The sequence below is a fragment of the Typha latifolia genome, chromosome 14 (assembly GCF_019914945.1).
Source record: "Typha latifolia isolate L0001 chromosome 14, TyphaL0001v2, whole genome shotgun sequence".
Lineage (NCBI taxonomy): Eukaryota > Viridiplantae > Streptophyta > Magnoliopsida > Poales > Typhaceae > Typha > Typha latifolia.
This window is the reverse complement of record NC_133099.1, coordinates 9,297,106-9,366,527: the sequence shown is the minus strand read 5'-3', so window position 1 is coordinate 9,366,527 and position 69,422 is coordinate 9,297,106. Positions and strand designations below refer to the sequence as shown.

Sequence of the window (69,422 nt, the reverse complement as noted above, 5' to 3'; positions counted from 1 at the left end):
TGCACCTTTGGAGCTTTTAATTATATAATATACATCTATGACTCCTATGAAGAATAAGTTTCTTAAAACAATCAATTTAAGTCATTAATTGATCTTAATTTTATCAAGCTCCACTTTAGAACTTTTCTTCTTCTTTTTTTGCTTATATCAATGTGAAAAGAAAAGTAGAAACGAATTAGCCTTCAACAAAAAAAAAAAATGATTGTTCTAACTATCCTTTCGCTTTGGTTAAAATTAATTATATGTCTAAGTCAACATTAGAATAATGGACTTACTATTTGTTCCATGTAATGGATGAACAAATCATCATATAGTTCATAGACTAAAGAAAATGAACTATTATATACCACCTTGAAGAGTTGCTCCATAAGCTATTGTAATTGTTGCCTTGATGAGTACTTAGCGATCTGCGAATATCATGACAATCGATCAAATTGTCATCCGAAATTTCTCCTGATGAGCCATTCTCAAATCCATCAGATTGACCTGGAAATACAGCAGCAGATTTTATCAGAAAAATAAGGAAAACCACTGCAAAAATAAAAATAAAAAAAATTTTAAAAGACTCAGCGACGACACCTGAAGAAACTATGGGTCGGCCATCAGTATTCTTCACAGTTCGATACATCTGCAGTGATACTAAAAAAGATCAATACATAGCATATTGCGAACAAGAATTTCAAGTGATGAGAAATATTTCTTGAACTAGAGACTACATGATTAAGAAGGCCAATAAATATATAATGAGACATATCATTTATATGCATCACAAAAGTTATTGCACAATTAATATCCTTTTTTCTTGAATGAGGAAAAAATATTCGACTCCAGAAAGAGTTCCAACAGGAAAAGAATCTGCAATAATCACACATTGTACTTACAAACTTTTTCTTTCCTGAAAAATTTGGTTGGAAGTCATTCATTTATCTCCTCTACTGTCACTCACAATAGTGTTCATCTTTACTCTTTTTTTCCTTTCACTAGCATGGGTTCTGCTTCATTTGTAAAAGCTGCTACAGTACTTACACAACATTGAGAGAGAGAGAGGGACTGTAACTGAAATAGTGCAGGCAAGGGATCACAAGGACACTATAATTTTTGCCTCTTTTACTTCTTCAGGCTGAGAAAGTTACAAGAACACTGATGAGGAGAAAGGTATAAAAGAAAGAAAGTGTTCTCCATCTAAATGCAACACCAAACACTTTTATAGATCACTGCTGAGCAATAGTTTCCAGTGACTTGAGGTGAGATTCCAAAACACCCAAGTTGGGTAGTGCAGTTGAGAGGAAGCCAACATAAGCAAATCAAGCAAAGGTGAACAGAAGAAAAAGGAAAGAAAAAATGGCAGAAAAAAGAAACAAGAAAAAAAAAAAAAGTAAAAAGAAGAGAGTTTCTTTCAAATTTGTAAAAAGGAATTATCTCACCTGCAAGTGAGATTTCACATGAGCTAAGGTGAGATCTTTTACATCCATGAGCTCAAGAACTGACTTGGGTGTGGCCCCTAAAGATCAGCAATAACACAAGGCATGGATTATATTTAGAAAAAAGAAGAAGAAGATGACATAAAATTAATTGAGATTGAAATAAACTTATAATTAATCTCATCATCATACTTTCATGGCCTCCTAAGAGCTCCACGGCATGAACGAAGCGGGCGTGGAGCGTCGAAGTCCACCGCATCCTTGGCGCCCTAACGCTCCGCTTCGCGGGGAAACTCGACAAGCATCGAGACCTCGACGCGCCTTGCGGCGTCCTCGTCGCGAAAGGAGTGAAAGTGGTAGCGGAGGAGGAGTCGCACAGGAGCTGCTGTTGGTGAGCTGGGAGTAAATTAGGCAAAGAAGGTGAGTGCTGGTAGAGAGGGATCCCTCTTAAGGGTCTTAACAAGCCAAGCTCTTGGTGGTGGTGATGGAAGTGGTGGTGGTGGTGGTGGTGGTGGTGATTCCGTTGGCGGCGGAGTAGGAGGAGATTGCTGTTTGGGTTTGCCAAAGAGAGCTCAAAGGAGGCGTCGTCGGCATTCGCCGCCGCCGCCGCCGCCGCCGTAGAAGGGATGCTTGATTTGGTGGATGTGGAAGAGGAGTTATCTATGGCTCTCCTCCAAAATCCCATTTCCATCTCCTCGTCTTGCTTCCTCCAACTAGATGTGGGTGTGGTGGTTGGAGGACTAATCTGCAGTGATAAGTCTGGCTGAGCTGGGAAAAGTTCCATTCTTCTTCTTCTTCTTCTTCTTCTTCTTCTTCTTCAAAAACGACACAGCTTAGAATTAGATATCTTCTAGATCGTCTTGGTTAGCTTTTCACCTATGCGAGAGAGAGAGAGAGAGAGAGAGAGAGAGAGAGAGAGAGGATTGAAGGTGTTTGTGGAGTGAGGGGGGTTATCTAGAGGGGAGGGTGGGGGTGGGTAAGAGGTACAGGAGTTGTGTGGAATAATGGGGGTGGAGGGTTAGTTTGTATTTAGAACTAACATGGAGGGCAAAAGAGTTTGGGGTGGTAAACTACTATGATGTGGAGTGAAAAAGGTGGCTCCTTTGGTTGCTTATGGGTACTATGTGTAAGAAAATGACGCTTTGATGTTTGTCTCCATGAGAGAGAGAGAGAGAGAGAGAGAGAGAGAGAGAGAGTATAAATGTATTTCAGACTTAGATTCCTTTTTTACTTCTTTTATATGGTCTTCATTATGGACAAAGAATATTAATGCTAAGTTTTTATGCAACACTATCTTTTATATATATATATATATATATATATATATATATATGTATGTATAAGATAATTGTAACTAGATCTTTTCAACTATTAAAAATATATCACCTCCTAATATTATAGACAAAAACTGAAAAGACTAAAATACCCTCATAAAAAACTCAGAATATTTTGATAAATTAAATTGTTTCTCCCTTCCATCTTCTCTCTAAAACATAAAGTTAGATATACTATATAGCCTTCTCTATGACTTATATGACTTGTATGTGACGCTTTATAGATAAATTTTCACTAGTTCACGAGGTCTATATGTCAAAAAAAAAAACAAAAATTTGAGAGAATATATATGGAAAAGAGTGATAAGAGGGTATATGAATAATTAGTCCATGTATGTATATATATATATATATTTGCGTAGCAATTTTTTAGAAGGACAAAAATATTCTTATATGATTTAATAGAGTGAAAGTCTAAAAGATAGGGTTGTGTATTAATAGTCAGTTTACTTATGCCTGCTCTGGCAATAGTAATCCTTTAATCCTTATCCACTAAATATCAATTCCTATATATATGATTTGTCTAATTCAAAGTATGATCTTAAATTCAGGAGTTGGGTGGCATGGAAAGTTAGAGAGCCTCATTCTCATATATATATATATATATATATATATACATATCATTTTCCATGTGATTTCTAGTCCATGAATGTCATACTTACGTTTGTTTGATGGTAAAAAATGACTCTCTCTCTCTCTCTCTATATATATATATATATATCTTCTTCTCCTTTTCAGTTACTTCATGAGATATTGCCTTCTAGGGTGGGCACAAACATGTGTGAAGAATACCTTTAATTATTGTACATCTCTCACTAGAATCATGCCTTTGGAACAAAATGAGTCTTTCGCATGTACACCCTCCAAATATCCCTTATTTGAAACCTTTTTTTTTACTTTTCTATAAGTTTATAATGGATTATTTGAATGATAATTAAGTCATAAACATATTGCCGAGTTATAAATGGGTTGAATGAGTTTAGTATAATAAATATGAACACGATTTGTTTAATAATTATATTAAATCTAATTCCGTTTAAAAGTGTTTGGATTCATTATTAGATCGGATGAAAGAATGACTTTTTCAAGCTAAAGTTCTGCTAATATTCATGAGTAAAATGTACAGCAAGTTCATGTTGAGGACTGTAATCCAGCATTGCTATCATAAGAAGAATTCCTTTTAATATATGGACAACTTGCATTAAATGATTACACTACAATAAAACAACATTAGGTATTTAAAAGTAACTGTATCAAAGATTCAGAATTCAATAATTTAATCCAAAAGTACAAGGAGAACTCTTCACACAACTTGTTAAGTCATTAGGAAAACACCTCCTAAACTATGATGCAGTATCAAATACCTTTTAGTTTGTAGTTCTTATCTTTTTGACGAAAAATATTCATATGAGGTGCTTGTGACTCCTTTGTAAGTATGCTGTGTATCAAAATACTCCTTTTCAATTGGAGAGAGAGAGAAAAAAAAGTCTTTCTTCCTTCTGAAATAAGACTTGTTGATACCTTTGTTAACCTCCCTCTAAAATGAGGGCAGTATTAATGGTGATTTCTCCATTTGATAGAAGGGAAAAAAATCTTTCATCCTAAGTATATAGGATCTTTATAACAAGAGGGAAGGATAATTAGCTAGGTTTCATTAACAATGTCTTAAGTAATTGTTTGGATTAGTCTTAAGAGGAGGTATTTAATTATACAATCTAAGTTCTATGATTCAAATGTTCTTGTTATAGATTAATATTAGAGTTGATATCAAGGATCAAGAAATAATGATATCTACAACTTTTATTATTGAATGTAGTAAAAATATATATACTTTCTTTTCATGAGTACTTGTCTTTGAATAGATAAAATCCGCGCGGCAATTAACTTTCAGTTTGTGAGATTAATTCGGTAGTTCTCTCAAAATGCAAAGCGCAAAGAAAGACATTCTAAAGGCTCAAAAGGTAAAGGAGATGAGCCGAAGAGGGCAATCGAGAGCATAATGATCACCATCGAATTAGTGACGCTTTAATTTTGCGAAGCCTACTCCTTTAATATGTCTTGGTAGCCTATTAAAGTCTTACAATAGGTCAATAGCATGGCACCCATGATACCTCTACCGAATTATGCTCTCATTGAGTACTCTATTTTTTGGGTTAAGAGTTTTTCAACCATAGAACATATTCAATAAGTCAAAAAAAGTTAATATAAAATTTGTAGTCCAACTCTCTCTATATAAAATATCATAAACATATAGCTTTTAATATCATGAGAAAAGCATTTTGCCTATAGAAAGAAAAGCCTATAGCTTTTAATGCCATACAAGTTGTTGGCTTGATCATTGAAATTAATGTCCTTCTAAATCATATATTTTATCCTCATGGGCCTTACGCGATGAGGTCATGAGTTAAACGCGAATAGAGCAAAAGATACAGAAAAATTAAGTGCTTAAATTTAAAATACAGAAAGAAAAGGATAAACTATAACTTATTCTAATTCAAAATATTTACGGGCAAAAAAGATAAAACTAGACAAAAGTAACATTAAAAATTTCATATTTAGACTTATGCTCATAAAAAAGGTAACCTCCTAATAAAGGATTTCTATACAAAAACTACATATCTTAAAAAGTGTATATAAACATGGAATTATTGAGGGGTATGTATGTAAAGAAACCAAGTAAATAATCTGCCATTTCTACACCTCTCCCCTATTCTTAGGTCTTCTATTTGGAAGTCTTCTCTTTCTAACATTTAACACACATCCCTAGGGGCATCACAAAACTACTACTACTACTACATAGAATTATAATTATAATGTTATTATTATTATTATTTGTGGGACTCATGTGAATATTTTTCTTAGTTAACAAGAAATAAAAAATTTTAAAAGATGTATATGAAAAATTATAATAGTCAGAGGCTAACTGTAATTATCCCTTAAATTATTTAAATAGTGATGTCTCATGTACAACAACAGTATGCCAACAGGTAGTGTTTTGTCTCATGTACAACAACTATATTTTTATTAAAAGAAGATTCATACCTGGACTTTCTTCAATTTTTACATTTTGGAGCTTCATTTTTTGGACTTTGTTCTTAGAAAACATCCTAAGATGTATATGAAAGATTTTTTTTTTGGGTGGGAGAAATCAAATTCTATGTTTAGGTTTCCTATGATTTTAATTTACTCTTGTGGTGTGGTCCAATCTAGATTGCAATCATTAATTAGCTATTAACAGAGATGTAAAAGCTTAGAAAGTCTTTAATTATTCACAGAGAAATATTGTTTGATTTGAGATGGTAACAATGGAAGAAAAGATGGCTCTATGAGATTCTTTCTCAAGGGAAGTAAGATAGACTGAGTGAATGAATAGCTTAAGTTTAAAGTGCAGGTGGATATATATATATTTTTTGTTTTGGTGGAAAAGTCTATAGGCATTGATTTTATTCATTTGTTTTGTTCATTAAAGATGATATGATATACAAATTGAAAGGATAAATATGATGACGATTTTTTAACACAAACCTCGCACTCGGATATAATAGCAAGATAACACAACTTGAATACCAAACCCAAATGCACAAACAAAATACAACAAAAAAAAACGGTCTAACTACATAGAGTAAACTATAATTTGACGATAAATATTAAAAATCCAAAACATAGGGTTACAAATAAATATTAAAATTATAGGGCGTGAAATGTTTTTTTTTTCTTTCACATAAACGGATCTAGATTTATAGCAACTCTAATAAGGGATAGATTAGATAATGTCAAACCATTCATTGGAAATGTGAGAATATCAATAAGGCATTCTTAAGGTGTTTAACAAACAAGAGATTGGAGTGGAGATGTCTAACCATCTTATCAAAGACGGCTAGTCCCTAAGGGTGTAATTGGATCTAAATTATTCGATATCAAATTGGCTTAGAATCTGACTAGCGGATATATAGAATTTAATTTTCTAATATATATAATAAATGAGTCAAACTCAATATAAGTAGTTTAGGATCTAAATAGATATAGGTTTGGATCAAGAGTGAATGTCCGCCTTGGATTACTCGAATTCTCATATAACATGAATAATCTCAAGTTTCTTAAAAAAATACTATTATCGTTAAGCAGATATAATAGTAGTACAAAGAGAATTTCACCCTAACAAAGAACACTAGTTTATTAAACGGTTTACATAGATAACACAAGTAACCTATTTAGTAAATCTGTAATAACTAATTACTTAAGAGAGTTCAATTAATTAGGGTTACATGTGTTACACATATTAATAGGTTAAAATTTAAAAAAGAAATACGAACCCGATCAATGATGAGGATGGATTGACCAATCCATTTAAGATGTAATTCAAATTGAATTTAAAATATTTTAGATTAATCGTGCTTTATTGCCCTATTGTGTTAGGGATTATCACCTTTTTTGAGGAATGCTCGGTCGTCGATTGAGTCAGCGGTCTATAAGCACACACACATAATCTATCAGCGGGACATAGAATTAGACATTTTGGAAAACCAAAATTAGGGGGGCCCACTTAAAAGGGGGGAGAAAAAGAAGAAGACTAATGGAGAGAAGTGGTGCATCCCCTCGGCAAATGCATGTACAGTCCCATGATGCTTACGAGTCATGAGTAGTTGCGCCGATATTCGTGCAGATCTGATCATACGTTTCATGGCTTGGTTCCTGTACTTTATTCCAAGGAATCCCAAAAGGGTGGGACCACTCTCCACAAGGGCAATTTGGTCATTTCAACTTGGGGTTTGGGTCATGTCTCGTTGCTTTGTACTTTTGGACAAATCGGATCTCTACTTGGGCTCGACTAGGAATATATATTATATATAATAGATCCAAATTTGAATTCAAACTTGAAAATTATATTTTATGGATCCAAATTTGTAAAAATAGTTATGAGGTGGGATAACAAAAATAAAAAAAAAGTAAGATGAGATACCGGCTAATAATTAATCATACTTATGGCAAGTCTGAGCCCCGTATTAAAAAGGCCGACTAATTAGCTGTCCTATTATATTCTCTATAAATATAGGTGCGCTAATGAGAAACCAAGAGAAGATTTCAGAATATAACGTTCATAGATGATGTTATGAGTGCCCCCAAGAGATTTGGGGAATTGCTTGCACTACTGATTGCGACTATAATTTCACCGGAGTCACGTTCGAGGATGACTTTCCTACACTGATGAGAGACCACTGAGAAGAGATTTTCTTTTTTTAAGAGCTAGGGTTTTGATCGGTCTCCTGAGGAGAAGAGGTAGAGATAGGCCTGATATTAATGAAGAGAGGTTTGCCATTGGACCTACTAACCAAATCAATACCAATTGAGCCATAAGTCATCAAAATTGATCTTCATCTAATCTAAAAACTTTTATTTACACGTATACCCCTCTAAAATTAGTAATTACCTGTATATCCCTCAAAGCATTTAGTTTTTGCATATATATATAATCTTTTTCTTTTTTTTTTTGCATATATACTCCTCAAATGTGATTAACATTAATACATCATTAAGTTGACTATAAAAAAATAAAAAATATGTTTATTCATACATTCTTTTTAAAGAAATTTGTATATAACAAACACCTTGCTTTATAACGTAATTACGGTTTACACCATATATTTTCATTATTTGCAAAAATCGAGCCCTTTGATCTTGCGAATATGTGCAGAAAATATCTTAGGTTAGATTCTAACACCGTCAGAATATTCTATTAAGTAGATATATTTTATTTTAAAATTGATTAAAATACTCTTATTTTTAAAATAACTAAAATGCCCTTAATATGACTTGGTTGAAGGTATTTTCATAAATTCTTTAGTTTAGTTAACTTAACTCAGAGATTTTATTAAGTTTAACTAACTAATCTAGCGGCAGGGCATTTTTTATATATATTCGCTAAATAATAGAGCTTGATTTTACAAATAGTAAAGATGTAGTGTATAAATCATAATTTTATTAAAAAAACAGGGTGTTATATGCAAATTTTTTCTTCTTTTTCTTTTTTAAGTAAAGGTATTTGTGCCTTTTTTATCCGTTGAATTACTAAGCTTTTAAGTTAGTTAGTTAGAGGCTAAAAAATAACATCAAAGTCTCCACACAATAACTATTGATTGATTTTGAATGCAAATATTGAATGATTTTGAATGCAAATATAGAATATATAAAAGTATATATATGAAAAAAAAATTGTTTGTTTTTGATTGATAGATTCTTTTCTATTTGGCTCAAATTGGATGCCATTGACCATTAAATTGGTGAGTGAAAGAGCATAACATAATTTATCTCACACCAAATTAAATAAGAAAATGCAAATAAATGCCAAAGCAAAGGGAAACAATGAACATCCCAAGATTTTAATTATACTTTGCAAACAAAATCTAAATGTATCTTCCCAAATTTCAGTCTCATCACCAGATTCTTGGGCATGAACTGAAAATGCCCACATCAAATCCAACAAGAATAGGGTTCTTGTCAAAGTAAAAGATAGAAACTGGAAAATTTTGACCATCCTATCAATGCACCAATGGATGAAAGGAGTTAGATGCATGGAGACTAGACTGGTTAAATTAGTCAGCTAAGAAAAGTTTGAGAGATATTTGAGGTGATTTGGATCTCCTTTAATTACCCTTTAATTATATGCTCCTCTTGGGAGACATGATCAGCTATATCTGATTAATATTCTTCATATCTGAAAAAGGAAACTCTTAGAGGGAGGCAAAGCTAAGTAGTGGGAGATCAAGAGATATTATGTTCACCCTTTTCATGAGGACCCCTTATTTTGGTGTTGTAGTTGGTGGAAGAGAATAATAACCACTTTAGGGTTAGGTTCTCATGCTTCTTTGTTCTCATTCATTCCCAGGTCTAGCTTCACTATTTCATGTAATTGTATGAATAGGAAGTGTTTTAAAAAGTAGAGGTGATACTAAACTCATGATGCACTTAGAGTCTTGGAATGGGATTCGATCGGTAGGGGCGGAGTCCTATTCGAATTGATTTGGGCACACCGTCAAATATGTGCTAGTGCATCAATAGTGTTAATCACATAGCCGTGATCATATTTACTTCAATCCCGTGAACCCTTTGTATCTAATTCTAGGCATGATCACTATTGCTAAATTTGCCGATCATTAAGCAAGTTAGGATATCACCTTATTCTCCAATGTCTATGCTTATAAACACTTTGCTCTCATTCACTACGGACCCGTTTGGTTTAAGTTTAGAGAGGGTCCCTGGACTGGTTCAGGGATCCCTAACCTGGTTCAGTAACTAAATATCTTTTTATCTTTTTTATATCTAGCCAGGTTCACTTTTAAAAAAATTAAGACTAAGAAATGAGACAACTAATCAAATTCAAGACTTAGCCTTAAACTAAACAAATCTGAATTCAAGAATAACTTATTTCTTATTTTGGAATACAATTCCTTATTTTAGAATGACAGTTAAACATCATAATAACCCTATTATAGAATACAAACATTATTCGTCAAAATTACATCTTATACCATACACTTACCAAATTACTAGTTTATTCTTAATATCTATTATATCAACCTACTTTATATTAAATCAAAAAGTATTTATGTTAATTTTATGAAAATCAAAACACATTTTTTTTCATCTTTTTACTTTACATCACATAAAAAATAATTATTAAATAATTATTTCAGAATATAAGTGAACATAAAATAGTTATTTGTAGAATACATACCTCATTTTGAAAATAACAAAGATGAATACTTATTCGGAAATTAACCTCAAACGAGATTTTTAAAAATATTCTATAAATAAAACGACGTTGCAACTTATCGACCCTTGATAATTTCTCGATATACATAAAAATTCCACATATGCACAATTTGCAAAATATTTGTGGGTAAGATTTTATTCACCCTACAATAGGAAACTACTATTCCTTTAATTTGTTGAACAATTGAGAATACAATTTGAACTATTCCTTTCTATTCCTTCTAAATGATTTTTAGATCTAGACGATTAATTATATTTGCTATTTGTATTGACCCGACCTGCTATTCGATTCGATCCGGAGCGAATTTGAATTAAAACCTCCTATTCGACTCGAATATAGATTTGAATTCAATTAAGATTTTTTTTTGAAAAAAAAATCGAATACTGATTTCGATACGGTAGGTTTCTTTTAAACAATCTGGATATGAATATGGATATGGGTTGAGTATAATTTTCTGGATAATGATATGAATACGAATACGGATACGGATACGGGTATGGGTACGAATGTTGAATATCCATTTAACTATATAAATTTTCAAATAATGTACTTATATTACATATCCTATCCGCTAAAAGCCTAAATCCGACCCGTTATTAACTAAACCCAATCCACTACCCAGCTACCCTATCTCAAGTCATCGTCGAAACCAGTGAAATCCCAAAATCACCGCCCTACCTTTACCATCTCCAACTCCTCCGCCGCCATCGCCACTCCGCCGTGTCAGCAAGATCCAATTCCTCCCTCGTCGAGCTTCGCCGCCGCCAAGCTTCGCAGCCATCGCATTCACCAACCTTGTAAGTAGATCTTTCTATCGAGATATAAAATTAATTATTCAGTTTGTCTATAGTTAATATGTGATTTATGACATATCAGCTAAGGTTCTTCTTCTTGTCGGTGATCAGAGAACTCTTTAATTTCTACCTTGCTTTTTAAGATTGTTCAGTTTGTCTAAAGATTCAGATGCTAATTTTAGGGCATGGCTGCCTTGTCTATGTTTTAAGGAACAATCCTCTTTCCGAGATTATAGATATTGCTTAATATGCATTCGTTCTGCACCATTCTGAAGTGAAAATTGATGCCTAAACTGATGGAAGTTGGTTAGTTATATTATTGCTACCTGTTACTGCTCATTTCTGATGTCCATAAGTTCGCTTTACCTAGTGTATCCTGTGCTAGTCTTTTTTGCTTTTCTAGTGCTACTTCAATAATGTCGGTACTAATGCTGTTCCATTTCTCATCACTTCTTTTTATCACTAGTTTACTACAATGTACTTGAACGAAGAGGATTGTTTGGACAGTTGGATGTTTTTGTTCCTTTCTAACTTTGGGATGATGACATTTTTTTGAACTTGTGTTAATTTAATTTGTTGAAGTTCATGCGAACTTGTGCCTTGTTGAAGGTAATGCGAACTTTTTTTTTTCTAGACTTTGTGTTTATTTATTTTTCTTGAAGTTATTGTGAATGAAGTAATTGTATGTTGAAGTCAATTAAAGTTCGTGAAGTTAGAACGGAGAAGTAGAATATGTTTGTAACAAAATATAATTCCAAATTTCTAATCTCTCCTCTAATCACTCTCTAATTCTATATTTATTTCTCTACTCTCTATTTTAAGGCTGTAGATCTGAGACGAAGAGAGAGTGCTCTCTCTTTCTCTCTTCGTCACTGTAGAGAAAGAGGGGTAGTTAGAGAGTGGGAGAGAGAAAGAGAAAAAAATGAAAAAAGCCAGCTGCTGTAGAGAGACCAAGAGGGAGTTAGAGAGCGGGAGCAAGAGAGAAAAAACTATCGTAGTAGCTGCTGAGAAAGATGATGTAGCTAGAGAGTGAGAGAAAAGAGAGAAAATTTAGAGAAAAACTGAAGAAGAACAACAAAATACCCATTGTTGCTGTTGTAGAGAGACTAAGAGGGAATTAGCTAGTGGGAGAGAGAGAGAGAGGAGACATAAAAAAAAGAAAAAAAAAACTACTATAGCATCCTATGATGCCCTATCAAAATTTTGGTTGAAATGAAGTGCCATGGCAGTTCAAGGGCCTAAGTAGTTGAATAACAAAGCTAGACTCGAGGGACATTACGGTAATTAGGTAAGACTTGGACTTATCCACTGTTGGACAAGTTTTGAGCTTATCCATTGATAAGGATGACAACAATTTAATGTTATTCTTAGCCTCCCAAATATCTTAGAGAATATATTTAGGTAACTTAGTAGTTAAGTTTTCTTTGCCTATATAAGGGCATGATTTTTTTACTTCTAGGATATCTAAAGTTCTAGTAAATAAAAAGAAGTGATACTTCATCAAGGAAGCTTGTCTTCTCTAAGTGTTATTGAAGACTCTTTCTCTTTCTTATCTTTACACTAATTTTACTTCGAAGTTTACTTCGTCTTGCGAAGAAGTTAGAGTGCCACGTGGACTTGCCAAAATGCTAGAAAAGCTTAAGTCCATGACAAGTGATATCAAAGCTGATCGACAAAGTGTTGCTACAACCGACGACGTGCTGTTGCAATCAACTATGTCATCTTACGAAGCCGCAATTGTTGACATCATGCCCGAGAAGAAGAAGCATCCCAAGCGCGACAAAAGCAAGGAGCCTCTAAGGGAGTATGTGCCCGTAGAGGATTGCATGCCTGCACTTGCGAGCTCCTTTGGGCGCATCAATGATCGACTAGAGATGTTGGAGAATCTCAACATCGGCTTCAAAGACAACATGCGCGCGGTGGAAGAAAACGATCCAAGCTATGATGGATTCTTTCAAATCTCAATTTCGCGAGTTCAAGGCGAAGCTTGATCGTTGAAACTCGAAAGAATAAGAAAGTTGCCGAAGCAACTATCTATGAAGATCTTTAGTCCAAAGTCGACGAGGTGGACAGTCTCAAGTTGAGAGTAAGTCTTCTTAAGAGGGTTGTTGCACATGGAGGTGGTGCTGCGAAGGGCACACCTAGGCTGAGCATCTTAGAGCCGTGAGGGTTCAATGGCATGCGCGACGCGAAGGAAGTTGAGAACTTTCTTTGGGGCATGGAACGGTATCAAGGCATTGCGACTTGAGGACGAGCGCATCCATGTACTTCATTGGCGATGCCATGCTATAGTGGCGTCGATGATCAATGGAGATCGAGAAGGGTCTTTGTCATATCGAATCTTGGGGGGACTTGAAGCACGAGCTAAAGTCGCAGTTTTGCCCTGAAAATATTGATTTATTAGCCCAGAAGGATTTGCGAAGGCTGAAGTATAGCGGAACTCTTGCCGACTACGTCAGGGAGTTCACCTATTTAATGCTGTCCATCTCAAACGTGTTGGAAGACTCTCGTGTGTTCTTTCTTGATGGATTGCAGCCATGAGCGTCAAAAGAGTTGGTGGCTAGAGCTGTTAATGACCTCAATGCCGCCATCTGCATTGCTGAGAAATTGCCCAAGTAAGAGCAGAGAAACAACTAAGTTGCTAAGCCAAAACTGTTGACGTGTGGCAACGGTAATGACAATAGCAATGGCAGCCAAGAAAGGTGCCAAAAAGATCTTTGAAGGATGGAACCAAGAGTCGACATATCAGCCCCAAAATGCAAAGATTTCATGTTATGTTTGCAGGGATAACCATTGGGCACGCGATTGTCTAAATCAAAAAAATTCCATGCTATCTAACTCCCATAGGAAGAGGATAATGACGATGACAAGACGATTGGAGCCATTCAACTCATCAATGTTATTCAAGGACAGACATAGGATGACAAGCTCCTTGAGGAGAAGGGACTAGTGTACATCGAAAACAAAGGTAATGGTAAAGCCACTCGAGCAATGATTGACACCAACACAACGCACAACTTTATGCCACTTTCGGAGGTCAAACGATTTTGCCTCAAGCTAGAAAAAGAGGACAGCCAAATGAAGGCTATAAACTCCAAGTCTTGTTCAGTGTTAGGCATGGCCGAAGGCTTTGAAATTCAACTTGGCGCATGGAGAGGGCAGATTGACATAACGGTGACAAATTTTGATGATTTTCAACTCATCATTTGTTTGGAGTTCTTTATTACTGCCAAAGTCATGCCAATGCCACATCTTGATGCGGTGAGGATCTTGGATAAAGTTATGCTCTGTGTTGTGCGAAACAGTGAATTCTAAGATGCGGAAGACACCAATGGCAAGAAGCAACGAGGGTGTAACTGAAGAATTGCGAGCATGCGAGCGGGGCGGTCGCGCATTAGGTGGGAGAGAATGTGACTCCCAATTGAAATTTGGTTGAAACCGAAGTGTCATGGCAGTCCAAAGGCTTAAGTAGTATAATAACAAAATTGGACTCGAGAGATATTACCGTAATTAGGCAAGACTTAGGCTTAGCCGCTGGATAAGCCTTGAGCTTATCCACTGTTGGATCGATAAAGATAAGGATAGCAACTCTTTGATCTTATCTTTAGCCTCCTAAATATCCTCGAGAAGATATTTGAGTAACTTGGTAGTTAAGTTTCCTATGCTTATATAATGGCATAATCTCTTTACTTGTAAGATATCTAAAGTTCTAGTAAATGAAAAGAAATGATACTTCATTAAAAAAAGCTTGTCTTCTCTAAGTATTATTGAAGACTTTTTTTCTTTCTTAACTTTATATTGACTTAATTTTGAGGCTTACTTCATCTTGCGAAAAAGTTGAAGTGTCGCGTGAACTTGCCAAAACGCTCAAAAAGCTTAAGTCCGTGACAAACTGCTAAGAAAGACAATGAGTATGGAGAGTTAGAGGGCGGGAGAGAGAGAGAGAAAAGGAGAGAAGAAATGAGAAAAAAACCAAAAAGATAACTTAGCTATTGGAGTTAGAGAGTGGGGTGGGGGAGTATACTAACTCGGGGTTCGGAGTTGTCAAAGGAGCTCGCTGGATAGGCCCTTTGAAGAGCTCGATGGTTGAAGTGGGAAGGGGGTGTATGGGAGAATTGTGTATAAGAAGAGAGAGAGAGAGAGTAAAAAACGAAAATAAAAATAAAAAACAAAAGTTGTTGCCGTTGCAAAAGCAGTTGTCCTTACTCCCTAGCAAGTCGGATCCAAAATGGATCTAGCCCAACCCGTTTCATGCCTGTATCAAGTTGTTTCAGCCAAAATGGCCTTGATACGTGACAAGATTGGTTGATCTAGCTCCGAAGCTCGTTTGTAGGTTGTGATCGGGGTGGGATGGTTGATCCCACTCAGGATTGGCTGAAATTGACATCCTTGATTGTGAAGTTTGTTTTGCAAGGTTTTTGTGGAAATTTGGAATGACATACACCTTAAACAATTAATAAGTAATTGAGTGAACAATCGGTAGTCATTTCACTAGTTATTACTTATTAGATTGTACCATCTATAAAGCAAAAGATGGAGAGAGAGAGGGGGATAGGGATAGGGATAGGGATAGGGATAGGGATAGGGATAGGGATAGGGATAGGGAGAGAGAGAGATTTTTAGGCTCTACATATGAGTAATCATTATTTTCTTATTTTCTTATTTTCTTATAAGATCCGATACAGACGGTTGATACGGCTGATACAGATTTTCGGAACCTTGATAGAAAGTTTCTTATTTGCTTGTATGCCCATCTAAAGTTAGTATGTATGTGCATATCCCTCTAAACATGATTTTTTGCATGTATACCCTTTAAAACCTTATTTTTTGTATCAATACCTCTTCAAGTTATCTAACAGTTAAAATTTGAACAATTTAAATATAAAAAGATAAAAATATCTTTATTCTAGTATTCACATATTTCTCTTAGTTAAAGGTTTTTTTCATTAAAATTGTTTAGACTTAATTTGAAAAGTAAAGTGTATCTATGCAAACAATATATGTTTTGAAGGTTGAAGGGTATACATGCAAATATCAATTTTTAGAGAGGCATACAAACAAATAAGGGATTTTTAAGGGTATTTGTTTATTAAATTATTTAGTTTTGTAATAAACATGTCCGTGTCATTTTTTTTTCAAGATTTGCATTGTCGCCTAGTCAATATTATATGTGACCCATATTCGTGTCCATGCTTTAGAGAAATATCATTTTTAGCCAAGAATATTACTTATTTTGTTACGAAGAAAGCATGTAGGCCCATGGGCACCACTGGCACTACTTCGTCGTTTCATAATATTCAGCACTGATTGGCATTTGATTATGTTTTTGGAGAAGATTTTTATTTAAAATTTTTTAAGTATCATAAGTTCTCCTGACAAATTTATATTTTTCTCTTTTCTAGCCATCAGTTTCAAGTGTATGGTCACTAATCAAAAGTTTTGAGCAATCAGATGTCAACTAAAGGAAGAAAAATTGCTGGGGGCGGTCAAGAGATGGCAGCACATTATGCTTTTAGTCCTCTTGAAGATGATGCAATAATTAAGCACAGACTTCTGACCCGAACTACCACCACTAGAGGTGAACCACCATTAAAGAAGCTTCACAAGAAGTTTATGGCATTCTCACTTGAGATTGAAAAGGATGCAGATAATGTCAGTGATTGTGAGAGATTCTACAAGTCCTTTCTACAAGAGATAACCACTTTTGAGCTTCCTCTTCTTAAAAGCAAAGCGGTTGTTGATGCAAACCTTAGAGAGAAGGAAAGTTTCAATGAGCTGCAAGAAGAAACCCAACGTCAAATCTTGCAAGCTCAGGTTGATATTGAGGGCTTGAAAAAGCAACTTGAGGAGAGCAAGATTGACAGGCAGCACAAGGAGGAGTGTGAGGCAATCAGGAAATTGATTGCTTTGCAGCCCCCACGGTCAGCAACTCAGAAACTTATTTCAGATCTTGAGAAGGAAATTGCCTCCTTGGAGGCTGAGCATGCTGCATGTGTGAGGACCTTAGATCTCAGGAAAAAACAGTTTTCTCTTCTTCTGCATGTGGTGAGTCGATGTTACTGTTATTAATTTCAAATGCTTCTCTTCTCTGGCTCTGATAGTTGAAAAAGTCATCATGTAATAACTCTCACTTGTGTTGATCTTTCTTGTTATGTGACTTGTCCAACTCAGACAAGATTTGTTGTTGTGACTAATACAAAAAAGGAAAAGAAAAATTAGGGACTTATTTTCTAATTTTGATTTGTACAGGTTGAAGAGTTGCAAAACACTATTGAGGACGAGCAGAAGAGCTCCGCAGAAGAGCTGAGAGCCGCCATGGAGGAGCAGAAGATTAGCATCGAAGAAGGCAGCGGTGGTGGTTCAGAAGCCATGGCTGTAGACTGATTTATTTTCTGCAACCTTTCTGCATCTTCATTACCATGTGATTGGTTTTAGAGAATCTCCAATTCTGTGACTCCAGCTTTTGCAGTTTGTGGAGTGCCAAGGGAAAGTAATACTGATCTCATACACTACTGTAATTGATCGAGGATGTAATGTAATATAAACGCTACTGCACCGGGCCTATCGGAAATTTTCGCGTCAAATGCTGCCCTTTTCTTGCTCTTCAAGCTCTGTTGTACTATGAAACTTTATATCTCTCCATTATTTGGACTGTCAATATGTGTATCACAATCTCAAAATTTCTGTCACTAGTTGTAATATCAGAGAATGCTAGCATATGATCCATTGGATGGTTGCTATGAAAACCAACAGGAAGCAGTGGTCATGGCCTCAGTTATATGAGTAGCTGCACAGGAAGTGATACTAAGTAGAGATGATAAATGGATTAAATGCATTGAGCTAAGTTAAAGAATATCTGCTCCTCTTTAAACATGCAGCTAATTAGAATAGATAGCAATGGTGCAAAAGAATTCATATGCAAAGGTCAACTCAAAGTTAATTTCAAGCTAAAATTAAATGGAGCTTGGCATGATCAAGCACTCATTTACCCATATCTTTTTTACTTTTGGAGAGTTAAATTTGTTTAGCACTATTATATATATATATATATATATTTTACTAACTTCATCTGATGTTTAAGATGTCCTAATTTAATTAATAATCACTACCTACTCCTTTCTATTTATTATGTTTTTATTCCTAACATGTAGATTATACTACTAAGTAACCTTATAATGGACCCTTAGCACTACTCTTATACTAGAGCCAAGAATTAGAGAAATTAATTTTCTCTCATTCTGCTTTTAGATACTTAAAAGAAGAAAAAAGAAGAAGAAAGGAGTGAAAAAGATAGCTTTTCTTCTCCTTCTCGTTTCTCGCGCCCCTTCTCTCCATTTCGAACGGGAGGATTCTAACAATTTGGTTCTCCAAAATCCCGAATCGAAGCAGCATTGGGTTAGAAGACGATCCGGGCGCTGTGCTTCCTCTTCGGTCGCGATCGCAATCGCAATGGTGAGCTCCTCTTTTTCTCTGAAAATTAACGCACTAATTTTTCCCGTCTGGTGAGCTTTATGGTATGCTTACCCGGAAATTTTGGAAGAAAGGTGAGATGTTGTAGGAAAGAAAGGACAAAGGAAGTACGAATGTTGCATATGAGTCGTTCGATCGTTTGTCTCAGATGGATTATCTTTAGACTCGAGGTTTTTTGTGGGGTTTTAGCACATCAGCACTTAAATTTTCGATTTTTAGCGTAGGGAACAAAATCCCTCATCTTTCTGACGTATTTTTTTAGTTTTCGACCTCATTTTTCAAGTATATTTGTAAAAAAAGACCGTCACGTATTAGTTCCCAAGAATACTCTCGATATGTTCTCTTTTGACTAAATGCCCTTATTTAAAGAAAAAAATGAAGGGTATTTAGTAGATAGAGGAAAATATTAAGAATTGACAATATTCCTGGTGAACGAACTGGAAGTTGCCTTTTGCAAATATGTGAAAAAGATGATCTTTTTCTGGAATAAGATTGAAATAAGTTAGAACAAATTTGTTATCTTGCATTTGTAACTGTCATAAAACTGATATCATGATTGTCGCTGCCTATAATCTTTGATCAACAAGACCAATAAAGTATTACCGCATCTTATTTGATTACGAAATGAAGAGAAGTATCTAAGTAATTGGAATTTGTGCTGTGGATACCTCAGGGTAAATATTTTGGGGCCGATATGATTATGGTAAGTGACATTTGTTGTATGGTTATGCTGGTCATGACTTGATCTACAATCCAATGCTTCTGTGAGATCTTGACTAAGATTTTTGTTCAGGATTATAGATTTTCATAGAAGTAGTTCTTAACCGATGAAGTATGTACAAGTTGATGGTTCAATTTATGCGCCTTCACTGCCTTAGTATGCCTAGATATTCCCTTTGTGCTTGTCAATTTGAGAGGTTTCTTGTCAGCTTGTGCAATAGAACTGTCTCTCATCTTACTCCTTTCTATGGTGCTTGATCAACAGATGGATTCACTTCTGGTTGTCTAAGTAATTCCTCAAAAATGTTGTTATTATCTTAATTTTGCTCTTAGATTTGGGTATCATATCCATTCTCTTATGAGTTTTCTAAATTTTGCCGAATCTGTATTTAAGAGAAGGGAATGATTCCTTTTTCTTAGGTTCATGGATATTGAAAGTTCAGTGTCCTATATTGCGATTGGCAGAGAAGCTACCAGTCCATGACTCTGTTGAGAACACCTGTCCAGAATAGTACGGGTGCAACATACACACACACAGAAAAGGATGAAGCAAATCATATCTATAGGCAATTGAATACAGTTGATTGGCACATAGACATGTATACTGCACGTTCAAACACCGGCAGTGTCTCGTATTATACATGTTGGATTTATCTTCCTAGATCCTAAATGGTGACTTTCTAAAGTGTACATTGATAGTTGTTAACTTATTGGAGTTAGAATGCTAACCAACCGATTCTGAAACAATGATTGTTGAAATTAGCAAGGACTTGTTGCAGTCAAAGGGTGTCAATTCTGGGCAAGATATTTGCAATTTCTTTTCTAGTTCAAATTATTCTTTTCCTGTGATGTATCTTTCCTCATGCTTGATCTATTCTTTTCAGACAGAGCCTTCTGTCTGTGATTCCAACAATCACCGCGGGGATTTCAGAGTTCCTTCAGCAGAACACAGCTATTCCTCCCAAGAATCAACCAATCGTGCTAGTATGTGCATCCGTATTTTCCCTTAGGATCTTAGTATCAGCATCATAACCAGAATAAAGAATAATAAATGTTAACTCAGGCATCCCCATATACTATTAGATCTAACATATACAGATCTGCTTGGTAGTTGAATTTTATAATGTAATGGATTAACTTGAGCGGGAGGGCATAGTCTTTTTAACTTGTATTGATCTGTCAAGAGTGATGTTGCAGATCAGTGCACATTACCTGACTGCAGCAAGGGTGGAGAGAATAATAAAGCCAGATATCAGGCCCGCTCAATGGCGCCTGACGCTGACCAAGAAGAAGAAGAAAGTGTTCCACTTTCAGGGAAACCCTACTTCACATCCATTTTGGCAAAATCCCAAGTCCAGGGCCCATACCAAATGGTAGCATCTGAATTCCATGGTCTATAAAGCGTGCAGAGTTTATTTTGGGACTTGTTTTCAAATTATTGTCGCTTTTCTATGTTGTTGTCACAACCTCATTAGATACTACTTTGTCTCGTAGAAGTATATTAATGTCCACTAAAAAGCACCAAAGTGAACTTAAACATAGATTTTTATTTGTCCTAACTAATAAAATATATGTACCAAAGAGCATAAATACTAATGCTCCTGATTAAGACAACTAGCAAATGAGAAAACTGGAAAAAGGTAAGGTTGCTTTGGATAATCTGCCTAACCTTGCAGCTAGTTAGCATAGACTAATAGACGAACATGTTGATGTATACTACCCAGTGGAATGATGTGCTGTCTAATGCCTAGTTTGTCTTCCTTAGGTGATTCCAAGTAGGTTCTACTCATTTCTTCCAACTGAATGTGTTCCCGTCATCCTTAGTTACCGAAAGAAGAACTGGGAGATGAGATACTACGGAGATCGCTCACTGAGGAGATTTGACAGTGGATGGAGACATTTTGCGGTCGACAACAATCTGCGAATCGGAGACGCCTGCGTTCTTCAACTCATGGACGAAAAGAATTTGAAGTTTGAAGTTCGAATTCTTCGAGGAGACATCCCAGAAGAGTTTGCTGTTAATGGTCAGAGTTCTGATAGTCCCATAGTGATTGAATAAGATAGATGCCTCAACTGATATTATGGTAGTATTACAGATATAGGAACCAGTTCCTTGTTTAATACTCAGTTGGCATCACAGTACATCATTATGTTCCAATTGTAATTGATTACACTTGACAGTACTGTAGGATCATTAATGCTTGTTTAACTCTATAACAGTCATGAATCATTGTAATTTATACTATCAGTCATATATTCTGGTCTAATTGTTTTGCCTGTACAGCAAATGCAGCTGCCATATGCATTCTTTGTAATATTTGGATGTCTCCTTAAACAAGAATATTCGCATTTTTTATATTTTATTTTTGAGTTTATTTTTTTCCTACTGCTGAACAACAAGTCATGAATTCTAACCTTTTGGATTCGGCAATATGGATAAATTTTCTTGATTTTTAAAATGTTATATTTCTAATAAAATTTAATTGTATTTTGTTTGCAAATCACACCCAATAAAACAGGAAAACAAATCAACAAAATGAAACATACTTTTAAGTCCAAACACTAGAATTTTTTTTTTTTTAAAATTTTTTTTACGAGTTTGAGATAATCCAAATTGGTCAGAAATAATTACAAGATTTATTAGCTTAGTTTTACTGTGTGTGATAATGTCTTTTTATATGAGCAGTTTCTTTTTGTATATTAGTTCTCTTTACATAATCTAGTCCAAAAGCAAAGACATTGATTAATTTTAATGTAATAATAGAAATTATGGGCAAAAAAATGGGTCGGATTAGAATTTACAAATAGTATAGGGTGTTATTTGAAAATTTCTCTAGTTAATAGGTTTATTTGCAGAAAACCCCGGTTCAAAACCAAAAATTACAAGATGACTCATGACTCGTAGCAATTAAACCCCTTTCGCAAGCATTCCGAACTTTGACACGTTGTGTTGGGTTGAATCTTCTTCTGATTTAATCTCTCTTCTCCTCTATAAAATTCGCTGCAAATCGCACGTAGAGAGTGCTTCAAACCTGGATTTTGAGTGAGATGGTGCTGTGGGAGATTACGGCGATCACCGCCTACTTCTTGGGGTTGAAGCGGACGTATCGGCTCGCTTTGCGGATCCAGCGCCGCTTGATCGGCGCCAATCATCCCAGGATTCGCGAGTTTGTTCACAGGTAATTGGAGCTCTTCTTGTCTCTCTAGCTATTCGTCGTAATGGTTGTGATGATATGATGGATGGATTGGTAGTTTTATAGGGTTGATGGCGGTTTTAAGAGAAACCCATTTGAGTATTTTTGGTTGGCAATGAGGAAAGGAGTGATCTTTGGTCGATTTGTCGATGGGCGTCTTATATATTTCTCGTTGAATCTTTTCATGGAATGTCTCTGCATGTAGAAAAGGATTTGAGTGGGTTGGTGAAGCTAGAGAGCGAGTAGGAATCCATAGCATGAGGTTGGAGAGAAGCTTTTGTCGATTGCGTTTAATTATGTGGCAATTCGTTGTAACCTGGGCATTTGGGAGTTAGGGTCAATTGGTGGAGAGTGGTCTCTTGTGCTGAAAGAAGAGAACTTTAATGATTTACAAAGTAGGAGAACGATGTACTAAGTAAGTCCAGATGTTGTCTACCACCTATTAGTGCAATATATAATTTCATCTCGTGCCATCAGTTGAAGATCTTAATCGCAAAAAACCATGTTGCATGATAAAGATGAACAATAGAAAAAGAGCAAGAAAACAAAAAAAAAAACTTCAAGATAACTTCTGAAGAGAGGATGGATATCAGAAGTGTGAGTGCATGGAAGCATAATAAATGCACAAATATTTCAAGAACAAGCAAAATAACAACCATTTTCCTCCTAACAATAAGTTTAAGGGAGACGGCAATATGTTCAGTTTGGTTGGAAGCTTGTTCTTTCAGCTGTATTCTTGATTGTTTGATGGTCTCAGTTACAATGTGGTGCAGTATTTTTATTGGCAATAGGCCAATAATGTTAGCTTTTAGCCGAGTGCTGACAGCCTTTCTCTACCTATTGTTAGTTCTTTGCTCACCTAGAATGTGGATTTATCTGATTGGTCTTGTTGCAAGTATGAGAGGTGGGTGAGTCCACTTCTCTAATGGAGCATGTTGTCTGCATGTAGTTACTGTCAGTCTTCTTTTTTTGTTAACTGTTAATTGTTCCACATCCTTTGAGCTACCAACCATTATTCTTGTTCTTCCTCTTCTTTCTCCATTCATCCAATTGGCTGATCCTCAATATAGTTCACCATCAATCTTCATCCTCATTCTTTCTCTATCTGATTAGCTGATGAATGGCCTTCAACCAGTCACTTTAGATATGAGCTCCTTACTGAGGTCCTCCACATCTACCATAGCTCCTTCTACATAGGATTAGGGCTTAAAGTTAAGGGTTTTTCATGTTGTCAGAATTTATTCCAGGAGTAGATGTTAAGTAAAATGAAAGGCTTTTGTTGCCAAATGAGGAATGTTCATAATGAACCAAGGTCATCAAGTTCATCTCTTTTGAGGCGATTCTACTAGAAATTTCCTAGCTACATGTTTAAAGTTCTAATATGCTTAGTTGGTTTTATCTTTATTTCATTGATAGATGAACTCTCTTGATTGTCTTTTTTATAATGTAAAAAGAATCTTTCTAACTTGACCTGTTATTCACGTTGTCTTACTCTTCTTCTTTTCTAATTGAAGATTACCTTAGAAGGTTCATACTTCATAATGCTAGTTTTTGTTTCTTTTTAAAAAAAATGAACATCTAAAGCCCTTACCTATAGAGACTGCTAAGCTATGTGATAGCTTGTACTTGACCTCAAATAATTATTCATTGGAACATTCTTATGCATAGTTTTGGATGATATTACTAACTATTCACTTCTTTATTGTACAGTATGAGTATGGTTGTCTGTAACCTTGTATGGTAGGTCAAGAGTTGAATTTTTCACCTTTGTTGCTAATAATTTAGAAAGCAAATACGTTCTTCCCATAAAATGTTCACATCATATTGTAGAGTTCTTCTATTGGACATTGTTTCCTTGTCTCGTTTGAATCCTTAATTATGTGTATGTGGCTTTTATTTTACACACATATGATTTGGCTATTTGTAAAACTTAGCTCATGGCTCAATTAATTTTTCTAGGATTTATGTTACCATGCATTATGATAATGATTTTTCGTGACTTGTTCAGCTTACTATTTGACAATATTATAGGTAATTTTCGTTGTTGAGTGTCGACGATGAGTTGCTATACTATTTGGGATATTAAACTCTAACTTTACAACTTAAAAGTTCTTATGAAATGATTTTTTGTTTAATACTCATCCAGTTCATTGGCCCTTGATAATTCTGATTGTACTGGTAAAGTTATCTAACATGCTGTGGAAAGTTATGAGCTATCCGAGGAAGAACAAGTCCAATGTAACAAGGTGGAGAAAGTGTTACTCAAAGTAGGGAAAAGATATCTAATATGGTGAAGTGAGAAGTAATCAGGCTCGAGAAATTGTTATCAAGGGAAGGGGAGAATACACGTGTGGAAATCTTTTGAGGAAATGTAATATAACAGACAAAGGAACATGGAAAAGGAAAATATTGATAGAGAAGGGGAGAATACATGTGTGGAAATCTTTTGAGGAAGTGAAATATAACAGACAAAGGAACATGGAAAAGGAAAATATTGATAGACACTGTGTGGCAGGCTGTCACTATTATATGTTCCTAACTAGGTACTAATGTGACCCAGTTTGGAAGATACTTAAAAGATTACTCTGTTTTTATTGACAAACAGATTCACATCTACATATCTGTGGAGGATGGGATATCCGTCAGTTCCTTTTGCCATAGCAGCATTTTCTTCTGTTGTACTATAGGTGGATAATTTCCATAAAGCTTTCTTAGTTGTATAGATTGAATGACTTCCAAAACTGAAATTAGAGATAAGCAAGTAATATCTCCATGTGCTTTATCCAGATATTTCAGAGAGTGATTTTCATCTTTCTCATATTTCTTATAGGCCCACCCGAAGTGCATTTGATGTGGCTATCAAAGTTCACAAGCACATTCAACAGAGAGATATAGAAGTTGGTAGGAATCTGGGGAATTGGATTCTTCGCTGGCTTGATCGCATGAAACCATCAGCACAGATTCGCCCCCATCCTGTGAAGGTATCAACAAGCAGCTCAGACAAATTGAAGCATGTTTCAAATTCTAGTCAGCCTCTTGGAACAAAGAAATCCAATGCCAAAGTTCTGGATCAGCAATCCAATGGGCGATTAAATTTCACTCCCTTGAATATTCAGCCAAAGTCCTTCCCAACTGTAGCCTTGATGATGCAGCCAGCAAAGCCAGCAGGCACTAATATACACTATCGACACATGGCCTCCTTTCCATCTTATGCCTCTGTTCAAGCAAAAAGAATGGACTTGTTAGAAGGCATTTTCCGTAAGGACATTGCACAATTGCTGCTGCAATGATGAGCGAAAGCTCTTCAACTATGCCTCAAACTGTAGCACTCCCTGTTGTAAATCTGATTCGGTTCACACTTCATGACAATACTAGGGCAGTGCTGAGGAAATCTATTGAGGTCTGAGTTGGTGCCCAATCATCCAGCCCTTGTGATTCCCAGATAGCTTTTCTTGCCACCAAATAATGACCCATAAATTTCTACGACCATTAGGCTACTACTACCTGGTTTACATCTGAACCAATCGTCACAGAACTGCAATCAACTATATACTTGTAATGGTAGAAGGATGGTTTAATTTACTTCCATCTGGAAGTTCCTGATATTCCCCATGGTAATAATCTGTTAATCTGTATTCATTGCTTTATTGAAATGTTGGCCATCAGCTAATTATAGCAGGAAGAACCCTTAATAAAGCAGTCACTCAATTATAGTGAAAAGTATTTTTGGAATTTTCTCGTGTGATTTGTGGTTATCTTCTTGGATGCTGTCTTGAAACTATCCATTCGTAGATATCGTCTTAAATTAGGTCCTCTTTTTGGCACTCTTTATGGGTATGATTATAACAAAAGGTTTGCTTTGAGAGGTTGGCTAATGGTATTTGGACTTGCCTTCTTTTTCTTTTTCTTTTTTGGTTTTAAAAAGGCATTCATTACCTCAAAAGTGGGTGCAAGAGTTCCTCAAGTATCTCGAGAGATACATGTGGAGTCCCTATACAAACACTGAGCAAGCTCAGCAGGTGAAAAGAGAAACTAGACAGGACCAAACCTCTGATCCCATCCTTGGGGCTGCCAACCCGTGCATAGCCTGGTTGGCATTCCTAAGGCAGTGAGTGATAAAAACACAACCATTAAAAGCTTTAAAAGGTGGACAACATTAAGATACTTCGCCTCTATTGCCAAGGAGTTGGTGCTCGTTGACACAAAATATTGGTGAGGCCCCCAGAGTCAACCTCCTCCATAAAATTTGATAGGTGAAACTCCTGATCTTTTAAGAGCCGCAGCCTTGGCGCTAGCAGCACTCGCCAAAATAGAATCCCCTTTTCAATCGCGAATAATAAATCCCAGTCCAGTAGTCGTTGATGCAGATCTAAAAGAAGCATCAGAGTTCAGCTTTTAGAACCCTTGAGAGGGCTTTAATCGTTATTATGATCTTAACTTTTAACAAATATTATATATATATATATATATATATATTAGAATATGGTTATTATGATGTTTAGATGTTGTATTTTAAGATAATAAAAAAGTTGTTCCTAAAGTGAAATTATTTTTAGATTTCATAAGTTTATTTTCTTTTGCTCAAAACATTGTATTCATTATTTACAGCAGAAAATTCCACACGTACAGACATGCATGAGTGGTATCTAAGAAGGTAGGATTCTGGAAAACCATAGGTTGGAATATTCTGTGGGTGTATCCTCCTTGAGAACATGCACAACTTGGGACATTTTAATCATGGTGTGTTCAAATGGATATGTACATGGATTAATGAATACTTTTTTCGTATCATCTGTACTTTCTGATTCATTCACTCATTCTTGCACGAGCTTATCTGAAAGGAAAAATAAAATAAATAACAGGGTAAATAGCACTTGTGTACTGCATGAATGTAGACCAAAACATATTATAAAATAATATGGGAAGTGTTGATAGTCTTCCCATTCTTAAATGTCATCAAACATTGCAGCACTTTAATATTACTATTTGCTCCTTTTATATATATTTATGTGACCTTTTTTTCCCCACCTTTTCCAATCATTGATGTTTGAGTCATACAATTTGTTAAAAGGATAATATATATATATATATATATATATATGTAATATAAAATGGTTTGTTATGCAAACAAGGGACATGAATCAAGCAAAACTAGTTGCAAGAATTGATAGTGTAAGAGATGAGAAAGAAAGATATATAAATGCATGCAATGAAATGATTCAAAGCTACCAAAGAATATGGTCTTGTCCTTGCAAAGAATGGTTGACCTTCCTTTGTTGAGTTACCTAATAATTGATTATTTTATCCAAACAGAGAGGAAGAAGAACAAAGTCTCTCTAATTTGATTGAGCTTGAATTTTTCCAGTTTGAAGAAAGAAATGAAATGAATATAGATTTTCTCATCCTTTTTTTTTTTCCCTCTCGAAAGGTTAAGGTAAAATTTGTTTTATAAATATCTTTCTATCTTTCTTTCTTTTTTTCGTTAACAAAATGAGTGTTTAGGTAGGATTTATTTTTCAATTAAAATGTGAAAAATTTGGGAAAAAATATTCATAAGATTTGAGATTCTCGTTACTCTTTCGGTTATCTAAAGTTCGCGATTCGAGTGCTATGTATTATAATTTTCTTATAAAGAAAAAAAATATAATTTGATTCTGGCAACTTGAGGCACTTAACAAAACAATCTTAGTCATCTTGAAATCATAAATCATCATAACGTCATAGTTCTTGCTAAACAAATCACAATTTCACACCTAAACCATATAAAATAGATAAAATATATATATGAAACCTAAACTTGATTACCTCTAAGGTTAGCTGCATGACTCCAAACTCATATCTAACTAGATCTTTTTCAGTTTATCCAAGCTGTCCATAATCACTCTTTTGATTCTCTGAATCAAATTACGTTCATACTCAATAAGTTTAGGTAATACTAGATCTGATTTGATTATTTCAATATTTATAATAAGTTTACTAACCCTGAAACGTAGAAAGAGAGTATGAGTAGGTATTATTTATAAACAATAGAAGATTGTGAATGTAGGACTTTCTAACCTATAAACAATTAATAAGCTAATCATTTGACTTCGAGTCATAAACTAAAACAATAAGCTAATCATTTGTCTAAATAACTAACTCCATCTCCAATCATAATAATCATATTACTTAAAACCTAGTACTCTTATTTCTTTGAGACCCAATAAGTAGTAGTATCCCACAATGGCGCCCAAGGTTTTATTAAGTGGTCCCATAAATCCACCAAGGAAAGCTAAGTTCTACTATTGACACGAAGGATTAAAAATATATAGAAACAAATCAAACAATACAAGTGATCTTATTAAAGGAAAATAATAATAATAATAATAATAATAATAATACACGTACAATTGGGATATTAGAATAATCTGATGGAAATAGAATTGTTTTTCCATCCATATAGAATTTCATATGCATGGTTGAATCCAAATTAATCATAAGAGAAACTCTTCTCTCTTCTTCTTTTTTTTTCTTTTTTTTTTTCTTGAAGAGGTATATTTAGCGCATGTAGTTTATTACATTCCCATTTAGAGATTTACATTTCTATTTTTTCTACCGAAAGAGTCTTATATTTTTGTACAGAATAAGAGCATTTTGATAACTATGATTTTAATTTTTTTTAAATTTACATGAGCAAATCAATGTATATTTGCTCAAAAGGAATTAAACAAGTATATTGAGAGGTTAAAACTCCTGAACAATGTTATTTTACTACCTTTAAATAATCAGTTGAAAGTTTTACGTAACTACTGAGGTAAGAGGAAGAGTAGGAGAAAGATTAATTGACAAGTTTCTGTAGGTAATGTTACTATAATGCATGTAACTAGCAGTGCCACATGCATGCATATTTAACAACTCAATGTCAAGATTATTTACACCGTTAATAAGGATTATATAATGACCAAATGTGTGAGTTGTATCTATAGAAAATTATTGCAGTCAATATGAACTACAACTGATTGAGCCAAGCAATTAATTATATATAGTAGTAGAAGCGTTCTTCACTTGTGCAAACGTATGAATACATGAATGAAAACTATTTTAATTCTTTGAATTACGATAACGACTGTTCGCTATAATACTAGTAATTCTCAACCAACAAATGCTAACAATCATATTTGATCTCGTGGAGATTTGATAACAACCATTTTATTCAATTATCTGTGAATTGACTACTCAGTGAATCAGATATCTGCAAAATGCTCATTTCATCAGTTTGTTGCAAATAATTATGAGAAGTTTTCAGCTTCCATTAATACTTTGTCAACATAATGCTTGTTAAAGATCGATATAATGAAGTCAAACTTCTCTCTCTATGATCAGAATAACAATAGAAGATTACTCAATCATATATATCCAATCTGATGAGTTTTCCTCCCTCTAAAATGAAGGTATATATCTTATATCAAGTTTTATATATTACTTAAAGAGTTAGTTAGTGTACACATAGATATCTATTCATCATCTCAAGACCTAAAAATTGATCATTGGCATATATCTAATGACGAGTTAAGTTACTTAATTATATTAATTGTTTACTAATTCAAATGGCTGCACCTGCACCAGTCTTATATTTTGTTAGTTGAGGGGAGCTTAACCAACCACTGATATAACAGTGAAGAACAGAAGCTAGGGATTCTTCCTTCTTCTTAAATAAACAAACAAAAAAGAAGAAGATAAAATTAGAAAACAAAGTTGTCCAAGTTATCGATGACGGCAGCAGTGATGAGGATGTTCAGCTAAACCCTAAGCTAGCAATGGTAGTGGCCTGAGAAAGATTCATTCAGTTTAATGGAAATGATATTTTCGAATCTAAAATATTGATTCAGAATCAATAGAGAGTTTAATTTAGATATATCATCTCTCTAAATTCGTATTTAAAATAATATCCAAAATAACAACTAACTGGAGGTAATTAATACAAGATCTCTTTAATTTATACTCCTGGGTCCATAAACAGCTAGATTTATACTTCATATTGAACGAACACACGAAAAGAAGTTTAGTAGAAAGAGATGGAATTCTTTGTTTGTTCATGTTGATGAACTACAGTTTCCTGTTTGGTTATTATTGAAGGAGACCTGCAGGAAGTCTCTTCTAGAGGAAGATTTTGTACTTTGTTTTATAATCGTGCAAATACTCAACCCCTATAACCTAGGACTACATGAACTAAAATTAAAATACAAGTTCTAAAAGAAAAATAAGACCACATGACCTAGGTTTTGATTAGAGAGAGAGAAAAGTTAAATTTTTGGGTCAACCGATTATCTAATATAGTCGGTCTTCGTAAAGATCAGGTATAGTGTGAAGATTGAAAAATCCTTACATATACTTTTTGATTTGCAAATAAATATATTTTAGTTTTCAAAACTAAATCATGTTAGTTTATAAACTAATAATTTAAGTTTGTAGATCAATTAATTATCTAATATAGTATCAAAGTCAATGGTCAAATATATCAAGAATAGTGTAAAAGGGAGTGCACATCTTATTCATAAGAGGAGCCATGTCATCCTCTTCTCTTTCCAAATAAATATATTTTAAATAAATTTATCGAAAACACCGTATCTTTTGCTTTTATTATTATTATTATTATTATTATTATTATTCACACTCTATCGTATGAATATTTATCATTTGACCTTTGCGGTTTACCTAAATTCACAAATGAGAGAACATTATGTTACTTTACTTTTAAAAATAAAAAATCAAAATATTTAAAATACTTCATATTTTGACTTTAAAATATAGTTACTTATTTACTTTTACCTTAACCTACAAGAATGTATTCAATTGTATTACGAACAATTTTCCACCTATAGTTATCTTACTTGATAACTGACCGTTAACAAAACTACCGACGTAGTATTTTTATAGCCATTTTAAGTGAAATGCAAGAATACGAATGATGGATATCCATATGATAGTTGTAAACAATAACAAAGATAAAATATAATATTTTTGATAAATTTGCTGATATTTTAGTAATTAAAACTATACAATGCAATAGGAAATCCAAATAATTGAGGACCCTAAGTATATGTTTTCTCCTATTTGATGCATTAGGTTATTAAGGAAAGCCAACATTTCCATTAGTAAAATTAGGTTTAATAATGAGCTAATTGAAAAATTAAACTCAAAGTAGTTAGATCACATTTCACAGACCAACAATGTCTATCATATCTTTTTAAGAAGTATCGATCAATATCGATCATGATCAAAGTATTATTGATTTGTTCGCGTGTGGTATACAATATACAAGCATGAGACATCTAGCTAACAAACCAACATCAATTTAGTCAATTTACTTATGATGATCTTATCACTATCACCATTACCATTACCCTTGTGACCACTTGGATGCCCTACTCCCAAACAAGCAAGTGTGAAACACAAGGGAAACAGGTACGTAGTTCCTTCCATGATACATCTTTGTGACATTTTATAATTCCCTTTGCACCACTCATCTCCCGCCATGTTGCATTTGCACACCTAATCCTCCTCCTCCTCCTCCTCCTCGGTTGCGTGTTCATCACCTCCACATTAGAAGAGCATAATCCAACTGTTCATATCAATCATATATGGATTCCATTCTTCATTAAATCTTTTTCTTTAATTCTTCTTGGTTAAGTTTAAATGCATGCAGATCAAAAGGGTACGTGGTATAAACTAAGATGGAAGCTCATTGATTAAGAATTCAAAAGACTAAACAGTATTAAGACGTACAGTGGGTAGAAAAATAATGGTTAATAAGAATGGAGTAGTAGTAAAACAAAACAAAACAAAACAAAGGATTAGAAGAAAAAAAGAAGAGGTATGACTATTTATGGTCATATGAAGCTTTGCATGCGTCTCCTTCTACACAAAGATCGATTTCTTTATTCGTTTACCTCAAACCCACTTCCAACCCCAACCCCAACCCCAACCCCAACCCCACCCCCTCTTGAAAACTCCTATAAATCCACAAACTTGGACACATCCAAATGCCAAAAACAAATCCAAACCCCCACCGTCCTCTTCTTTCCACTGCTTACTCCTCATCTCTGATAGTGCTACAGAAACCCCACTCAAAAACTCTACAAAGAAAGAAGAAGAAAGAAGAAGAAGAAGGAAGAAGAAGATGGGGAGATCTCCATGCTGTGACGTCGAGATGGGCTTAAAGAAAGGGCCGTGGACGCCGGAGGAGGACAACTTGCTCAAAGACTACATCGAGAAGCACGGGGTTGGGAGCTGGCGGCGGCTGCCGAAGCTCGCCGGACTTAACCGGTGCGGCAAGAGCTGCCGCCTCCGGTGGACGAACTACCTCCGGCCCGACATCAAGAGAGGGGGCTTCTCCGATGAGGAGGAGCAGCTCATCGTCCACCTCCACTCCGTTCTCGGAAACAAGTAATTCCAACTACACCCACTACCCTCCCTCAATTATATATATATATATATATATATATATATATATATATATCTTCTCCAAGTGTTATAAATAAAGTTTTGTTTAATTTAATGTGTGTTTATTAATTGAAGGTGGTCGTCGATCGCCATGCGACTACCGGGGCGAACAGATAACGAGATCAAGAACTACTGGAACACCCACATGAAGAAGAAGCTCCTCCGCGTCGGGATCGATCCGGTGACGCATCGCCCGAGGACCGACGCCGATGTGATAGCGGCAGGGCTTCCCGGATTACTCGCCGTCGCCAACCTCGGAAGCTTTAACGCTCTCAAACTGCAAGCAGATGCTGCTCACCTGGCTAGATTGCAGTTGGTGCAAACTCTGATTCAACTCATGTTAAATACTAACAACGCTACTTGTAGCACAAACCCGAGTATCGACTTGGCGACTACTACTAGTAGTAGTCTCATGGGCCTCTCCAATGACCCTCTTGGAGTACTACTTCAAACTGCAACCTCTTCGGCGCCGGCGATCCTGTCGAGCTTCGCCGCCGATCAACAGCTTAGTAACTACCAACCTTGCCCTCCTCTCGATGTGGGAGGAGAGATGATGGCAAATGGAGTTAGTAGCAATACTTCTTACAATATTCCATCTTCAAACTCTATACCTCCTTTGATTTATAACTCGTGTGAGACGGCGATGAGCTCGCCGTCGTCGTCCTCGACCGCCGTGGAGGATTGGCAGGGACTCAATCTTGAGGATCTGAACAGTGATCAGGGATGGAAAGACATGCTTGATCAGTAAGTAGGATAGATATTTTCTCTTTCTTCTTCTTTTTTTCTTGTTAATTTTTTTTTCTTTTTGTTGGATATTAATTAGTAACATGATAATTTTATTTTCCTATACAGATTAATGCAGTGGGCAAAAGGAGCATGAAGAATATAGAAAGTAAGGAAGAATTAAATGGATTGATTTATTACACACTTGGTGATGTACAAAGTTAGATACTTTGGTGGTGTTAGAGAATGTGTGAGATTTTTTTTTTTTTCATCTTATATTTTTCACAGAAAAAAAATAGGGTTGTAAAAGAGAAGTATTATAGTTGTGATTAATGTCAAGGTTACTTGTTTGAATAGAATTGACTTGGTGTTCACATCATCCCAAGACAATTAGGGTAGGATTAGGTAAGGTTAAGGAGTTGATAAACGGTATAATGATAGAAAATTTTAGTTAGTTGGAGTTGGGGTGGTTTGATGTGTTGACATTTGATAAAAGTGAACTATTATGGAAATTTCAAAAGATTACCAAGAATCCAAGGTGTTTGCTTTTCTATTTTTTTATTTCTTGATTTATTTATTTTGAATATAGAAAAGAAAATTTGATTCCGCGGTGTTAGGGTTTGTGGAGCGGCCCTTTCTGTATGGCGTCAAATGATTGAAGAATCCAAGGTGGACATATGGATACCTAGGTTTATACGTGATAAAAATGCCTTTATTAAAATAAAAAAAGAGAAAGAATTCAAGGTGTTTTTTTAAAAAAAAAATTTGTGGGGTATATTGAAAGAAGAAAAATATGAAAAAGATTCCAAAGTGTTAGGGTTTGTGAAGTGGTCCTTTTAATACAGCATGAGATGATGGAGAAAGATGAAATTGTCCTTTCTTATTTGAATTATGTGTCATTTTTCCCCCTCATTTGAAACAATATGTCACATTATTGGTTACTAATTAGGTAGAATTATTCCTTAGACTACAAGCCATTGACTATTATTAGCAAACCCCCAGTTTTCATCTCTCCATCACTTGCTGTTGTTTAATTAATTCTATAGGATAATGACATATTATCATTTTTGTTAAAAAGTATGCTTGTAAAGTGTTTGTATTTAAGTCTCTCTCACATTATACATACATACATATATATATATATATAACATGCGTGTGTACATAAATATATAAGAATGCAAGTAAAATAAAGAGTTTTTGACTATTTTAAGTGTCTGGCTCTAATATTTTTTTTATGTCTAATGCATTGCGAAACTTAAATTCAAAACTAGGTGTATTTGAAAACAGCAGACGTAGTCACTGACTGAGTTGTATAAAAAACTTCAATCCTATAAAAAATATGTCAAGTCCTGAGAAATTTTTATATAAATCATTTTTCAGTTCAATAATTTTTAAATATAAGTCGTTAGCTTATATAGAAATTTCTCCATCATATATGACAAATTTTTTAAAGGATTTGAAATTTTTATATAAATTGCCGATTAGATTAGTGATTTCTAAACACACCTAATTTCATGTTTAAGTTAAGAGAGCTAGTTTGATAATAAAAAAACTCAGTAAATAGGCCAATGGAAATAGTTAAAAGTTTCTAGCAAGTCAAACACTAGCAAGGTATGTAAACTGTTGTAACTGACTGCAAGTTCCATAAGAACATTAAAGACAACAACATACTTGATCTCATGCATATCCTTCAAACACGAGTTAGTTCACAAGAAATCTAGGTTCTATTTTGGATAAAAAGTGAAGACAAAAGGTCGGATTACGAAGGCAAGATGTTCGCGGTCTTACTCCTTTTGCTATCACAATAGTAAGACTTACCGTCACACATACTAACACCCTCAGATAAAAGTAACTCGATGATCATCGTCATTGGAATTTACCATTGATGTTCTTCTACCCTTAAGAATTTCAAACCTGGCTGCTCAGTAATCTCAAATAGATTGTCCCACAAGGGATAACATAGTGTTTATTAGGTAAGCCATGGACCTACAAGAAACAACCATCTACCTAACCTTAGTAATATATGCTTGTGTTCCAACCTAAAGATTCATAGGATGTCATCAGAGGAGTGTAACAAAGGAAATGTCACTTCCAATATAACTGATAGTCAGCATCCTATATATATTATTTTCTTCTTATATTGTTACAGTTCAGATAAAACAATCATGAAAGGACCAGATGGAAAAGCACACTCAACTTTGATTGATGCTAGGAATAAAATCTGTCAATTGATCGGCTTCCAGAATATAGCAATAATACACATGTTTTGGTGATTTTAGGACAAAAATGACACATATTTTGATGCTAGAACTGTCAACGAAAATAACATTTGCTTTTACAGATTAAACTCCCAAAAAGGTGTTTGAGTTGTGCACGCGGTAAAATGGATTAGGTACAAATGTAACAGTTTTAGGGTCAATTGTGTTGACATGAAAACAAAGTTGATTAGGATAACTAAAAGAAGAACTAAGATGAATGAACAAGGTTATGCAGATTCATGGCAGTTACCCGTGCAGCAATGTATCCTAAATCCTACTAAAGGACAAATATTATGCGATAAAAAAACTTTGTTACGCATGGATTAGGCGCATGTATAACAGTTTTAGGATCAATCATGTTGACGTGAAAACGCAGAGTCGATTAGAATAACTAAAAGAAGAGCAAAGATGAATGAACAAGGTTAAGAAGATTCATGGCAGTTACTCATGCAGCAATGCAACCTAAAATCCTATTAAGGACAAATATAATGTGATAAACAAATCTGCTCCATAATTCAGAATAGAGATAGACTTCTCTGCAAAGGTTGCACTTTGATGTCACATTACAGTTATATGATTGCTCAAGTCCTTTGGTCTTATCCATGAAACAAAATATCAAGTCATATTTGCTTTGTCATGGAAGCTCACCTGAAGATTGATCTATACGACAAAATGCCTTTTCTCCTTTGTACATAAATCTCCACTGAGCAGCAATAAAAAAAATGATAGGAATTGGTAATTAATCAAAGTCCACCAACACCCCTGACATGAAAAGCATCTAGAGTAAAACTAACATGATAATGAATAGCCACATAATTAAAAAACAATACTTACAGCAGTAGCCACATCAACAGTAATTTTAGAACAGTAGTAGAGTTAAAAAGCAAAACTAGCAGCAGCCGTTACACTGAGAAGAGATAAATAGCAACAATAGTAACAGAAGTAGAAAAGGTAGTTGCAACAGCATAACAACTAAGACAGAAGTCCACACATCATACACAACTCTAAGGCACATCCTTTGCTAAAATGTTGTTGTTCCATGCAAACTTTCCCTAGTACAATTCTGTTTCATTTGGGGCAATATTATCAGTTCTCATCCTCTTGAAGAATACTATATAAGCATCTGAACATCACAAAGAAGCAGAACAGGGGCTAAAAAGACCAGCATGGATGATATCCTACAGTGTATATTTGCAATTAAAACATTGTACGTAGTGCAACTAGCCTCAATGATCCCTCTTACTAAACAATCAACTTTGTTTTCGAGGCTGAGGTTGATCTTTACTCCATAGGAATGAATGATGTTCCATGATCATCATATTTCAATTGTCACTAGTGATGTGTATATTCTGAAAGAATGTCTTGTAGTGGCAACTGTTCTGAAGCTGGAAAGAAAGCTGATGACAATAATATATAACCACACTAATCTATAACTATCAAAAAGCAGACGGTTTTGAATTTGACCATAGAATTTAGCCTTTTGAGAACCAGCAACTTGAATACAAAGTTTAGATTCTAACAAGGTTTCCTTACATGCAGATTCTAATATGAAGATCAATTGAACTGACAGTTTATCTTGGGGGGAACTTGCATAAGTTAACACATAACTTGAAGTTCCTTTCTGCTATGTGATCTTTTTTTTCTCAATTCAAATAGATTAGGTCAAATACTTCCTTTGAGTTTCGACAAGATAAACACAGCAGCAACCCACGATTCATCAAGCATCACTTGAACCTATTTAAATCTAAATAGAAGATCTTCTGTGCTGCAACGATTCACTAGTTTACTCAAGGGAAAGGTGCACATGGACCAATTAGAATGTGATCATCTGATCTAATAGAAGCTGTCTGAAGGTGGCTAATGACACAGGTAAATGCATAAAGACTACAAAAGCAGCACCTCACCTTGAGATTCAAGAATCTTCATACATCCTCAATGTAACTATATCTCTAAATTCTCAATTACAGAAAGCAAAACTTGCTGCAGCCTTATTGTATTACAGTTGTAATACTACTGTAATTTGTATTACGCCTTCACACAGTGCACTCTTGTTTATTGCACCGCTCTCACCTCCTCTCATAACCATTTTACTACAAAGAAATGCTAGATGTGATCCTGAAGATTAAAGCATTAAATAGGAGGAAAACTGAGAGGAGAACCTAGCCATTTTTATTGATAGAAAAGTCTGTCAATCTTTACCTCCAAAGCCTACAAGTTGGAGTCTAGAGCCAGTAGCAGGACTGCTCAGAACATTTTGAGGAGTCAGCACAGCTTTATGGAGTTCAACTATACATAAGAAACTAATGATATAAGCCTCGAACAGTATCTTGTTTAGTAGCATGCCATTCAATAGTCACGTACCATGGCGAAAATAAATATGCACCGACACTGGTTGCATCTCAATATCATCCTGTGCCAACGCACGCCAACCACCCTGCATAGTGCCAACTTTGTAATTCCATGCCAAACAAGAAAAATTATTTGGCACAAGGGCGCATCACCTTGTTCAACATCTGCACTGGCAGATGGCAAATCAGCATGCCCAGTATCACTGAAAGTTTGATACTGTTACATGACACAACAACCAATGATATTTTTTTCATTTAAACTTAGTGGTGATTAAATTTGAGACATTGCAAAAATTTATCCTAGAAGTTCAAGCCAATAAATATATCTCAATCAACTATTAGAAGTAAATCATTTTAGTTCTTAACATGAAGATAAAAAGATATTATTTTGCTTCACGATAGAATGTTTCCTTTGAAGTACACCTTAATACTGATAAAATCCCCAATAATAGGGTGGATGTGCTTGTTCTTGTTTTGGTTCGATTCACTCATGAGCATGTTTTCCATTGCAAATAAGAAGACTTAGCAATCTACAAGGAAATATGATTGGTCACAAAACGAGTAAAACTTAAAATGTTATCCACTTAAAATAAGGCATCTACAAGGAAATAATGTTCCCCATGCATAACAACTAGTACGAGGGATATTAAACCTAAATGTTATCCATTCTTCTAATTATTACTTTAATTAGACTCCTAGATAAACTACTCATGTGAAGTTACAAAAAGGACGGAGCAAGTTGGGCAGGATGTATCACTTATGAGGAACTAGTACAGTACTTGGTTCTTGTAAGCTAACTAGATGTGGAAAGCACTCCCTAAATTGGCTTGTACCATGAATAGAATTCCCCAAAAATAAGTAATAATCATATATACAAATATAATCTCAAACATCAATCTACAAGAACTAAACGGAAGATATCAAAATTTTCATACCATGAATAGATTTCTCTAATCATTTCCCCATATAGAAAAGTAAGTGCAAATTATGCCTCTCTGGCACCAAAATCCGGAAGAAAACTTGATCGCAGAAATCCAATGCGAGGGTCTTTAAACCCTAAACATCCACCAACAACCGCCTCCTTGCCCCATGCTGCATTAATCGCTACTCAAAGCTCCTCCCTTTGTCCATCTTCTCGCGAAACAGCGAACGACCCATCAACCCACTTGCTCCCATTAACAACTTCTCGCAAGTAATTGATGTCGACCACGACGCCCTCCACCCCCATTGCGATCTCCATGACGACCGGAATGCGAGGGGACGAGACGGGTTCTTCGCCGACCGAGTAAAAGATGACAACTTTGGCGAAGAAGATCCAAAGCGCAAATGGATATAGTTTGAATGGAAATAGGGAGTTTTTTTTTTCTTTTTTCTTTTTTACCAAATTAGCCCTTTTCTAAAATTAATATATCAAACTAGACTCCGCCTCAAACTTAATATCAAAATTGGTCTAATTTTTCCGAACAAATAATTATGTCCATAAAATGCTAAATTAATTAGTTTTTTGCTAAGAATATAAAACGCTAACTAGTTCAGTGTTTTACTTATAAGTTAAGTCACTAATTATATCAATATTTTAATTCTGATCAGCAACACATCTAGAAAAGAATTACCGAGGCATGGACTCATTCAATCACTTAACGAAAGAGAAATATGATTCTATTTTTCTAAATAAAACACTAGACAATTAAGTGTCTTATTATTAAAAATGCTAAATTTATTTAACGTCTTATTAAAATGTTCGAACTATTTAGTTTAGAAGGTCATAGTTTTATAATCAATAGTTCATAATGTTGAACTATTTTGATCGGAGCTTAATCAAATATCAAGTGAGAAGAATATAGATAAAACTTTTGCGAAGAATATAAAAATAATTAAGGAATGGCTACAGGGTGGGCTCCAAATCACTGATAAAGAATGATAAGTCCTCTAAATTTTAATTTCAAAATTTTATTATCAAAACTTTTTTGTTGGGAAAATGATAAATAAATTTTCTCAAGAAAAGGAAGACGCTGAACCATTTAATATGTTTGTCTAAAAATAAAATGCTAATAAATTCAAGTGTTTTTGAAAGAGTTCATTAATTTTGGTGGCATTTATGATATTTTAAAAAAAATTTCCATAGCAATTATATAATCTCTCTATATTAAGATAAATTGATATGATTAGGCAAAGGTATGGATTTATGTTTAAGAAAGTGAATGAGAGAAACAAAAATAATAATTATCTCTCTATATTTCTCTTCACTTTTTCAAGAGAAAAAGCAAGATTTTTTTTTTACGATCGTTATATATTTTGTTATAATAAAGTGTATATAATTTATATATAAAATGCACACTAAAATTTATTATTATAAATTATAAAGTTAAATGCAACTCAATTATAAAAGCTCTGAAAATAAAGGCATTGTTGAAGAATATTTTTTTAATTATTTTAAAAATAGTCTCTTTAAAAATAGAAGTAAAGTTGCATGCCTCTTCCCTCTCATCAACCAAGATGCTCTTTTTCATCATTTCTTGGAAAGCTTATCCCTAACATGCAAAAATTAATTTTTTTTTCACCTCCTATCTCCATCTTCTCTTTTCCTAGTGCCTTCATGCAGCCAGGGTGTAAAAGAAGTTTGTTGAGAGAGAGAGAGACAGAAGCTGCAATCATTATAAAAGGGTGTTTGAAAGTTTCCATCATTCATTCTCTATTATTTAGTTTCTTGTTTTCTTCCCAGATTTTAACAGATAGGGATACTTGACATTTTCAAGATTAAAATGGGGTGAAGTCTATCAAAAAAGGCACACTTCTTACACACACACTCACACTCACACTCACACAGCCATCTTCTATAAAAAGTTTCTCTTTGCTGTGTGTTTCTTTACAAGGGCCCAAAAGTGGATTCAAATCCTCTCAAGAAATTGTGAGGACATCAATACAAGTATAAATATGTAGGGCTTCCAAGGGAAATAGAAGAAGACCAAGGATAGCATGTAAATAAACATAGGGGTAGTCTAAGGAAACAAAAGGCAAACAAAACACTCATGAAGCCAATAGTGTACCATTCATCTTTATCTCCTCTCTGCAAACAATTCAGGGAAACATAATAAAGAAAAATAATGCATATTACACCAAAATTATCTGACAGGGAAAATTAGATTATCTCAAACAAAACACATGAGGTATCTAAGATGAAATTACTCCCACTAGTTATGGTCTGTTTTTTTCTTCAGTAGTCTCCCAAACTTGCCAAGGAAAGCCTTCTTCTTTTGCTGCTGCTTGGGCAAAGTACCCACATTGTCAATGTTTTCAATCATCAAATCGTCGAGCTGCTCGAAACTGTCGGTCTTCGGCTCAAGCTCATCGTCCACTGAATCTGCCTCTTGATCCCCATCCGATCTGATGTCCTTCTCCGTTGTTGCACGAGTTCCCCATGTCTCAGTTTCCACATGTTCCTTCTCCTTTTCCACCTCTGAGTCATCTGCACGGCAATCTTTAAGCTTACTAAGGAGTGTCTCAGATTTTAGTTGTCCGTCTTTAATCTTGTTTTCATGGTTTGGCAGGCCGTTGGTTTTCTGCAAGCTGAGGCCGCCATTTTCTTGAGCTTTACTTTGTTCAAGTAATCTTAACTGAATTGACATCTTGACTCCATCTTCTTTAGCTGTCTGTTCCTCATGCTCGACTTCTTTGGGACATTCAATTACATTTGTCGTTTCAACCTTAAGATCTCCCACATCACACTCATCAGTCGGGTTTTTCGCTTCAGATTCAAGTCTTTCGACAGCTTTCCTAAGGCAAGCGATTTCATATCTTGCTTCGTCAAGCATCACCTCATACATCTCCTCGGTGTTCCTACGTGCTGATTCTAACTGCTCAATTTTGGCATGAGCATCCTCAATGTCGCTGCTCTTTGTCAATAACCTTTCTTGCAATTCTCTTGCTTCCATAGACACCTCATGCAAAGCAGAAGTTAAACCTGCCATTGCTTTTTTAACTTCCTCTGTTTCATCTTTAGCAGCCTTAAGATCATCAAGCAGTTTATCCCTCTCCTTTGACAGTCTTTGAATGTTTGAAGTTGCGTCCTTCTCATCATTAGCCATTCTTTGAAGCTCATGTTTTAATAATTCAACCGTCTGCCCTAAATCTTGCATCTCCAGCTGTGCTAAATCAAAATGCCTATTCGACTCCTCGAAATCACCTTTGTACCTGGCCACCTCGATTTCCAGCGATCCCACTTTTCCTTTAAGAGTTGCAATCTCGGATTCAGCATCTTGCAGCAAAGCATTGCTCTCCTCTAACTGCTGCATTACATGTGCCAATGACTTCAACGAAGATTCTTTGGACTGATTTGATTCCTTCAGTTGTAATTGCAGCAATTCTGCCTTCCTTCTGCTGGGCTCAGACTCCACCTTTCTTGTATCTCTTTCGACAATACTGGTTGCAGAATTCTTCGCATCAGTTGACATTGCTAGTTCGTGCTTCACCCTCTCCAGCTCCTGAGTTACAGAAAGTAACACAGATGCATCAACGGATTGTTGGTTTTGGATAGTTTCAAGCTTCCGACAAGATTCAATGCCTGCCTGCTCCGATTCATCTGCTCGAAGCCTTTCAAGCTGTAAGCTTTCCTCAGCCTTCTTCTGGGAAGCAATTGCATCACGGAGCTTCTCGTTTGCCTCATCAGCTGACCTCTTAGCATCATTCAACTCATCGAGCGCCCTAATTTTCTCTTGCTCGACACCCGCCAATTGCTCCCTTGCCTTCTTGACGTCTTCCTGCAACGCATCCAACTGTGCCTGCAGCTCAGCCGCGGCCTTCCTTGCTTGCGGTTGTTTCTACGACAAAAACCAAAACCCTAAACAATCAGAACATAACATAAGGATCATACATAATGGATATCAGACAAAATTAGCAGCATCCAACTAGCTTACATCTGGAGTACCACTCTTGGGCGATTGGCGCTCCCCGGTGGTTCTAGAATTAGCCGATTTCGGCGACCGGTCGTTCAAAAGCCGTGGTTTTGGAACGGGAGAAGATGGCCCCGAGTTCGATTTGGTGCATTCACCCTTACCTAATTTGCTAACCTTAGGGGTTGCTGTCATCTTTTTGTTAGTTGAAGTGTCAGACAAGCCAGATCTGTTTATAAAAAATACAAATCTCAGATGCTCCCTAGATCATCAACAGCAGTGCACAGAAAATTGAGACAGATCACACCACAACGAAACAGTTATTGCATACACATAGATGAAAAGATCTCTCATCTGTACCAACTGCTAAGTAACTAAGATGCTAGAAGGTAGGACTAAAAGAAGCATCTTGGTACATGGAAGCAATGCAAAATATTCACTAGAGTGATCGAAGATAAATCCCACATCTAGATCAACTAAAAGAAAAATCTGAAACAGAGAACACCCAGTTACCCTTTGCTTCCAAAAGATTGAAAATTTATGGCCAATGATGCACCTTTGCAACAAAAACAGAAAGTGGGGAGGCAAAAGAGATTGGAGGACTAAGAGAAGCCATGGATCCCAACAAAAGTAGCATTTTGGGCAGTGAGAAAGAAAGGGAAAAGAAGAAGGAAAATAAAAATTAAAAAATAAAATACTACTCACTTGGGTTTGGCCGGCAGCATTCTTGCGCAGATATGGCGAATAGTGGCAAGGAGATGAAGCTAGAGAATGCCAATAAAAGAGGGCACTTTTGATGGAGCTCAGAAAGTGGGTATTTGGGGACAGTATCAAGCACAGACACAGGAAGAGAGAGAGAGAGAGAGAAAGACTTTTTTTTTTTTCTTTTCCAGAGTAGTACTCATACAATTAATGTCTCTCTTTTTAAAAGAATTAAATGTGGATTAGATTTTGAGGTAGAAACTTGTAAATCCATTTAAATTGTAAAGATCTCCATTAGAGCAACTTCATCAAATAAAAATAATGGAAGAAAAGGGAGGTGAATGAATGTTTGAGATGGTTGTCGGGTAGCAAATGGGAGAGTTGAGTATGGCAACTTAGCAACTTAGCAAGGCTGTCTCGACCCACAAAACGACATCTGATGTCTACTGCCAACTGCTACTACCACTCTCAATCTCATCAGGGATCCCTGGGTTTGCACCAATTTGCTACAAACCATCAATGTCAAACTTTCTTCTTCTTTTTTAGCACAGTCTTTTAATTTTAATTGATTATGTGTAGAAAATATTCTGGAGTATTATACTAACACTGTTTGGGTTGAATATTTCAACGAATTTTAATAACTTTTTAAAAAATAACTAAAATATTCTTAATTTCTTTATTCTCCCTTCCTCTCTTTTAGGACAAAATGTGATTGCGGAGGGTATTTTCATAATTTTTTTAGTATAGTTAAATTAATATAAGGGGTTAGTTAATTTTAGTTAACATTAGAACATGATATTTTCTATACATGTTCGATAAAATATAAGGCTCAATTTGTAAATAGTTAAAATCTAGGGTGTAAATTATAAATTTTCTTAAATTTTTTAAAATGCAAGGTGTTAGATGAGATCAAAACTGTTAAAACAAAAGAGGAACCCTGAACCGAAGTAAAAATTATTATATCTTTAATTATATTTAACCAATCTACGAGTCAAATTTAAAGATATAAAATTATAAATAATTAAATAAGTATTTCAATGTATTTAAAATAATACCCATCAAATTTTTAATGATAAAAATATACAGATATATCTAATTTTTTACAACTTATCTTCAAATTCAATCTTAAATATAATATAAAAAATAATAGTTTCAATTTAAATATCTTGGGATGTTTTTAAGATCATGCAGTGGGAGATGCAGGGAATCCTTTGCCGATCACATTACAAGTCACGGGAATCGTAATAAATTGGTTTAGGTGCAAAAGAAACGACTTTAGTAGTTGGTTGCCTCCCTCAGTTAATGCTTATTGCTAGGAGAAACCGAAGTTAATTTATTAAGGACCACTATGATGATCAATTATTAAACTATTTTTTTTATTTTTTTACCAAATTAGCCCTCTCAAACTTAATAATTTTTAAAACTTTAATAATAAATTTTAAATATAAGCCACTAATTAAGTCTATAATTTATATTTGAAAGTTGCCGTATTGTTAAGTCTCTTGTTTTAAGTTTCGAAATGAATTAAGTATGTGATAAAAAAAAATAGATAAGTTATTAATTTTTTTTTATATAAATGCCACTGAAAGTTTTTAGAATATTATAATTACTGCTAAAATTATTGTGCTTTTTTTAAAATAGTTTTTAACAAAATATTTATAACAAACACATATAATTAATTAAAAATACCCTCTCTCTCTCTCTGTTTTTGTTTAGAATCTAAATTATTTATTAACAACTTTTGTCTCACTTAAAGAAGATATTTTTTTATTGTTCTATAATATTGGATAGCTTTTAAGATAATATTAGTTAAATCAAAGGTTGTGGTTTAATTAATATTAGATAGATTTACCTAACTAAATGGTATTTTTTTTACAATAATTTTCGCAACAATTATGATATTTAAAAAAAAAATCGGTGCCAATTATATAAAAAATCAAATTAAAAAAACACTCCACTTTGGACACAAAGATTTTGAGTTCAAATACAAACCAAGCAATTAATGATGTCTATCTAACTAAATAGACATATAAATATTTTGTTTAACTAAATAGACATATAAAGATTTTTTTATTTAGTTTTTAACAAAATATTTATAACAAACACATATAATTAATTAAAAATACCCTCTCTCTCTCTCTCTATTTTTGTTTAGAATCTAAATTATTTATCAACAACTTTTGTCTCACTTAGAAAGGATTGTTATGAGCATTGATTCGTGAGATATAAGATTCACAGCCAACGAATGGAGGCGCCACCAGCGACGACAGGAGGAGAAGATGTGCACTAGAGGAGGGCATCATCGTCGAAGGTGTCGGAGTCGGAGGAAGCAAAGCAAACCGTAGCGGGTAAAGGAAAACCTAGGGAGGCCAACAGATCCTGGGCTTCTGTAGCGGCGGAGAGTAGAAAAGCACCAGTAAAACTGGGAGTTATACTGGCGGAGATCCTGGCTAAACTTCGCAACCAGCTGGAAGACAGTGTGGTGATCGACCCAGAGGTGCTGGAGAAATGCCGGAAAAGGTGGAAACTATCACTATTCGGTAGATTCCTGGGTAAGGGCATACCGCTGGCTTGGATGAAAACCATGCTAGCTAAGCTATGGGCGGGGATAAAGGGATTCTCGGTCTCATATATGGCGGAGGGATACTATGTATTTAGATTCGAGAAGGTAGGAGACCTGGACCATGTGCTGACCAATGGACTGTGGACAATACAAGGGCAAGTTCTCAACCTTATACCATGGCGCAACAACTTCCGGCCGTCCCCTGAGGCTTTCACGACAGCGCCGGTTTGGATATAGCTCCATAATCTTCTGCAGGAATACTGGGAACTGGAGGCACTTATTCCAGTTGCAGCCTTCTTTGGCAGACCTCTACGGGTAGATGAAACAACCCTAGATCACTCCAGAAGCATATTTGCCCGGGTGTGCATCGAGGTAGACCTCAGCAAACCTCTGAAAACAGCGGTTTGGCTTGGGAAAAAGGAAGAAAGAGTGGACCAAGGAGTGTTGTATGAAAGCATCCCAAAATTCTGCTTCAAGTACGGAAGGATAGGGCATAAGGTGGAAGAGTGCGAGTTCACATCCAAAGACCAAGGGGATGAGCCGCCGGCGACAAAAGACGGCGAGGGAGGTGGCGAACAGCAAAGGACAAACCCTAACCTGCCAAAGGACTACAAGGAGGAAGACAACACGTATTATGGGCCTTGGTGCACCGTCCAAAGGAAGCCAAGATGGCAGGCTACCTAGAGAGGAAAAGGAACCACTTACGCAAACCGTACCCCGGCAGGGGTGGGGAAAGACCAGGCTACAATAGCAACAAAGAAAGAAGGGGCAAAAAATCATAGAGAAAGGAATCAATATACGCAGAGCTACATTGCCCACGGCAAGGAAAAGATTGTAGGCCAACACGGCAAAGACCATCAGCAGGCCAGCACCAGCAGGAAAACGGAGGACGGAGTTGGCATAGAAAGGGAAAGTCTACGTCGCTCGCACGCTTCCCATGCAAAACAAAAGTACATAGAGAAGAAGAAGGTGGCAGAGTCTAACCAAGGAGAAGAAATAGCAAAGAAGGAATCCTTGAACCCGAGGTCAATCACGTCAGGAGGTGTGGTAATAAAAGACCGAGCGGCGGGGCCCGCGCTAAAGAAGCGAGCCAATGGAGAGAAAAAAAAGGAAGTACGGATTGAGGAACGCGAAGGCGACACCGAGGGCGATCATTTAATGCTAGGCGAGATGGATCTGGACGGCGGATATCACAACTCGACAGGTGTAGGAGCGGTGAAAGGAAGAACTACTGTTGTCCAAGGGATAACAGTGTTGCTGGGCACGAGAGACCAGCGGGCTCAACGGTCGGCCTACGTCAAAACAATCAGAAGCCTCGGAGGAGAGCGATGGAATACCAGTGACTATCCGGCTCATTTTGTCCAAGATGGACTAGTCTCGGCCGGCTTTACCCCTACCTCAATGCAACAAACAAACCCATTGGGAAAACACGGGGAAACGGTGGCTAGAGTTAAACGGTGCTTATTATTGGCAGACTAGGAGGGGGAAGATAAGGAAGGAGATGAGAGACATCTACAGGTGGCTCTGGTGGCAAACAAAGGAACTGATGCTCCCGGTGAGAAGGCCATGGAGCTGGTGCTTTCAAATGAGGATACCAACGGAGGTGGAAATGACATACCCACCTCTAAGAGAGGACGGATTCACTGACAGACCGCCTGCTCGCCATACCTTAAGGTTTAGCAATGTTAAAAACCTTAGTGTGGAATTGCAGAGGTGCCCGCAAACAAGAGGCACTAGACTGTTGTAGAGTAATGATCCGGGATCATAAACTGGACATGTTAGCCTTGCTAGAAATGCATACCAGCTGGTTGGAAGCAGAGCAGGTGGCAAAGAAGCTTGGAAGAGGCTGGGCGTGGTTTGCCATCCCTGCGCAAGGCTGATCTGGAGGCATTCTGGTTCTCTGGAATAAGGAGATTGGGTGGGTGGACGTGGCAGTTGTATCAAGATATGCTATTCACCTCACCATTACCCTCACGTCGGGACAAACCTGGATATGGACTACAGTTTATGCCAGCACCCTCCTAGAAGGTCAGCAAGAACTATGGGAGGAGCTGAAGAACATGGCCGCCATCAGCACGCCGTGGGCGATCATAGGGGATTTTAATGCATTCCTTTCCCTGCAGGAGAAGCGGTGCAGCGGAGAGGTATCCCTGGGGCCAAAGGGAAAGGCTTTTGCGAAGTTCGTGGACGATATGGGGCTGTGCGACCTAGGGTATGAAGGCATTCCATACACTTGGTGTAATAATCAAAAAGGCACGCGGCGCATATGGATCCGACTTGATAGAGCCCTGGGCAACACGGAGTGGGTGAGCAAACACCCGGCTTGCAAAGTCCAGCACCTGGACCAGGGTGCTTCGGATCATGCGTCGCTCCTACTCAAGGTCCCGGCAGACACGACAAGGAGTAAGAGACCATTCCGGTTCGAGCTCCTCTGGATGGAATATGAGGAATGCCAGAACATTGTGAAAGACACTTGGACGCGGCACGCCGGGGGCAATCCAATGCATGCGTTCACCCACCGAGTTAGCGAGCTGAGAAGATGCCTAAGCAGATGGAACCGCGAGGCGGTGGGGAGTGTGGAGCGGCGTCTGAAAGACACCAACACCAAATTGGCAGATCTAGAAGAGCTGGACGCCAATGGCTTGCTAACGGAGGAGGGAGTGCAGAGTTTGAGAAGCCTATACAATCGCAAAATCGCCCTTAATAGACAACTTAATATCAAGTGGCTGCAAAGATCCCGACTAAGGTGGACGGAGGAAGGAGACCGAAACACCAAATTCTTCCATATCTCGGCTACCATGAGAAGACAGCGTAACAGGATCTCAGGTATCATGGGTGAAGAGGAAAGATGGGTGCAGGAGCCGGATGAAGTGAGCCAAATCTTCACATCTTCTACCAAAGCCTATGGGGGGAAGTGGAAGAGCAAGACGACAGGAGAAATGAGTGGCCCTCGCTACCAACCATATCGATCGAAGAAGCGTTGGCACTTGAGAGGCCTGTGACGGCGGAGGAGATCAAGGATGCGGTGTGGAGTCTACCGCGAGGCAAGGCTCCTAGCCCGGATGGGATGCAAGCGGAAGTCTATACCAAGTACTGGGACACCATGGGCGGAAGCCTTTGCCAGGCAGTTGGCCATTTCTTCACCAGCACGACAATGCCGAGAGCTTGGGGCGACACCTTCATAACTCTTATTCCGAAGAAGGAGCACCCAATTAAGGTGGCGGACTACAGACCCATTGCGCCGTGCAATGTCATGTACAAGGTTATTGCAAAGGTCATGGTGAGCAGATTAAAGACGGTGCTGCCCAACCTCATAGGACCGGAGCAAGCGGCCTTTGTGGCCGGCCGAAGTATAGAAGACAACACGCTAGCGGCTCAGGAGGTGGCTCACTCAATGGCTGCAGATAAGGGAGGAAAGCCTATTATGATGATTAAAATGGATATGGAAAAGGCGTATGATCGGGTTAGCTGGCAGGCGGTGGTAGGATCGCTACAGCGGATGGGCTTCCCTCCACGGTGGTGTAACTGGGTGCAGGCGTGCATCGCATCCCCCCGGTTCGCCTTGCTGATCAACGGGAGCCCGACCAATTGGATCACGCCGAGGAGTGGTCTGAGACAAGGAGACCCTCTATCACCCTACCTCTTCATCATCGTCACGCAAGTGTTGTCGAGGATCATCAATGAGAAGGTAGAACAAGGGCTAATGCAAGGGTATAGGGTTGGGGATGTGCAGCTGTCTCATCTGCTATTTGTAGATGATCTTCTGCTCATGACGGAGGCTTCAAATGATAATGCTAAAAGCATCCTAGAGTGCCTGAGCCGGTACGAGCACATCACAAACCAGAGGGTGAATTATAACAAGTCGGAACTGTACCTGCCAAACAAGATCGGGGCAAAAGAAGGAAGACAACTCAGCGTTAAGCTCAGCTTGAAGGTGACAGGAATGCCATTCAAATACCTCAGGGTGCTTATCTCGGGGAGGAGAGTGAAGGTGAAAGATCAGCAGGAGCTGGTGGAGCGGATCGTCAAGAGGCTGGCTGGCTGGAAAAGGACGCTCCTATCCCAAGCCGACAAGCTAACCCTGATTAACGCAACCCTGCTAGCGATCCCGGCATACTGGCTGGGCAGCACGTGGGTGCCGGACGGGGTACTGGAGGAGATAACCAAAAAAGCACGGACTTTCCTTTGGAAGAACAACGAAGGCCACGACCTACACCTGATGAACTAGGAACAGATTACCTTGGCCAAGCAGCAGGGTGGCCTCGGCGTCCGTCGACTAAGAGATGCAAGAACAGCCCATCTGGGTAAGCTGGTTTTCAAAATGCTAAACAGGGAGCAGGCGCCATGGATCAGAATTATGCAGGCCAAGTACGGGTGCCTGCACCCGTGGGAGTCAAAGAAGAACCAAAACACATCGTGGGTGTGGCGGGCTCTAACAAAAACCGCCAAGCAGCTAAGGATGGGCTACAGAGTGATGATAGGGAATGGTAAAGACACGAGAGCTGCCTACGACCCATGGCTGCACGAGGTCCCGTGGAGCAGACAGCCGAGGGAATTGGCAAACGGGCTAATGGATGAAAACTTGAGAGTGGTAGATATCATCAAAGATCAGCAATGGACTACGGCGAGGCTGGTAAGGGAGGCGGGTTCTGACATGGCGTATGAGATCTCAACCTTCCCCATGGGTTCCGCCACCAGTGAGGACAGGTGGATCTGGTGGCCGCACCCAAGGGGAACTCCATCTGTTAAAGCCATCTATCACTCCTTACTACCTCAGAGCGATCACCTTTGGGAAGGTTGGAGAAATCTTTGGCGGCTACCGGTAGCTCCGAGGATCAGAGTTTTTTGTTGGAAACTCCTGTGGGGTAGGCTCCCAACGCGAGCTTATCTCCAATATATTCATGTTGGTTCAGAGGAATTATGTGCTATGTGCGGTTTGTTCCGCGAGACGATCGAACACCTCATGTTCACGTGCAGATACAGCCGGGAGGTGTGGGAGATCCTGTGCACCAAAGAAGGGGTGGAGACAGCGATGATAGACCAAGAATGGATCACGAGAGAGTGGAGTACAATTAAAGAGGAAGACTGCCGGACCAAAGGGACGATTGCATGCACGCTGTGGTCCCTTTGGAAAAGCAGGAATGGAGTGGTTTTTGGTGAGAAGAGGACGCCGAAGCTAGCAGTGGTCCGAAGAGTAGTTGCGATGGCGGAGGAATACAAGCATAGGAACAAAGGGAAGATTCCGAAGATAAGGAATAGTAGGAAGATATGGGAACCACCGCAGCCGGGTTGGATCAAAGTTAACACCGACGGCGCGCTAAGAGCCAACGCGTACCAAGGAGGTGCCGCGGCCATTTTTCGCAGTGCAGCTGGAGAGCTAGTCCAGGCGGTATGGGAGCCGTGCCCGGGCAACTCGGCTCTACAAATCGAGCTCTGGGCTATCAGAATGGGTCTGAAGGCGGCTGGAAGAGGTTGTAGGTTGGAGATTGAAACGACTGCTTAGAGGCCATCAGGTGCATGCAACAGATTGAGCGCAACCCCTGGCGCGTTCGTAACCTGGTGCAGGAATGTGTTGAGCTCGCAAAAGAGTTTGTAGAAGTTAGGCTCTCTCACGTAGGGAGAGAAGCAAATGTTGTTGCTGATTGGGCAGCTGCTAAGGCAAGCGTGGCCTCTGGCTACAGCTCTTTCGAGCGGCCAACGCTCCCCCAGAACTTTGTAACCTCATCGCTGTCGACGCGGTTACGCATCGACAGTCCATTAATAAATAGCTGGGCACAGCTCATTGACAATCAAAAAAAAAACTTTTGTCTCACTTAAAGAAGATTTTTTTTTATTGTTCTATAATATTGGATAGCTTTTAAGATAATATTATTTAAATCAAAGGTTGTGGTTTAATTAATATTAGATAGATTTAACTAACTAAATGGTATTTTTTTACAATAATTTTCGCAACAATTATGATATTTAAAAAAAAAAATCGGTGCCAATTATATAAAAAAATCAAATAAAAAAAAAACCTCCACTTTGGACACAAAGTTTTTGAGTTCAAATACAAACCAAGGAATTAATGAGATGTAAAACTTGATATTTAAGAGGAATATATTAAATATTCTAATAAAAAATGATTATGATCAGCCAATTGTCTTCCATGTTGGTTCCAGCTACTTCCAATTAACAGCAAATTAAGAGCAAACAAAGCATACATAACTTCAACATGAACAATTTATATCTCACAGATATAAAATAGAATTTTAATATGTAATAATTGAATACGGTATTCATATTCAAATACAAATATATAGCACAATCAAGATTAGTCTGTTGCCTTGTAATTGCTAGTTCTGTTGGCGTATCCTTTTATTGCCGGTGATAAAGATAGATTCCACCATGGAGTCCCATTTCATCTTCACTTCTCTCTTGCATAACTAAAACCATTCAATTAACTTTAAAAGATTAAAAAAAAAAAATAACCTAGTGATTAATGAGACAAATAGGCATTAGCACCTAAAGTCTTAGCCCACAAGCAGCATTACCATTTTATTTCTCTTGTGACAATGGATTTCTGAATAGCAGCAGTATAGATATGGCCACATAATTTATGGACCCCTTTTTGCTTTAGTAAAAAAAAAAAAAATCCATTGCAAATACTGTCACCATGGTGGGTCTTTTCCTTAGCCTTTTATTAATCTATTAAATATGGTGAGTTTGGTGATACCTCATTAATAGCTAACCAACACAAACCCCCGGAATGGGGAATGGACTAGGTTTAGACAGGAGTCTCCTCGTCGTGTCAAACTTTGATTTATATGATAGCATGCACCGTACCGTATTAAGATTTCGTATCGATAGTATCCAAAACACCTCTCGTAGCCACATCTTTGTGCACAGCTGCAATCTAATGAACATGTCAAAATAATATTCTAGTTTCACATTTAAATCTACAAAAGACGATGGCAGATCCGGTTGCAGTATAGGAGCCACACAGGAACATATTCACATCAAAGAATAGATTTGACATATTTATATCAAATAGTCAGTCACTTGAAATCAAAGTGGTCGGTGGCTTCAAAGAGAGAGGCAATCGGCTTCAAAGAAGATTGAGATACCTCGCTCTGTGGAAGGACTGATTCAGGTAACTGAGGCAGGCAGGTTGGGAGGAATTCCTCCTCATGGTTAGTTGGTTTGAAAAGTGCGAGAACAGCTCTGCAAAAGATAAATCTGCAACAAGAATGAGAAGATAAATAATAATATCACTACTTGCAATTAAAAAGCAATCTCAGTTGTGACATGATAAAAATGAAAATCTTAAGGGGAAATCATTATTCCTATAGCAGATCAGTTAAGCTTCTAACTTAAATCATTAATGCTTTCCGTTTTCTATACAGAAATTTACCTGAGAAGAAGTCTCCATAAAAGTGGATCACGTAAGACGTCAATCCAAACTTCATCCAGTTCAGGTGATGCCAGTAAAACTGTTCCCCATTCAATTAAGGATAAGGAAAGTAACTCCTCTGCCGTGTTGAATGTATCCTACAATATGTTTCATCAATACGCATAAAAATGAGAAAAGAAGACTGCTACTAAGAAAAACAATCAAAGAGAGTGCACCAAGTGCAGCACATAAACGAACATACCTTACTAATATCTGCCATAGAATGTCCAGTCAAAATGCAGAAAGCTTGCACTGGTGCCGTGAGGAACATAGTGAATTGGCTGCCGTTTTGACAGCAATCATGGCCAGCACTATCTGCAATAGTTGGAGGCTGGGAGGTTGGGGAAAGTAGCATAGCTGTTGTCTTTCCCTTCTCTGCCCCATGTATAGCCTGCACATTCGTTGTTTTAGTTGTAATACATGCATAGAGGAATTAGAGATGACAAGATCTATAGTTACAAGGATCAATACTCATTTAAAATGTAACCAGTAATCACAGCCTACAGCAGGAGAATCATTAAAAAAAAAAAAAGAAACACTCGATTCTTATCCTTTAGCTCTTTACAACATAAGATAATCAGTTTAAATTTTAATCCAAAGCATCTACTGTTACAAGGATCAACGTCGAAACATTTTCAGATTAAAAAGAGATGAGGAGTAACTAGGAATTCAGATTTTACATCCATAAACATGAACGAAACAAAATGTTCACATTCTGAAACAAAGGAATATGCCCTCAGTCCGCACTGTTGTACTAAAAAGCCACTATATGGGGAAAAAAAGATAGCATATCTAGTTCTAACACAATCATGCAATTATAAAGAACTTACTCTGACGATGTTGTCTTTAAAACAATTAGACTAATTAATAGAAAAGAGGGTTGCATACATACCTTATTTGCAGACATGAAGAGCCATATTAGTAACTTGTTATCTGTGAATCTCACTCCTACCGATAGCTACTCAGTGATACCCATATCTTTCATTTACATGTCTAAGGCATGCACAGTCAAGAAGGAGAAATAAGATCAACAAACGTGCCTTGAATGCATAGCTGCTCTTACTGTCAATCACCAGAAAGAGAGACCTTCTTGTAAATGGAATCAAATCGCTAGGGTAGAGAAAGTTTGAACCTGGAAATTTAAGGAAGTTGAGACAGATCTAGGTAACAATAGGTAAACTTGACCATCAAGAGAATATGGGAAGCAAATAATAAAAGTTCCTTGCAACAATTCTACAAACTAGGAAAAAAATCTATATATTAATGAAGGTTCATCACTATGTAACCCTTACAGCAGATAGCAAAAGGTACCTTCACTTTCATGAGGACCTAACCACAAGCAAGGCTCACTTTGAAGTTTGCTGCAGTCCCTCTGAGAAGATGATTTAACAGGACTTTTATTTGTAGAGGTAGCCGTATAAGAAATTTCAATATTACTAAAACTGTGCATGATCCTCCCACAACTTTCTGAAGAAGGTCTAGAATTTGATGGCACAAGGCTCAGTTCACCCTCCCCTGCAAGATATGTTGATGATAACTGGAACTGATGCATAGACTATAATTAACAAAGAAAAACAAGAAGCCAATCATGCAGACCTCCAGCTGAAAGATAGATCAATAAAACTTTATCAGAGGGCAGCTCATTCCATGCAGTGGTAATGACCTGCATGAAAATATGCAAACATGAAAAAAGAAACAAAGTGAAATGCTTAAATATTAACGCAAAAGTAATGTTCAGTGGTGAAAGTTTGAAACCCAATTAAAAGAATTTCAACTAATTCTGGATTCTTAATGATGTCTGCAACAATGGATCAGTAAATGAAAAACAAAATTGAAGAAATGTTCAAATTTTCCAAGGAACTGCAGGACCAGTAAAAGATGTCACTATAAAAGACTGGAAGAACTGCCTCATGCAACATGAGATAACCTGAACTATTGTCATCTTTACCTTTCAGAATATCTAGGAAGTGGTTAACCATCAAATTGGAGCTGACCTACCATACGAAAAGGGTAGGTAAAAAGGTACCAGTCAGAGCTGGTGGTTTCCTGGTAATAGCATAACAGGATTCAGGAATGGCTGAAGCCAACTTAGATGGAACTTTCTGTTGTGAGATGACTCAACCTCACCCTTACTAGCTTATAAACAAGCAATTAAACTTCATGCACAAGGATCAAGCAGCTTCAGTAGATTTTTACAATATATATAAGCACTTAGCAACTTCCAATTAATTAGTTACTCGTAGAAAGGAAGGAGAACTATCATGTGTCTGCAAAAATGCCACAGCCTCATCTTCGATATCTCCATTAGGGTCGATTATTGAAATATCTAAACCATGGATTGAGAGAAATAGTAATTTGATGAATGGACTATGGAGCTTGACTTGAGGTTCAAAATGCCCTCTCAATTTATTTAAACAAGCAAGGCTCGAGGAATAACAGCAGGACAAAGGACTTAGACCTTGAGACCAACAAAAGGTCCCAAGTATTCCTCTCAATCAAAATCATGTGGCCGTTCACCAATAACCCACCTTCTCACACCAATAGATCTGAAGAGAACTTAGATAAAACAGACACTTGGACGGTCATCAAATTGTTTAATTGCTTCACCTCTCTAACTCTAGAGTTAAAAATTCCACCAATGACCTTCATAATTTCAAAAATAAACGAAATCAGAATGACAGCCTAATGAATGAGTCATTGGAGAATAAAAAATAAGAGAGATTCAAGCTAACATTTCATGAATCTAAAGCATAACAAAGAAGCAAGGAAATTATCTCTCATGTGGCTACAGAAAGTTAGTAGCATGTGAAGTCAACCAATGAAAAATTTGATGGACATACAAAGGAAACTTTATTTGTATGAATAATTGGGTTTCATTTTGTTAGCATTTGCTGGTATTAGAAGTTGACTGCTAATTTCATTAGAGTATCTCAGAATGAAGACGTAGAGATTAAAGCTATTAATGGCAGTCAAAATCCATGCTTTCAATGGTAGTGCAGAAAAACTTACCATAAGAAAAAGAGTAATAGATGGGCGATAAAAAATTAATTTTTGTGGGTTTGGCGGCAAAGACATATCTCTAATGTCCTGTAATAAATTGGGACTTGAGTTTCCTCCTTGGATGCCCTCACCACGGGTCGTCTCTGCGAATTCACCACACGGTTCCCACTCTAAACACTGAAGCATTCTTAAACTATCTAGAGTAATCTCTCCAAACTTGACCTGTACTTATCATGAAAATAAGCAAAATGTTACTAACTTCCAAGATAAAGTGGGAAGATTAGTGAGAAAAATTATGGAGCTTACCTCATTGGGATGGTAGCCGAGTATGATTGCAACATGCAGAATGGGCGCTCTCTCTTTGCCCCCAGAGGCCAAATTAGGAATGGAGTTTGGATGTGGATCAAAGGCAAAGCTATACCTTAATGGCCTCATGTTCATAAAAGATCTATCAACTTCATGAAATCTCTCAATTTCCTTAAATGACTGCTTCCATTCCATAGGTTCTTCTTCCTGCAATAAATCATTCAATACTAAGATTATCACTCTGCATGCATTATGAACAACTTAGGAACATGGACATATGAAAATGACAAGGAACAGTCACTGCTATGATCTAGACATCAGTTTTCAGATGTTTCTTACTGATTTACGAAAAAAACAAAAGAAAAAGAGGAAAAAGGAAAAGGGAGGAACCTCTGTAAGTATAGGAACTCAGAAACATTAGATGAGAAAATATTTGTACTCTCGTAAGAAAGGAATAAAAACTATGGCATGCTAAAGTTTTTGATCCTCTTACTGTTTAATTTATAATGTTTCCCTCTGAAGAAGTCAGCATATCGAAACTGAATAAAACTTTTTAAGTTGAGAGTCCTAGTTGATCTTCAAATAATTGAAATTCTATCAATATAATCCTTTCTTACTTTCCTTATATATGATGGCACATAAAAGAGTTTAGCTTAAAAAGGAGTGTGTCTATTCTCTTTTAGCAATTCAAGTAACAAAAGTAAGAAATCATCTTATAGATCAAGAACTATCAAAGAGAGAGAAGATACAAGAACGACCGTCAGTCACACCTCAAGAACTCAACAATCCTATAGATTGAAGGGAAAGCATTTTATCTCCTAGACCACCATCTTGAACTCAGTGCTCCATTGATTTATCAGTAGACCACAACCTCATTTCAATGAAAAAGACGGTCACTTATTGATTGACCCTGATCCAAGAACTCATGGTCGCAAGAAGCTGCATCTTGAAACTATCCCATAGACGAGACTTCAGTTCAGAATAATTCAATTTCAATGAATAAAACAGTAACTCTCAATCGCCTAATCCACACCGAAGAATTACACTGAGTAATTTAAGAAAAAAAACTACCCTATGGATCAGGAACTATCAAATATAGAAAAAAGAAAACCAAAATTTAACTATTCAACACTCTTCCAGGAAAAAGACAATCACATGAATATAAAGCGATGGCTCTTTTTTTTCAATTCAAGAAAAGAGGCAACCACCAATTGCTTTATCCAATATGAACTATCCAAGAACTCAGGGTCGCAAGAAGCTCCCCAAGAAATCCACTCCACATAATACATCAGAAGAACTTTCAATTAAGAATATTCTAATTTCAACCAATGTATCAATTTTATCTAAACCAAAAAAAGACTTATCACCAATTAACTTACAAAAATAAACTACTTTACAGATCAAGAAAAAAAAATCAGGTAGACATTATATAAAAAAGAGCAAATCAAAATTCATCAATCAGCCACTCTTCAAACACATTCACTTCAAGATGATCAAGGTCAATTGCTCACCAGGAACCCATTGTAGAGGTCCTTGATTTCTGCAGCGATCAAGTGCACCATCTCGTGGCGGCCGAGCATGAGGCAGAGCAAGAAGAAGTGGACGAGGAAGTGGATCTCCAAGTTAATTGATGTGTCGAGTAGGTACCCGTGATCCATAATCGCCTTGTAGGACAGGTAGGCTTCAAAGAGGTTCTTGGTGTCGCCATTTTTCAGGTACTGGCCAACGTAGAGCTGGCCAATCCTGAAGGCGATCTGGCCGATCTCCCACCGTTCAAGCCCATTCTGTTCGAGTAACCATCGATATTCTTTCTGCATCTTCCACAGCTTAGAGAAGAGATCGAACGCCTCGCTGATGTCTGGATCGTAGCTGGGATCAGAAAACAAGGAGATCAAGAAGGAAGGAGAGAGAGAGAGCAAGAGTTCGAGAAATTAGGGGCTTTTTAGGGTTCTTGGCTAACCGATGGACACCGTAGTGGGGGAGCTGTATGACGCGGGAGAACTTGAGAAAGGCCTGGTCATGGAGGTACCAGAAGCTACCGACGATGTCTCTATATGCCATTGGAAGAGACAGAGGGGGAGAAGAACGACCACAAAGAAGAAGAAGAAAGAGCGGGAAGATAGAAAAGGGTTTCGAGTTTCGAATCAAATATTTATAGAGGGAGATTATCGGATCTTGGAAATGGAATCGGGTTAAGAGGAAACGAGTCTGCACACGAGGTCGAGACCACTACCTAATACACTACCTCAGAGCTCACGATCATGTGTCAAGATTCGTGTTCGAATGATGCCGGTGGCATATATGACCATAATGCCCTTTGTGGAAGGAGCAGAGTGTACAGCAAAATCAGGTATTTATAGGGCTTATTGTGTAAAATAGTTCAACCTTTTTTTTACTTCAAGAAATAAGTCAAATGTCAAATGCCGCGCGCTCTCTCACAAAATGGAGGAAGAGAAAGAAGACTTTGAGATCCTTGCCCGCTATTAATTGACATGGATAGCGTGGCCATCTCCTCTACTGCTGAGCCAGGAGCGGCACAAAAGGTAAGTGGGCTAGGCTGTGAGCTAAGGGTCAATGCAGCTCTAGTGGAACGTGTGGCAGCATACTGTCAAGACCTTAACAGCCTCGTCGTCCCCGATCTCTAACAAGCAGACGGTGCAATCTACCGCCAATTCTGACCTCTCCCCTTCCTCCCCCCGCGGCAACTAGGCAGTAGGAGAGGAGGAGGTAGACCTCGGAGAAGAAGACGAGGAGGGCAAGGACGAACAATAGGGGTAGGCACATCAAGAGCTGAGGGCTTGTGATCTACCGCCGGCTAGGGGAACGACAGAAGGTGGTAGTCGGTGGCTTGAATCACCGAAGAGCTAGGGTTCCGACGGGATAGGTATGGCTCTCATGTGTCATCGGGTGGAAAATTGGACTAAATTTTCTTGCTCGCCATATGTTTGCTTTTATTCCCGCGAGACCTTTTTATGGTTTTTGCCATTTTGGAGTTTAGTTTTGGGTTTGGTCTTCAAACTAGAAACGGTAAGGATTGTGGGGGAAACCGTTAGGGAGGGTTGTCCAATCTGTTTTTGTTTAGAGGGGGGGATTGGATGAGAAAGATATTGGAGGTGTTCATATATGATGTAGAATGCAAAACTGCACATTTTATGTATTATTGTTATTAAGGCATTTTTCAAATCACATCTTATATTTTAACTATTTTGTGATTCACACTTGTTTTTGACGATTTTGTAACCCAACCCCTCTTATTTCTCAATAATTATCGTTTAACATTCTTATGTTATTTTAACTAACTGATATCAACCAAATGACTAAAATACTCTCACCACTATTTTTCCTCCTCTTTGCCTCTTCTTTAAAGAAGGCATGGGTAATTTAGATATTTATAAATTATTTCACATATTATAACGGAATATGTTTTTGATGGTACCGTTTAAATTAGCAGAGGGTGTCACATAAGAATTATAAGAAAAAAAAAAAAAAGTCGGGTTATAAAAATCTCAAAGATGAGTGTGAATCGCAAAATAAATAAAATATAGGGTATAATTTATAAAATTCCCTTATTATTATTATTATTATTATTATTATTATTATTATTATTATTATTATGAAAATCTATAGACATCATACATCCATTAAGATTCAAGGTACATTTAGATATAGAAGGTGGGTCAGTCCATGGTTTAGATATACATTCTCGAATAGCAAGATTGACTAAAAATATGTTGTATTCCTTTAGGAACTTGTGTAACAAACCCTAACACGAGAGTAAAAATCCACCAAATGCATTCATGCGATAGAGGAAATGGACCAATTTATGTAGTCACCAACTGTCATTAATTGCTTTGATTATGATCTTGGAGTCACTGAAGATCTAGCTCTAGAATGTGCTTTGGCATGTAGCTAATATCTTGAGACCTTCAAGTAAGGCCATTGATTCACCCACAAGTGCACTGTTGCGGTTACATGAAAAACAATCCTAGCCTCAAAGAATTGATTAGGGAAGCTACAAGAAGCTTTTTTTTCTACCACACAGTATCAACCCAGCAAGTTAAGTCATTGAAAGTTGCGTCATAGGAGAACTGCTAGAGCTACAATAGGATATCAACAACGGAATTTGCATTTGAATGACCTCTTTTGGGTAATAGTCAGCAAGTAAGGGTCCACGTTGTTGAACACTTTTTATTTAATTCTTTCTTAGTTCGAATATTGTTAGGCTCATTAGAATCATCTCAAGTTGTCTTCATCATGAAGAAGGTAGAAAAGTCTTCATAGTTTGTGGGTGAATATTTTGACTCAAAACAAAGATTTTTTTAAGAGAAGATATTTTAGGGGATACTTGTGTATATATTGTTAGCACATTGGTAAGCTAGTTATTTATGCATTTTAGTACATAATAAATTCTTAAGAAATAAATCTTGAGAAATGGACGTAGGTATTGATCGACCATAGTAAATCTTAGTATTGTATTCCTTTTCTCTTTTCTTTGCTTATCTCATATAACCAAGACACTTAAAATATTTTACTCCACTTTCATTCTTTGATTTTCCTATCTTGAAATTCAGAGTTGGAGTAAGAGTAGAAGTTTCTTTATTTGAAACTTTTTTTCAAGTATGTTTCTTTAGAGTTCCTTGTCATATTGTTAGTTTTCTTAAAACTTCTTAGATTTTTTCACAAATAAGGCAATAATTTTAGGATCGTTGTTAGAATCAAAATCTTCATTTTTAACTGATCACAAAGCAATACCTTATACTATTTTAGGAAGACAAAGTGAAGATTCATAAGTTCTCTACCAATCCTTCAATTTTGAGGGTACCAAAGTTTTTGCTTTCTTTTATGACAGGTACCTTTGCTCGAAATCACTCAGGAAGAGATCAAAGAATTTTTCTCACAACCTTGCTTTCATAGATTATTTTGCTAAGGTTGAAGCTTGAGTTGATGACGTGACGATGTCACTCACCTTGACTAAGAACTCGTCGAAGGTCTTTGACTCGTCTATCCTAAGAGTTTCAAGAGAAGTAATAAGTCTTAAAAGTTTAGAAAGTTTAATTTTATGCACAATTTTGTGAGTTGTTTTAAGTATGTCTCATGTTTTTTATTATAATTTTGTAGGTACTAATGCATTTGAACTGGTCCTAGCATAGATCTCTAAAGATAACATTGATAGCTTTATTGATCAAGCTCATGCCTTCGATGATTATTTTATCGCACTCCTCAACGGGTTCAATATAGTATTTACTTCTACCCTTTTAGTTGGCGAAGATCAATAACCATGGACCACGGAAATTCATACACGTTTATCTATTAATTTTAAAGAGGCCTTTATTCTAGCTTTCTAGTAATGATAACTAGAACCATCTAGAAGAAGTGGTCTAATAGTAGATTAATCTTTCCTAAGTAAATTGATATCTTAAAGATCTCTCTATTGTCTTCTTTAGGTAAATTAATATCTTAAGGATCTCTCTAGTATAAGGAGGAATTACTCGATACCAATTAAACTTTCAAGAGGGATAAGATTCTTTGTTTTGCTAGGTTTATAGATTTTGAAAGTAAAAGTTTGTTGCATCAAAAACTAAAAACTAATTTGGTTTAGAAAATTTGAATCCTACTATCTAGAGAAGTAGATTTAGAATTGCATTCATAAGTGGAAGATGAAAAGCCGAAAAAGAATATGGAGTTGCCCAAACCAGGTCGATCTGCTCGCATAAATCACGGAAACAAGTTTCACTTATAATCGTTATTACCATATCAACACTTATTTATTGAAGTCCATCACTTGCTTGAAATCTTTCTTGATTAATTACTCAGTAAGGTGAAAGCTTCAAATTTGTTTTGCCATCAAGTCATAAGTTACTCTTAAATCACAGGTTGTAGTAGAGGATTGAATAAGCTTTCTAACGCATGGAGAAGCTCTGCTCACACTTTAATATAAAATATGCTCCATAAAAGAGCAAGAGAATTCTCTTAAGATGAGACTAAAAATTCTGAGTTCTTAACCGGATAAATAACTCATCCTCTATTTAAATAGAGGTGAGAAGTATCAATATTTTGTACCGGAAAAAATCACTAAAGAAAACTCTAGGGTGCGGATCACAGATTTGTTAAAACATTAAAACATAGCAGAGTAAATGCAAAATTTTGAAAACCGTTATGTTTTTCAAGTTGAATTTAAAAATACTCATTAGGAAAAATCACTAAAAATTCTGAGTTCTTAACCAGATAAATAACTCATCCTCTATTTAAATAGAGGTGAGAAGTATCAATATTTTGTACCGGGAAAAATCACTAAAGAAAACTCTAGGGTGCGGATCACAGATTTGTTAAAACATTAAAACATAGTAGAGTAAATGCAAATTTTTGAAAACCGTTATGTTTTTCAAGTTGAATTTAAAAATACTCATTAGAAATAAAGTTGTAGAGGATTGAATAAGCTTCCTGACGCATCTAAAATAATACTTATCAAATTTTAGATGACAAAAATATGCTAAATATATTAAGTAAATAGATGTATTAGAAATAAATATTTTTAAATTCAACTTGTGTTTAGTTAAATATGATGAAAAATAATAATATTGCTATGGTTAAAGTCAAACAAATTAAACACTAGATGTGAATGTAAATTTAAGCATACTCACTTGGGTAAAAATGTAAATTTACCTAAATTACCTCCAATTGGGGTGAAAACGGATAGGATACGGATCAGATAATGCTCAACCTATATCTGGATCCATATTTTTAGTCCGGATACGGATTTGGATACCGATATTGGACGGATAGAAAAATTTAAAATCATATCCTAAGTAAACGGATACGGATAATTTTCGGATAGATGATCGGATCTTAAACGAATATTGATTGAATTTAAAATAATTATAATATTTTATTTAGATATAATTAACACAAAATTATTAAGAGTTTTACAACAAATAATATTTTTGTATGTCAAATATATAAAATTAGAGAAATTAATCTCAATAAATAATATATAACATATTATTAGTAATAATATTAATATTTACTATTTAAATAAGCAAACTAAAAACTGTAAATCATTTAAAAAATATATGCGGGTAAACGGATATCCGATATCCGTATCCGTATCCGAATCTGAATCCGTATCCAAATTTTTTTCAAAAATTCTATTTGTATCCGAATCTGTATCTGAATCGGATAGAAATTTTTTATCCGAATCCGATCCGAGTCGGATTGAATAGCGGGTCGCTTCCTACTTAATCCTACCCGTTTTCACCCCTACCCCCCAACCTTCCATCAACACCGCCGATAAGATCTACTTCTTTTCCTCGCCACTATCAGAGATCCGGAGCTCCCCTGCTTCAAATAGGTTTCTAGGGTCTTCGTGGGGTTCAATTCCCCGTCCTCCCCCCCTTTGAGCTCCAATCTCAATTTCATTTAGTTTACTTCGACCTTCGTATCTTACAATACTTAATTTTTTTTTTTTAAATTCCATTTGGCATGTCGTAATTGTAGCATATCATCACGAATACTAGCTTGCGATTGTAATCGCTGGGAGGGATTAGCACTTGGAGTTTCGATTTCATCTCGGTTTTCATGGGTTGGGACACTGTGGTGTTAAAAAAGTTGAGATTTTGATTTCGGTCGTCGTCTCCTTTATTACTCTCTATCTATACATGGATTACGGTAGCAATGCCATCGAGATAGTCCCGGATGCTTCCGGTCCCGAGAGTTGGGCAGCGGCGGCTGCGCAGATTGATCAATCGGGCATATGGGCTACCGAGGATGACTACCGAGCTTGGAATGCAGAACCCAACTTTGATCCTTCTTCTAATCTTTCCTACGGCGATCGTCAGTCGCAATCCCAATCCCAATCCCAATCCCGGGCTGGCAGCGAGCAGCCCCCGAGCAAGAAGCTGCGGAGTTCTTCCCAAGGGGAAGGGAATGGGATGAGTAAGTCAAGGGCAATTGGGAAGATGTTCTTCAAGACCAAGCTTTGCTGCAAGTTTCGCGCAGGGACTTGCCCGTACATCACTAATTGCAATTTTGCGCACGGCATGGAGGAGCTCCGAAAGCCGCCTCCGAATTGGCAGGAGATTGTGGCGGCTCAGGAGGACGGGGCGGAGCGAGAGAGGAGGGAGGAGCATCAGATACCTATCCTTACCACTTCCAATGCAAGTGGAGATGTTCAGAGGTCATACAAAGGAAGGCACTGTAAGAAATTCTATTCGGAGGAGGGATGCCCTTATGGAGAAATGTGTACTTTCTTGCATGATGAGCAGTCAAAGGCCCGGGAGAGCGTGGCAATTAGTCTGTCCCCGACTGTTGGAGCTGGTGGGTTTGCGACTGGGCAGAATGGGTCGAGTCAGAAGCCTTCTAATTGGAAGACAAGGATCTGTAACAAGTGGGAGATGACTGGTTATTGCCCTTTTGGTAGCAAGTGCCACTTTGCCCATGGAGCCGCAGGTATGATCTGATGATTCCCCTACCCCTGGATTATCGAGTTTGATGCTAAGACTGAACATTTGAGAAATCATATATGTAGGTATGATTTCTTTGTTACTAATGTGAAATAGACATGGTGTTGGGACTTGTTATTTTTTGTGTTGATGTCTGCATATTTTGCTATGCAACTCAAGTTCATCTCTTACTTTGTGATGGGTATTCCTTCACCTAATGTGAAGATTATATTTACTAAAAATTGTTTCCCTTTGTTTCTTCAGAGATGGCCTATAGAATGGCTGAAGTAAGACCTACCATGCTTTTTGTCATTTGTAGTTTCTGACTACGCTCGCCAAATGTAATATTTGCTCTTGGTAATTGAAACTATTTGTCTATTTGTTTCCAATTTCTGACTTAATCTGTGAATGGTATACTAGTTTCTATTTGTTACAATATATGTCTTCCAACTGCGTATTGCACTACCAGGTCTCTAATCAGGTTAATTATCTGCTTTGTGAATACTCTTGGATAACCATAGGAGTAGCTTGTTGAGCTTAATGAAGTATAATCTGTCTTGTAGACGTTTCTAAGCTTCTAAGTATTGGACATAGACAAATGATTCAATACTAACCTCCAATTTCTCTCTCTCTCTCTCCATCTAATGACTGAAATTGTTTGATGTTTATAGAATTGATAGGAAGTATCAATAAGTATGACCAGAAGTATTAGTCACCCCTTCACTTTTCATGGGTCAATTAGTCTCGATATTTTCTTCCCTCTCTTACATGGTCCATAAATCAAATTAAACTTTCTAGTCCATTAAGCCAACACAAGGATATCAAATTGAACCACTACCTAAGTTTTTGAGCCTAAAGTAATTGATTGGTCAAATAATGTATGTAAAATGATAATTCTATTCCTTGATAGATCTAAGGATAGAATCTTGTTTTAATAATTCACATATGTACTGAATCATTGTTGTTGGACATATAGAGGTGTCCAGTTTACATTTGCACTAGAATACTGTTCTAATGGGGCCTCTCTATTTTTGGCATTTGATTGAGGCAGAGATATATTTGATGGGCGGCCAACTCTCTCTCTCTCTCTCTTTCTATATGTGTGTGTGTGTGTGTGTGTCTGTATATATGGCATAAATATTCATAGATACATACTCTAATATTAATGAGTTCTATTTTGTGATTTTTTATCCTTTATCAGATTTTATTCCATATTTTCTTTTATATCATCTTAAAAAGATTAAAAAAATCATATTGTAGAAGTATATTTTGGTTTAGAAACTTTTAAGCATTTTCCTATTCGTTGAATGATCATTAGAGAAGCATGTCCTAGCTATAAAGAATGCAACAAATGAACTGTGGATTTGTTTTGCATATAATCGAGCCTCTAAGAAGTGTTATTTTTTTTCTCTCTCTTTAATGATGAAATTTTAGTTACTTTCGTGATCAAGATTTTTTTTTATTATTAGTTTGACAACGTTGCAGCATGGAGGATTTGTTTTTTTTTTTTTTTCCTTGTTTGTTTCTTGAATCTTTTTTTTTCTCATAGTTATTTAACTGTATGATCGCAGAACTTCACAGATATGGTGGAGGGCTTGTGGATGTGGATGGCAGAGATTCTTCATCAACTGGTCCAGACGTGAAGCAGGCTGGCGTATCAGCAAAAGCTCCTACAGAGACTGCTGTTGCATCTGTCACCTCAGTTGCTCATTCAGATATTTATCATATTGGTGTTCCTTCACAGAGATCAACTATTGCCAACCAAAGGCAGGGGCAAGGCCAAAGGCCTCTTCAAAAATGGAGAGGCCCAGACAAGATCAGTAGGATTTATGGTGACTGGATAGATGAGAACGAGTAGGATCATTCTTGACATCAATGAATATCCGGGTGCAAGGATAATGAAAGTACCTATATAGTATTTGTAGTTAATATCTTGCCTTGTTTTGTGGTTAGCGGCATTACGATCCGTCTTTGCGAGGCAATAAACAGGAAGAAGACTTCTTAATTTCCTTATCTTGGATGAGGATTGAGCACCGCACACCCTGAGGGTTCCTCTGACTGTTGCTTGTATGTATTTTGTAACTTAATGCAAGTCATCAGGAGGCATCATGTGGATCATATCTGCAGTCATTTTGTAACCTTTCAACAAAAGTGATGTAGCTGCTTGTCTCCTCAATATTCATTCAAGCAGATCTGAATGTCTCTTACAATCATATACATACAATGAGATGATTTCCAAATTTTGTGGGAGATAACTGGAAGGCCTGTTTGTTTTGGCAAGTTTCTCTAGTATTCACCAGTTGAGAATGATATGCTTTTTGCAATCAAATGTATGGATGCTTTGTTGTGTAGTGCATGTCTCATATCTAACATTGTGATTTGTGAATACTGATGCATTAACATGGTAGTGCTATGACAATGTATAAATTTCAGTAATGAAGTTTGAAGTGGATTGATGCAAAATATCAAATGACTCTGCTGTCATTGTTAATTAGAAGAAGCCTTGTTTAATAGTTAAGCTTGTTTAGCCTTTCTGTATATCACTAGATGAATTTTAATTGGCCTCTAAGTAGGGCTGTCAAAATAAATGTTGAGCCGACTTAAATAAAACTGAGCCGAGCCATTGAGCTCAATAATAATTTCAGGTTCATTTTATAGTATGAAAATAGATTGGCTTCATTAAGCTCGGCTCAAATTGAGCTTAGCTCATATAATGTTTGAAAATATTTGTTATAAAAAGAAGAAAAGAAAAATGGGGTGAGAGAGGCTCGAACTCTCGACCTCAGGATCACTCAAATAGCTATGAGACCTACGCGCTAGCCAACTGCGCCACCACCCCAATGTTAAATAAATTTAAATCAATAATAAAAAAAGTTTAAGTAAAATTATTAATTTAGACAACTATTCTTATATACGTGTGCAAACTATGGACCAAAACTCAATTAATGAAATAAATAAGTTTGCAATCAACTCATATATATATATATATACACACCGGGTCCCACCGGCTCCGACAGTCAAGGGCATCTTAGGTATTTCACCTCTCATCTCTCTCTCCTCTCCGCCCTATACCAAGAATCCATTCTTGATTGGTATCTCGGTTGTTTTCTATAAACCCTAATAAAGTATGAGATGTTGTCCTTTTTATCAAGACCTTGGTGCCGTTATTAACCCTCTTCATTCTTGATGGGAGTTCTAAAAGTCAGCCCTCCATGCAAATGTAGATGGATACCCTTCTGCCTTTGGGTAATGGTGAATGGTGAATGGGTAATGGTGAATGGGTAATGGTGAATGGTGAATGGTGAATGGGTAATGGTGAATGGTGAATGGTGAATGGTGAATGGATCTTATTCTAAGAAGAAGATCAAGACTTCAGGATCTATTTCTACTTGTTTTTTTTCCCCCCTGTGAGAGGGGGATAAAGCCCCAATAGAAATGACTCCAAAAGATGCGTAGGAATGAATCACTTTAGAACTAGGCTTCCTTCTTGGAAAACCTTTGAACTTTAATCCTGTCAACAGAATAAAATTAGCTCTCAAATAAAAATATAACTGGGGACATCACTAAATCTCTCTCT

General features: G+C 36.7%; 9 protein-coding genes, 1 long non-coding RNA gene and 1 other non-coding gene across 14 annotated transcripts in view; 6 read left to right on the top strand and 5 right to left on the bottom strand.

The window, feature by feature from the left end:
- LOC140800591 (probable transcription factor KAN2) overlaps window positions 1-2,419 on the bottom strand; it is a 3,650-nt gene extending 1,231 nt beyond the window's left edge. For both annotated transcript variants that reach the window (XM_073155344.1, XM_073155345.1), the window contains exons 1-4: window positions 1,614-2,419; window positions 1,425-1,501; window positions 580-628; window positions 351-486 (exon numbers count right to left, since the gene is read on the bottom strand). In XM_073155344.1, the coding sequence (XP_073011445.1) occupies window positions 351-486; window positions 580-628; window positions 1,425-1,501; window positions 1,614-2,205 (854 nt within the window). In that variant the 5' untranslated portion in view covers window positions 2,206-2,419. The remainder of the gene's footprint in view (window positions 1-350; window positions 487-579; window positions 629-1,424; window positions 1,502-1,613) is intronic.
- Window positions 2,420-11,150: 8,731 nt separating this feature from the next.
- On the top strand, window positions 11,151-18,066 carry LOC140801352 (THO complex subunit 7A-like). Of its 2 annotated transcripts, none has more exons than XM_073156428.1 (3): window positions 11,151-11,323; window positions 16,723-17,365; window positions 17,570-18,066. In XM_073156428.1, exons 2-3 carry the CDS (start codon window positions 16,772-16,774, stop codon window positions 17,702-17,704), a joined length of 729 nt encoding a protein of 242 aa, XP_073012529.1. In that variant the 5' UTR covers window positions 11,151-11,323; window positions 16,723-16,771; the 3' UTR covers window positions 17,705-18,066. The 2 variants fall into 2 exon arrangements, with proteins under 2 accessions (XP_073012529.1, XP_073012528.1); XM_073156427.1 differs by having other exon boundaries at window positions 11,168-11,323; window positions 16,772-17,365.
- Window positions 18,067-18,485: 419 nt separating this feature from the next.
- LOC140801353 (B3 domain-containing protein Os04g0386900-like) lies at window positions 18,486-21,777 on the top strand. The gene is made up of 4 exons (XM_073156429.1): window positions 18,486-18,772; window positions 20,395-20,494; window positions 20,708-20,883; window positions 21,276-21,777. Exons 1-4 carry the CDS (start codon window positions 18,770-18,772, stop codon window positions 21,567-21,569), a joined length of 573 nt encoding a protein of 190 aa, XP_073012530.1. The 5' UTR covers window positions 18,486-18,769; the 3' UTR covers window positions 21,570-21,777.
- Window positions 21,778-22,442: 665 nt separating this feature from the next.
- LOC140800671 (uncharacterized) lies at window positions 22,443-26,436 on the top strand. The gene is made up of 2 exons (XM_073155440.1): window positions 22,443-22,689; window positions 25,535-26,436. The coding sequence occupies exons 1-2, from the start codon at window positions 22,559-22,561 to the stop codon at window positions 25,992-25,994; spliced, it is 591 nt and encodes a 196-aa protein (XP_073011541.1). The 5' UTR covers window positions 22,443-22,558; the 3' UTR covers window positions 25,995-26,436.
- A 6,300-nt stretch (window positions 26,437-32,736) lies between these two features.
- On the top strand, window positions 32,737-34,441 carry LOC140800704 (transcription factor MYB93-like). The gene is made up of 3 exons (XM_073155496.1): window positions 32,737-33,129; window positions 33,262-33,930; window positions 34,039-34,441. The coding sequence occupies exons 1-3, from the start codon at window positions 32,864-32,866 to the stop codon at window positions 34,064-34,066; spliced, it is 963 nt and encodes a 320-aa protein (XP_073011597.1). The 5' UTR covers window positions 32,737-32,863; the 3' UTR covers window positions 34,067-34,441.
- Window positions 34,442-36,623: 2,182 nt separating this feature from the next.
- On the bottom strand, window positions 36,624-39,806 carry LOC140800705 (uncharacterized). 2 transcript variants are annotated; one of them, XR_012111296.1, is made up of 4 exons: window positions 39,451-39,806; window positions 38,529-38,680; window positions 38,367-38,453; window positions 36,624-36,929 (listed from the first exon to the last, which is right to left on the bottom strand). It is a non-coding gene; the product is annotated as an uncharacterized lncRNA (long non-coding RNA). The 2 variants fall into 2 exon arrangements; XR_012111295.1 differs by lacking the exon at window positions 39,451-39,806 and having other exon boundaries at window positions 38,529-38,831.
- A 1,739-nt stretch (window positions 39,807-41,545) lies between these two features.
- On the bottom strand, window positions 41,546-44,469 carry LOC140801279 (uncharacterized). Its single transcript, XM_073156310.1, has 3 exons — window positions 44,110-44,469; window positions 43,429-43,633; window positions 41,546-43,332 (listed from the first exon to the last, which is right to left on the bottom strand). The coding sequence occupies exons 1-3, from the start codon at window positions 44,127-44,129 to the stop codon at window positions 41,707-41,709; spliced, it is 1,851 nt and encodes a 616-aa protein (XP_073012411.1). The 5' UTR covers window positions 44,130-44,469; the 3' UTR covers window positions 41,546-41,706.
- Window positions 44,470-47,839: 3,370 nt separating this feature from the next.
- On the top strand, window positions 47,840-52,172 carry LOC140801195 (uncharacterized). Its single transcript, XM_073156194.1, has 5 exons — window positions 47,840-48,126; window positions 48,381-48,492; window positions 48,580-49,415; window positions 49,571-50,816; window positions 50,904-52,172. Exons 1-5 carry the CDS (start codon window positions 47,840-47,842, stop codon window positions 52,170-52,172), a joined length of 3,750 nt encoding a protein of 1,249 aa, XP_073012295.1.
- A 1,393-nt stretch (window positions 52,173-53,565) lies between these two features.
- On the bottom strand, window positions 53,566-59,555 carry LOC140801132 (uncharacterized). Its single transcript, XM_073156139.1, has 10 exons — window positions 59,368-59,555; window positions 58,919-59,276; window positions 57,408-57,614; window positions 57,111-57,323; window positions 55,698-55,764; window positions 55,413-55,616; window positions 55,142-55,233; window positions 54,304-54,492; window positions 54,063-54,199; window positions 53,566-53,887 (listed from the first exon to the last, which is right to left on the bottom strand). Exons 1-10 carry the CDS (start codon window positions 59,466-59,468, stop codon window positions 53,707-53,709), a joined length of 1,749 nt encoding a protein of 582 aa, XP_073012240.1. The 5' UTR covers window positions 59,469-59,555; the 3' UTR covers window positions 53,566-53,706.
- A 5,132-nt stretch (window positions 59,556-64,687) lies between these two features.
- Window positions 64,688-68,233, top strand: LOC140801485 (zinc finger CCCH domain-containing protein 56-like). The gene is made up of 2 exons (XM_073156641.1): window positions 64,688-65,852; window positions 67,417-68,233. The coding sequence occupies exons 1-2, from the start codon at window positions 65,063-65,065 to the stop codon at window positions 67,701-67,703; spliced, it is 1,077 nt and encodes a 358-aa protein (XP_073012742.1). The 5' UTR covers window positions 64,688-65,062; the 3' UTR covers window positions 67,704-68,233.
- A 365-nt stretch (window positions 68,234-68,598) lies between these two features.
- TRNAM-CAU (transfer RNA methionine (anticodon CAU)) lies at window positions 68,599-68,684 on the bottom strand. Its single transcript is given in 2 exon segments — window positions 68,599-68,634; window positions 68,647-68,684. It is a non-coding gene; the product is annotated as a tRNA-Met (tRNA).
- Window positions 68,685-69,422: the final 738 nt, after the last annotated feature.

Excerpts from the sequence above, each read along its gene's own strand:
- LOC140801352 (XM_073156428.1), top strand. The coding sequence starts at position 16,772 with ATGTCAACTAAAGGAAGAAAAATTGCTGGGGGCGGTCAAGAGATGGCA. Across the intron at positions 17,366-17,569 it reads TTTCTCTTCTTCTGCATGTG|GTTGAAGAGTTGCAAAACAC; the intron begins GTGAGTCGATGT and ends TGATTTGTACAG.
- LOC140801353 (XM_073156429.1), top strand. Across the intron at positions 20,495-20,707 it reads AGAATCAACCAATCGTGCTA|ATCAGTGCACATTACCTGAC; the intron begins GTATGTGCATCC and ends GTGATGTTGCAG. Across the intron at positions 20,884-21,275 it reads TCCAGGGCCCATACCAAATG|GTGATTCCAAGTAGGTTCTA; the intron begins GTAGCATCTGAA and ends TGTCTTCCTTAG.
- LOC140800671 (XM_073155440.1), top strand. The coding sequence starts at position 22,559 with ATGGTGCTGTGGGAGATTACGGCGATCACCGCCTACTTCTTGGGGTTG. Across the intron at positions 22,690-25,534 it reads ATTCGCGAGTTTGTTCACAG|GCCCACCCGAAGTGCATTTG; the intron begins GTAATTGGAGCT and ends TATTTCTTATAG.
- LOC140800704 (XM_073155496.1), top strand. The coding sequence starts at position 32,864 with ATGGGGAGATCTCCATGCTGTGACGTCGAGATGGGCTTAAAGAAAGGG. Across the intron at positions 33,130-33,261 it reads CACTCCGTTCTCGGAAACAA|GTGGTCGTCGATCGCCATGC; the intron begins GTAATTCCAACT and ends TATTAATTGAAG. Across the intron at positions 33,931-34,038 it reads TGGAAAGACATGCTTGATCA|ATTAATGCAGTGGGCAAAAG; the intron begins GTAAGTAGGATA and ends TTTCCTATACAG.
- LOC140801279 (XM_073156310.1), bottom strand. The coding sequence starts at position 44,129 with ATGCTGCCGGCCAAACCCAA. Across the intron at positions 43,634-44,109 it reads ATGCTGCCGGCCAAACCCAA|ATCTGGCTTGTCTGACACTT; the intron begins GTGAGTAGTATT and ends TTTTATAAACAG. Across the intron at positions 43,333-43,428 it reads CCAAGAGTGGTACTCCAGAT|AAACAACCGCAAGCAAGGAA; the intron begins GTAAGCTAGTTG and ends TTTTTGTCGTAG.
- LOC140801195 (XM_073156194.1), top strand. The coding sequence starts at position 47,840 with ATGGATCTGGACGGCGGATATCACAACTCGACAGGTGTAGGAGCGGTG. Across the intron at positions 48,493-48,579 it reads GCTGGTTGGAAGCAGAGCAG|GAGATTGGGTGGGTGGACGT; the intron begins GTGGCAAAGAAG and ends CTCTGGAATAAG. Across the intron at positions 49,416-49,570 it reads CTGCAAAGATCCCGACTAAG|CCTATGGGGGGAAGTGGAAG; the intron begins GTGGACGGAGGA and ends CTTCTACCAAAG.
- LOC140801132 (XM_073156139.1), bottom strand. The coding sequence starts at position 59,468 with ATGGCATATAGAGACATCGTCGGTAGCTTCTGGTACCTCCATGACCAG. Across the intron at positions 54,493-55,141 it reads AGAGCAGCTATGCATTCAAG|GCTATACATGGGGCAGAGAA; the intron begins GCACGTTTGTTG and ends ACGAATGTGCAG. Across the intron at positions 53,888-54,062 it reads TTATGGAGACTTCTTCTCAG|ATTTATCTTTTGCAGAGCTG; the intron begins GTAAATTTCTGT and ends TTCTTGTTGCAG.
- LOC140801485 (XM_073156641.1), top strand. The coding sequence starts at position 65,063 with ATGGATTACGGTAGCAATGCCATCGAGATAGTCCCGGATGCTTCCGGT. Across the intron at positions 65,853-67,416 it reads CTTTGCCCATGGAGCCGCAG|AACTTCACAGATATGGTGGA; the intron begins GTATGATCTGAT and ends GTATGATCGCAG.